The 71,610-nt window shown below is 29.9% G+C and overlaps 6 protein-coding genes across 17 annotated transcripts; 4 read left to right on the top strand and 2 right to left on the bottom strand.

Annotated features, from left to right (window-relative positions):
- Positions 1–2,639: 2,639 nt before the first annotated feature.
- Positions 2,640–3,944, top strand: LOC145195115 (uncharacterized). The gene has a single exon (XM_080072892.2). It carries the CDS (start codon positions 2,679–2,681, stop codon positions 3,813–3,815), a length of 1,137 nt encoding a protein of 378 aa, XP_079929018.2. The 5' UTR covers positions 2,640–2,678; the 3' UTR covers positions 3,816–3,944.
- A 4,006-nt stretch (positions 3,945–7,950) lies between these two features.
- On the bottom strand, positions 7,951–25,989 carry LOC145194833 (cilia- and flagella-associated protein 57-like). Its single transcript, XM_080072524.2, has 19 exons — positions 25,403–25,989; positions 20,641–20,915; positions 20,440–20,525; positions 19,965–20,206; positions 19,705–19,847; positions 16,581–16,746; positions 16,269–16,382; positions 15,909–16,121; positions 15,651–15,824; positions 15,383–15,522; positions 13,657–13,879; positions 13,047–13,260; positions 11,003–11,199; positions 10,603–10,761; positions 10,331–10,474; positions 9,689–9,805; positions 9,392–9,523; positions 8,939–9,082; positions 7,951–8,449 (listed from the first exon to the last, which is right to left on the bottom strand). The coding sequence occupies exons 1-19, from the start codon at positions 25,868–25,870 to the stop codon at positions 8,153–8,155; spliced, it is 3,648 nt and encodes a 1,215-aa protein (XP_079928650.2). The 5' UTR covers positions 25,871–25,989; the 3' UTR covers positions 7,951–8,152.
- A 3,807-nt stretch (positions 25,990–29,796) lies between these two features.
- Positions 29,797–42,614, bottom strand: LOC145194884 (mitogen-activated protein kinase kinase kinase 1-like). 6 transcript variants are annotated; one of them, XM_090070277.1, is made up of 16 exons: positions 42,444–42,614; positions 41,641–41,701; positions 40,999–41,223; positions 39,222–39,338; positions 37,131–37,401; positions 36,775–36,877; positions 36,567–36,672; positions 33,916–34,134; positions 33,716–33,837; positions 32,933–33,537; positions 32,569–32,858; positions 31,925–32,074; positions 31,471–31,633; positions 30,841–31,115; positions 30,449–30,580; positions 29,797–30,246 (listed from the first exon to the last, which is right to left on the bottom strand). In XM_090070277.1, exons 2-16 carry the CDS (start codon positions 41,647–41,649, stop codon positions 30,103–30,105), a joined length of 2,931 nt encoding a protein of 976 aa, XP_089926403.1. In that variant the 5' UTR covers positions 41,650–41,701; positions 42,444–42,614; the 3' UTR covers positions 29,797–30,102. The 6 variants fall into 6 exon arrangements, with proteins under 6 accessions (XP_089926403.1, XP_089926401.1, XP_089926400.1 ...); XM_090070275.1 differs by having other exon boundaries at positions 40,999–41,219; positions 41,637–41,701; positions 42,444–42,564; XM_090070274.1 differs by lacking the exon at positions 41,641–41,701 and having other exon boundaries at positions 42,444–42,597.
- Positions 42,615–42,672: 58 nt separating this feature from the next.
- On the top strand, positions 42,673–45,135 carry LOC145194966 (transcription factor BTF3 homolog 4-like). Its single transcript, XM_090070803.1, has 8 exons — positions 42,673–42,777; positions 43,525–43,581; positions 43,786–43,951; positions 44,301–44,357; positions 44,559–44,596; positions 44,737–44,788; positions 44,913–44,960; positions 45,064–45,135. Exons 2-8 carry the CDS (start codon positions 43,528–43,530, stop codon positions 45,117–45,119), a joined length of 471 nt encoding a protein of 156 aa, XP_089926929.1. The 5' UTR covers positions 42,673–42,777; positions 43,525–43,527; the 3' UTR covers positions 45,120–45,135.
- A 6,467-nt stretch (positions 45,136–51,602) lies between these two features.
- LOC145194589 (uncharacterized) lies at positions 51,603–60,153 on the top strand. 6 transcript variants are annotated; one of them, XM_090070573.1, is made up of 2 exons: positions 51,603–51,725; positions 54,488–60,153. In XM_090070573.1, the coding sequence occupies exon 2, from the start codon at positions 54,631–54,633 to the stop codon at positions 60,100–60,102; it is 5,472 nt and encodes a 1,823-aa protein (XP_089926699.1). In that variant the 5' UTR covers positions 51,603–51,725; positions 54,488–54,630; the 3' UTR covers positions 60,103–60,153. The 6 variants fall into 6 exon arrangements, with proteins under 6 accessions (XP_089926699.1, XP_089926701.1, XP_089926697.1 ...); XM_090070575.1 differs by having other exon boundaries at positions 51,627–51,725; positions 54,558–60,153; XM_090070571.1 differs by lacking the exon at positions 51,603–51,725 and adding an exon at positions 53,115–53,456.
- Positions 60,154–63,328: 3,175 nt separating this feature from the next.
- LOC145194835 (alpha-N-acetylglucosaminidase-like) lies at positions 63,329–71,540 on the top strand. 2 transcript variants are annotated; one of them, XR_016446262.1, is made up of 8 exons: positions 63,329–64,392; positions 65,035–65,253; positions 66,560–66,827; positions 67,487–67,730; positions 68,072–68,233; positions 69,856–70,050; positions 70,352–70,516; positions 70,689–71,540. XR_016446262.1 is itself a non-coding variant. In XM_090070532.1 (8 exons), exons 1-8 carry the CDS (start codon positions 63,950–63,952, stop codon positions 71,332–71,334), a joined length of 2,382 nt encoding a protein of 793 aa, XP_089926658.1. In that variant the 5' UTR covers positions 63,329–63,949; the 3' UTR covers positions 71,335–71,540. The 2 variants fall into 2 exon arrangements, 1 of the variants encoding a protein (XP_089926658.1); XM_090070532.1 differs by having other exon boundaries at positions 70,312–70,516.
- The last annotated feature ends 70 nt before the right edge of the window (positions 71,541–71,610 follow it).

Genomic DNA, 71,610 nt, shown 5'->3' on the forward strand with positions numbered 1-71,610 from the left:
AAAGCAATCTGCAGCTCTTTAGAAATTGTTTTGTTTGATACACCAGGATTTTCAACGAGAAAATGCAAAATTTTTACTCGCTTCTTATCTTGATTTGATGACATTTCAATTAAAACAAATTGTTTTAATAACAGAGTTGTTTAAATTTTGAATAATATTAATACGATGATATTTTAAAACAACTAGCTGTTTAAAATGATGCACGGTTTCCGTAAACACCACATCAGAACACACGCAGATTTTTTCTGGTACATGTCTTATTTGTTCATAATAAATATTTAGAACTTTTAACATTTATAAGTTAAAAACTTTATTTTTATGAAAAGTTTACTAAAAAAAAAAAAAATTAAGTTTGGCAAAAACTGTTCATATGTTGTTGATTTGTTCAAAATCGAGGGAAAATCTGTACAATTTATAAAATTTGACCTTAAATCTTTCAAAATTAATAAAAAAAAAATTCCTAAATTTGCTATCTCACAATTTTTTTTTTTTAAAGTTTATCTTACGAACCGTTTTTGACCACTGTGCCTCTTAGTTGATTGTACTAATTTGCACCAATCAAAACGTATTGAACTACAATTAATATACAGTTTTTAAGCAAACGAATCGGATTTCCAAGAAAAATCGATTAAATTGTATTTCCTAGAACAAAGAAAAATTTTGATCTCAAGCGCATAAAAGCATTAAAAAGGATTTAGCGTGTTTACAAAAAAAAGTCAGTTTAGCGAGGAATATTATTATTTATGCTATAAATTTACATCAATCTGGTGTGAAAATTTGTTTTCTGTAGAAAAGTAAAATGAAATAATTAATTCGAAGAGAAGCTAAAGGAAAAATCATAATTTTTTATTTACAAATGGAAGTTTGTAATTTTGTAAGAATGTTTTTTTTAAAGATGTATTTATATCTCGTAGTAACTATTGTCGAAGAAGCTTGGCTGTTTAACCCTTATAGTGTCAGGAATTTGTCAACCATTTACTAGGGTAAAAGTTTACCTCCACGATAACTCTTGCGCATCATTTGATAGAGGCACAATTTAACCAAAGCAATTAAAATTAAGTTACTTTACTAATTTATCGATGAAATGCAACTTGTTAACTAAAGTTTTATCTATGCTAAAGTAATTATAAATAGTTGCTATACTTTTTTAGTGTGCATATAGTTTATGATTTTTAGTATTATGCATAGTTTGTGATTTTTTGTATCATTTATAGTATTTTTAATAATGTAATTTACCTTTGTGATACCGTTTGGTGCACCTTGTGAGATAAGATTTGTACATTTGTACCGTTTGATAACACTCGTACAGTAATGTATTTGACGCAATCAATTTATACAAATGATGTAACCACACAAGCTTTTTTTGATATTTTTTAATGACTTTTAAAAGGATTTGGTTGTTTTTTTTAACTAAAAAAAAAACATGCAAATCCTATGGTAGTATAATAGGGTACACCAAGTGGACCAAAAATATATTTTCATCTCTAAGAATGAGTGAGAAAATTAAGCTTCAAAATTTTTTATTCTGTATAAAGATAAGCAGCAAATGACAGCCATGCTTTGGATTTTTAAAGTGCACAAATTAAGCTTAGCAATTATCACATTGTTAGCCATATTATTGACAATTTATACGTTAGGTAAGATAATGGCACCTGTTTCCAGGAAAGAGTTTTGAATTTCTTGAAATTTGTGTTGATAATTTTGTTCAAGCTCATTTCCGAAACAGCATTTAACTACTTTGTTGAATTTTCTCAAGTAATCAATAATTTCCATGGCTTCAAAAACAGCATGCTTTTCAGCAATCTACTGAAGACTTGAAATGTTGACTTGAATATCACTGTAAAAATGCAAATCATCGCTGTCATTTGTTGCTTAAAAAGTTTTAAAACTCGTTTTTCTCTTAGAGTTTTCAATGAAAGTATACTTGGTTCACTTGGTGTACCCTATTAAACCACCAAAGGATTTGCTTGTTTTTTTACTAGTTATCAAAAAAAGCAAGTGTGTAACAAGCCTACTGGAAAAGTTCATAATTATCTAATCATCATAATTATTTGTATTATCTCAAATGCGTTTATGCCATTTGTATAACATGTCTCAATATTGTTGCTAACAAGACGAAGAATTCCGGAACTTGGATATGTTAAATTTTCATTCTTAATTCGCCTACATACATTTTTTAGATTTGAATCATTTAAAAATCGTATAGTGAACCTAAAAAGTTTCCAATTAACAATGATAATATGTTTCTAATAAACAATGATATATGCAACACAAAATTATACCCTGACAAATAATCAGAACTGAAAATATAATGAATGCAAATTAATTTTTTTACATTAGTTATTTGGTCGACATTAGTTTAACTCTCTAAGCGCGTGTGACCACGATTGAGGCTTCGTGCATCTAGGTTTACTAGTATATGATACATACTTTAGCCTTTAAAATCTAAATCAGTAAGATGTGATCCAATATTTGAAAACGTAAAAAATTTAATCCCATTTTTCATTGTACTCAGTGAAAATTAACTGAGCTCTTTAAGAGTTAAAGAATTTAAACCAAACTCTTCTTTATCTTTAGATAAAGAAGTGTTTGATTTAAATTTTTAATAATAATAAACTCTTCTTTGTTTAAACCAAACTCTTCTTTGTTTGTCTTTAGATAAAGATTATTTAGCTGAAATGAATAAAGCTTCATGTGATCGAAATGTAAGAGATGATTGGTTATTTAAAAATAAAAGTATGTTCATAGCCAAAATCAAGCACGAAAATTTGCAATCGACTTCGGGAAAAAATATCAGTGATTTTAAATCTGTTGGGTCATATAATTGGGCCTCGCAAAGCACGCCGAAAAAGCCCCTTATAGTAGTACCCGGTACACCCAATTATTTGAAGCAAAATATTAGGTGTCAACAGCTGATTATGAGCGATTTTCAACAAATCTGCAGTGAAAATCAATATTTCATGAGCGAATACCCAATGGAGCCAATGTTTCGAGCTCTTTCACTTTGCACTCCTGGATTCGACTTTAAAACAATCGATTTGATAACTGAACGTATTAATTTACGCAAATTACTCAACTTTGTCGAAAAAAACACATCCGAATCATTTCGAATTGATATTCAACTTATTGAAAATGAAACGCTGATTTTTATTCGCAACGACGAGCATATTATAATGCCATGCCGAGACTACGGTAAAGATTTTAAAGAAAAATATTCAGAGAAAGGTTCTAATGACAAATCATATTGGAAAATTGTCACTCATATGATTGGTGATATTCGTGTAATGTCTCAGTTCGAGGTAGATTGTGTTGAAACAGTATCTTATTCGGCGGCTGCGAAAATAAAACCTACAAACACAGAAGCAATTAAGTTTGATGAGAATTCTAAGCTCTCTTATATCGCTGGAAGCTCGATTGACTTGCCAAGCGAAAAGCTGATCGAAATGTCAACTAAAAGTATTTGGAGAGAAGAATACGCATTCCCTAACCAAAAATGGAGTCAGTTAGTGTTTTCAAATACTCATGCGTTACTTCTTGGTTGGCACAGAAAAGGAAATCTCCAAAAAATTGAAAGACTTTCGTTCGACGAAGTGACCGAAAGGTGCGGTCGCAAAAAAGCAGAAATTCAAAAGGTTTTTGGAAAACTGCATGCCCTGCTAAAAATGATAAAAGAGATCATCAAGAATCGAGGCAATCATAGGAGTGTATTTGCAGTTGTTTATGATAAAGATGCTGGTGAAAATTCACTCGAAGTGTTTGAAGTTTCCAACCATTCTGGGTGTTTGCCTCATGAGCTGAAAATGATGCTTTTTTAATGAATAATAATTATTCAGACAGTTGCTAAATACTATTAAGTAATTTTTTAAAATTACACCAACCTAACTCCCTATGAACTATGTATTTTAAATATTTTGAAGTTTCCCGAATATTTATTGTATCATAAATATATAATTTCTCTGACGCGTAAGGATGCATTGTATTGGAGATGCGCGTAGGAATCATTATGTAGACGGTCAACATGTAGATGGTTCATGGATGACAATCCCTGACATTGTGCAAGCGTTGCATAGGTATGAGCAGTGAGCTGTATATTTTCCAGTAAGTGTTATCATAACCAGTATACAAAGCAATGGTAGATACTCACCGAAATTCACAGCTCATAACTAAGGGTCAGGTATCATAACATACTGAGTAGTAAAGTATGCTATTATACAACATCCCAAACTTTTATTCACAAAACCCATCCGTTTAAATGTTTTCGGGTAAAAGAAGGAAAATTTATTATTCTATTCAAATCTTGAGACTGAGATCATAGTATCTACTTCTTCTCTTTGATGGTAAAGACTTTCTAAAAATTCATTTAAAAACCACTATAAGTTTATCAATGAGAAGCCATAAAAAGTAGCCTTGTCAGAATAGGAAAAACATAATAATATATTAGAGAGTTACTATTCGCAAATGCTGGTACCATTGATAATCCTTCTGAGCTCGAAATGCTTTACCATCCTTATTTATGGAGTATCATGCGACCTATTAAATTGTACACGACTTATCTCAAAGCAGATTATTATTTTATTTTGTCATTACTGGTATATTTCCGGAAGATATCTTAGGGTAAGTAAATTATATTAGAAATAACACGGAGCAGTGTATGACATGAAAACCACAAAAGTGAAAATTTGGAAAAAAAAGCAGAACAATAAAACACTACAAAAAAACGAACAAAAAAAAAACAAAAAAACAAACGGCAAAGACAAACAAAACTATAGTAACTTTACTCATAAAATGATAATCAAAGAGGATTATAGGTATGCAAGAATACAATGACCTCTATTTACGTTTTGCTAACTGTGGTGTTCCATACTCTTCAAAAAACTGCGGTGTACCATAATAAATAGCTTTTCCGGTATTTACTGAAATGCACTACTAAACAAATTTCTGCTGTCTTCAAGCTGTTAACCCTTAACTTCCGCGCTTGTTTTACAACCTTAAGCATCGCCCTTGGCTGCTGCAGCCAGAGAGTAAATATAAGGCTTCGACATTTCAAGTTTAGTAGGAATCCATTATAATTATTTTTATTTAAAAAATCAACAAAATTACGTGCTATTTATGGTTTCTTAAGTAAAATATAAAAACAAAATAGCAATATTTCATGTCGGCGATAATTCTACGTCACTATTTACAAATATCACAAATAATTGTTCTCCGCAAGTGTGTTTAGTGCACTTGGAACATCTTGTAAAGACACGTCGCTGACGAAGCTGACACAAATGACATGACTTTCTAATTTTGAGTAAGGCATCTTGGGGTGGATTATTCTGTTCTGTAGACATAGAAGAAATGGCGCGTCTAGGGCCAGGTTGAAATGCCCCTCTCGGATGCTCAATAATTCGGTGTTCAATTGCTGTTTTCATCATTTCCAGGCTCATTTTCAGCAAAAATTGTTGTCTTTTTGATCCACTATGATCACCTTCCCACTGTGGCTTGTTAAAGAGGAACAAAATACTGGCACTAATGGCAGCAAGATCGAGGAGATGGCCAAACAAAGTCCTTGGCCTACGCAGAGTCTAGAAAAAATTACAAGATACAAATTTACTAAAATTATAATAATGGTAAGGAAAAAAACTATTGTTACTAAACTTTAGTCTTACTTTTCGCCGTGTAGTGTATGGATGAGCTAGTTGGTCAACAGTATCTACACCAAACTTAGTATTATTGTATTGGAGGATCGAAAATGGCTTTCGATGCGCTTCTTCTAACACTTCCGTAGATGTATGGAGAGTAGACAACATAATGAAAACCTTGTTAGTTTTTGGAATGTAACTTACTAGCTGCATTTTTTCAGAATACACAGTTATAGAATCAAATTGAACTCGAGGAAGATGTAGTTGGGGAGCGATATCTGGTTTGTTACGATTTAGAGTTCCGAGCAGAGTGAGGTTCCGTGCTAGAAGTTCTTTGGCTAGCGGAATAGATGTGAAGAATTGGTCAGTTGTGGTATTTCTCCCACTACCATGAATTGGTTCAGTTAGCTGTAGCACCACTCGTTTCCCTTGCCCTACTTCTTTTTCCCTAGCAATCATTCCTAAATAAATCTCAGCATTATAAAAGTAGCAAGACTTTGAACAAGTTAACGCCCACACTTTGATGCCATATTTGTCAGGTTTTTTTGGCATGTAAACTTTAAAAGGCACTCGCCCACGTGTTGGAACTATTTGTTCATCGACACAAACCATATCGGAAACTATGAAGCATTGGCGACAACGTTTGAGAAATTGCTCCCATATCTCTCTAAAAGCTGCTAGTTTATCACGTTGGCGTCTTTCAGTGCGTGTTTCCTTGTTATCAAATCTCATGAACTTTGTGATAAACTCAAATCTTTCACGAGACATTGTGGCTTTGTAGGCAGAAATTCCAAGTTCGTCACTCCACAAGTCTCTGAGAAACACCTTACGTTGTCTCAAAGCACCAATAAGATAACGAATGCCAAAATATCAAACCAGTTCCTCCTCTGTTATGTCATACATAAGAAGACCAATAAAAGTATTAATATTTATGTAAAGTAAACACAATAGTATAAATTTATCAAGACTAGATTATAAATGAAGTTGAAATTACATTTTTAACATATTAAAACAATAGCAGTTTATTGAAAACTTACCAACGTTGTGAAATATGTTGAGAAACTTCTCCAGCACTTATGGCACGTTGGGCCTCTCGATTACCGGTCTTTACCGGTATCCGGTCTTTCATTTCTGCTGTTAAAAATAAATCAATAGCTTCACGCACTGTTGCAAAATTTGATTTCGGTCGCATTCGCTCCCTCACAATAATTTCCCTGCCTCGTCTACCACGTTGCTCATCTACTGCTGTTTTCCAAATTCTTCCGTTGCGGCCAACATACTCTTCTCCAAATGGATCATGTTCTACTATATCTGAAACTTCGTTTTGATTGTTATCTTCCAAAACGTTATCTTCTAATTCACTTCCCGAAGATTCATTTTCCAAATCAAAATTTGCCATACGTTCAAATATATTTTCATTCATTATATTTTTCTAATTGAGTACTAAATATATGAAATAAATATATACAATCCATAAAATTTGTTTTATGTATAATAAAAAAATTTCTGAGCCTAAATCATAATTCATTACAGTGTATTTCATTAAATAACTAGTCTAAAGTACATAACTCAGAATATAACTTTCATAGTTTTGGCTGCATCAGCCAAGGGCGGTTTCAATGAAAGTATTATGTTTGGGATGGGGGGGGGGGGGCGGGGGCGGGCAGGCTGTTACCCAGCAGTAGAGTGATCAGCGTTATATGCCATTAAAAACATAATATAAAGTTAGGAAAAGTCAAAGAAGCTCAGGCTCATTAGGTTTGGTCAAACCTCATAACTTTGAAAAATAAATTTGAAATGGCTGCATCAGCCAGAGGGCGGAGTTTAAGGGTTAACGGATATCAATATACACTTATCCAGGGAAAAAGACTTTTGTGGGAAGATTTCAATTGAAAGCAAGCGAATAACAAAATGAGCCATGATTATTACCAAAATTTATCTAAAAACTGCATTTCATACCTTAAGTCTATTAACCTATACAGCTGGACGATGTGTCGATTAATTCTATCTGGTGGTGTTAGATATGGTACCAGAGCAACTGAAAAGACCTTACAAATAACAGATGCGCGCGAAAACTATTTTCTCAAGATCAGTATCAAATATCTTGATAATCTACACAAATTACAGTATTTTCATACAACATAGATTCAGGGGTGCAAGCTTCACCTTGATTACAGCAGAGTGGCACTCGTAGTCCTGAAACTTATGCCCGCAAGCTGCTGCACTTGTAGCACTAAAAGTGATGTCATTATTTTTAGCGCTACGAGAGGTTATTATTTTATTACATATTTTAGGTGCTATTTCTAAAAAAAATCTATTTAGAATAACAAAATTACACTTTTATCTTCAAGAAGTAGTGTAACTTTAAATAATCGGATAACAACATTAAAAGAGTTAGTTAAATATCGAGATTTACGGAACAGACTCACTTTATCAATATTTATAAAGTTTTTCAAAACAATTTAAATTAACAATAATAAAAAAATAAAGTTTATATTTATTATGGTAAATTTATAATAAGCAAAAAACTAAATAAACAACTGATGTAAGGGTGGCAGACGACCCCCCGAATGTGGTCGGTCAGCAATTTTTGTTTCAAGGTCAATAATCTGAGAGCGTAATTTGCGTATTTCCTGCTTTTGAAGTTCAACAAGCTTTTGCGCTTCAACCTCAGGTGCAGCAATGTTTGCATTTATGGAAGTAGTTTGAACATTTTGATGCTTTCGAAGCATCTTTAAAGAGGCCTCGAGTCCCTGTATTTCCTTTTTAGCTACCATCAAATCATGTCGAAGATCATTGATTTCATTAATAAGGGTTGAATTTTCCTGTTAAAAAACAGAAGACATCATTTTTTTAAATTCGTAAATTTAACCATCATTTTTTTTTTTACATACGTGGCTCCTAAACATGGAAGATAATTTCACTTATAAGCTTTTTTTTCCTGAGGCCAGCAAAATTGCAAAAGTGTCTTATAACCACAATATTTGTTACCTTTTGCGAAAAAAACTTCGATTGAAATTGATATGACAAAATACGCTCAGTACCTAACCTATACATATATATCTCTTAACCAACTACTTTATAAAATCTCGTTCCTTGCAACGAATTAGTTTATAAGTGCGGTCGTGTTAGTTACTGTATTATAGTATAATAACTAGCACAATTATTCTCATAAACCATACCAAGCTTAAAGAAAAGTTTCAGTTGAAACAGTTTACTGCCAAAAGTGTTACAACTTAAATAGTTCAATCATCATGTACGGAACCTAGAAACTGTATGTAAAAATGCTCATAAATGAAGTTTAAGAACCTTACTTGTATTATTCGAACGTTTTCAGTTCGATGAATCTCTGAATCCTTTTCCAGCTTCTTGCGCAGAGAGGCGATGCTCTTTTCTAAGTGTTCACGCTGACGAGCATATTCCTTATGAATATCCACATCGATGTTAGTATTCTCAGGCTGCATTACAAAAAATAATGCAAATTGAACAACTTTTATGCTTAACACTAGAAGCCCTAAGGTGGACTTAGCCGAAGCCAAAACATTAACGTTGAAAAATTGATATATTATAGCATATTTTGATATTATTTACTGAAAAATGAATAAACTACATAACACATTAAGAGATGCGCGTTAAGTTGCGATTAAGTTGGATCGATCAATCTACTTTAGGGTTAAATATAAACCGAGGAGACTGAAAAACGGCTTGATTTCATCTTGAAAGAAACAAACGCTAACGATATATGATCATATAACAAATAAACCAACCGTTTCGTTGCCAACATACTTTGCATATAATTCCTTAACGAGTTCTTTAAGTTTTTTTGAATCTTGAAGGAAACCAGACACTTTATACAAATCTGATTTGAAACGCTTTATGACACCTTGAGCATCCTGAACCTTTTGTTAAAAAGAGTGTAAAACAGAGAAGTTTTATTTTTTAAAAAAAAAGAGAAACAAATTTTCTAATTAAAATCCGGGTTTTTTTTTCTGAAGACTGATAAAATCAATCAAGTATTTTTACAGAAGTATAGTAACTTTAATGTAAATTATTTGATAAAATACCGCGTGCCGCTCTTGATAGAGATCTTTATCTGAAACTTTAATCTTCAGCCGTAATTCAGCTAAATTGAGTTCTAGACCAGTATTTTGCTTATGGAACCGCTCAAGTTCGTTCTCCATCTAAAATTCAAGTTAAAAATTGAGGGAAATAAAATGAGAGTTTTAGTAATGCATGAACATTAATAAGCCTTTAAATTGTTTTAAGTCTCAAGCTATTTGAAGGATGTTTATAAGTTTAATCTCAATGAATTGTCTTAAACCATATTACACTAACTCACTTTTTGTAGTTTTAACTTAGTACTTGAAATGAGGGCACCAAATCATAATCTAGTTTGACCATAAGAAAACTATGTTGCTTCACCAATTATAGAGAGTTTTTAAGCACCGTGAATCATTTACACATTAAAACCATACGTAAAACCGTTGTTTTCTCTAATGAAAGTTTTTCGAATTGTGGTTCTATATGGTTTAAGACAATCCATATCTGAATTGCTGTTTTTATAAACCTTTTCAGCCCGAAAATTGGAAACTAAAATGAATTTATCAGTCATTTTTAACAACTACAGACCTAAAAGTAACTTAAAAACCATTCAAGCAGTTTGCAATTTGTTAACTTATCACATGATTAAAATCAATAGAAAAAACCTCTTGTATTTGTTCTTTCAGAGCTTTGACATCATTCTCTCGAGGCTCAATCTGCTTCTTCAGCTCTTTAATCTTATAATCAAGAACGAACTTGAATTTTTCAAGCTCTTGGTTCTTTTTTTTCAGGTCGTAAATTCTTTTTTCCTGTGGAAAATTTTTTCTCTGTTCAGTAAAAAGCATTTATAAATTATATCTTAAACAAACAGGCCACAACTACAAAACAGCTACGAATTAAAGACTTTTTTTTTCCATCAAAAGAAGTGAACTGTTACTTTATCTTGAATAGTTTCATCTCTTTCTTGAATTTCTTTTTTGAGACCGTAAATATCTTTTTCTAAAGACTGTATAGTTGTTTGTAGTTTTCCTTCTTCGCCATGCAAACGTTGAATTTCTGTCTTGTTCTCTTCGATCTCCTTTTGAAGACTTGTGAACTGAACACAAAAATTGTTATAGAATAATATTGCTAAATTTAACACACACAAGAATGTTTTTTTTTTAGCATATTTCATTTTTACTTATAGATATTAGCTCAAACTATTCATCAAAATTAATTATAATATAAAAAATTATAATATAAAAAATCAATTATTATATAAATTATTATATAATAGTTTATTTTATAGCAAGTTATGTAATAAATTATTATATAATAAACTATAATAGCCTTTATACCTTTCTTTTCATAAGGCCTGTTTCCCCTTTTAACCTGAGATTAGCTTCCTTTTCATCTCGAAGTTTTTTTTCAAATTTGTTGTTGATGTCAAGAATCTCGTTATCTGCATCTTCTTCTATTTGTTTCTTTGTTTCCTCATACTCAAGAAGATGTTGGGCAGATTCTTCAGTTAGATGATCCAAAAGAGAATTCTTTTCTATTATAAAAGTTGTGATGATCAGAAAAAAAAAATATAAACAGAATCAATGTTGATTCTGTTTTTAGATTTTTAAAAAAACTCTCTGAGAAATACAATTGTTTTATTTTTCCTAGAAAATAAACCTAATGCTCCAAGATCTCTTCACCTATATGGTCCTGATTACAAGTGCCCTTTCATTATGTGCTTTAATTATGCACTTTAAGGAAGCTTTGAATTCATGAGGATTTATTAGAAACAAAAAAAAAAAACAAAAAACAGATGAAGTATCAAATATAACAGCACTAAAAGCTTTTTAATTAGAAATTATGAATAATAAGAGAAGTCAAGCATTGAATTTAATCTTCAATGTCTGACCTTTCTTACTGTATGTCAATTTTAAGGCATAACTTACATCTTAAAGCATATAAAATTTAACGAGTGCAGGAATTGAAGGAGACTGACTGCATTCACAAATAGAATTTCACAACATTTATGCTTCAGCATTTAATCATTTTGACAACAATTTATTTTAGTAATGAAGCAGTTTGAACAGTCATATAATTAAACAAAACTGTTGGTACTGCTTAGTGGAATACCCAAAATAGAAACATAAACAGCCACTTCACAGCCCTAAGTTTATTGTGTGGCCTGTGATGTCTGCCAAGAGAATAATTGGCTCCTAACTTCTTTGAAGATTGTAGAGGTCAACCATTAACTGTGAATACAAAGGGATAAGAAATGTCTGGTTGTATAGGACTAAAAAAAATTAGATGAGATCAAGAGGTTGCTTGCATCCAGCAGATACATTTGACTATGTCTGATATAAATTTACCAAAAGAAGAGTAAAAGTACTCTGTGAATACTTCTCTCAAGATATTATGTTAAGATTTACAAATCATATTCTGATATGCCTATTTAGGATCAAGACATCTCATTTTACATGTGAAATTTGCAATAGAACTCTTAAAGGTAAATTGATCAATGGTACTATTTCTTAGCAGAGTTTATGGCAGAATTTTAACCAGTTAAAACAGTTTTAAAAAGTTAGAATAAGGAAAATTATTGCAACTTCCAATGTTTTAGGAAATGATATTTATACTTAGTTAAAATATTTCACATTATCAACTAAAACTCTGTGCTAATTAAAATATTGCACACTATTAAAAAAGCAAAACATGAATTTCACATATCTCTTGATGGACCCTCCCAAATGTTAAACTGGCACCAAGTGCACCTTGTCCAACTATCATTTATCCAAAAATTTTTTCATCAATTGCCCCAATACCACACTGCCCTGATTTTCTTGTTCCTATCTCTCTGAAAAGGAATGAACCATCTTCTGGATCAGCACATTGGGAGGAAAGGGAGACGCTCCAGATTCAGATTAAATTTTTATGAACTGTAAAAATTTCAAGTTTTCATAAACTTCAAAATTTTCATTGTTTATTTAGTTTTATTGAGCGTTTGTTTTTATTTTAATCATTTAGCATGTTTAAAAACTCTTAGGAATTCACCAATATTTTCTATTTCATAATATTAACATGTTTTTTAATAATGTTCTTATTTTAATATTTAAAACTTTATTTAAAACAATTTTTTTTCTCTAATAATTCAAATCAGTCATTTTCCGTAGGCAACTTTTTTTTTATATGCAGAATTTTGAAAAATGTCTGGTTTCCTTCAAAGATTTAGACAGGAATTGATATTAGTTCTGTGTAATCCTTATTATTGTACTTTAGATAATCTATTTCAATCAAATTCATGCCATTAAATAACGACCAAAAAATAACTGATTGTAAACAAAAAATAACTGGTTATAAAAATTTTAATCACAAAAAAAGAAAAAAGTACACAACAATGAACACCTTGGAGTTTCTTTTCATAAAACTCTGTTAGTTCTTGAAGGGCTTTTTCCCTGGACTCTTCCATCTGTTTACGCAGCTTTTCAAATTCTTCTTGAATGCGCTGATTTTTAATCTGCAACTGCTGATACTTCTCATATTCAGACATTAACTTCTTGTTGTTCACTGTCTCAATGTCTTCAAGCTGCATATTATGATGCCCAACAAGATCAGCAAGCTAAAAAGTATGCCAGGAAACTCAGCATTTATATTGATAAAGTTGGAAACAATAAGCAAATAAAATTTGAGAAAAAATTTTAGGTGATTACAATGTGTATAAAGAATCTGTGATAACATAAAAAAAAACAAACAAAAAACAAAAAAAAAACAAATACTAAAAAAAGCATCTGTATACACATTAAATTATACACAGTAATATACAAGCAAAATTGTTATAAGGTACAAACTATTCATTAATTTATGCTTTTATTTTTAAAAGCATAAATTAAGAAATTTTTACTTATGGATAAAAACAAGCAGAGATAACAGAAGAGATAAAGACAAGTAGATATAACAGAAGAGATTAATAGACATGATTATAAATATCTATGCTACTCTTCATAGGTTTACACACTTCTTCTTGCTGTTTTTCAATTTCTTTTTCCCTGTCAGTTTTAAGAATCTGGTTCTTTGTTTTTAACAGCTCAATCTCTTGAACAAATTTTTCTGTCAGCTGCTTGATTGTTTCATTGTAATTCATGTCTTTGAGACGAAGCTGGTATTCATTTTCCATTTTAAGTTCTTCCACTCGTGTCCTTAACTCTAGCATTGTAGCGTTTTTTTCTTCTAAATCTGACCTATATAAGTAAAAAATTGCATGAAACGGTATCAAAGTATAAATCCTACTTATTATACTTGAAATCAACTTATGAAAATTTGATTAAAAGATAAAATAAATTCATAAAAGGGAGTGTAAGTTAACATTTAATTAGGGATTTGCAAGCAGCTCTATTTTATCAATAAGCACTGGTTAGAGAATTAGAATAAAATTTTCATACCAAATAAAAATAATGAAACAGGATTTGATCAAGTTCAAAATGATAATAATAATGATAAAGCCTGCATTGATACAACTATATTGAAAATTATATTGTCTATAAATCAACTTATAAGAAAACTTTGATAATGAAATTTAATAATTAATTTTTTTTTCTATACTTAAACAAATGAATTTTATGATCATTTTTCTCCAAAATTATTTCCTGCAGCACAAATGGACAAACTTTTGCTTATTAATTACAAAAATGACATTTATTAGATATTGAAATATTGAAAAAGGTCACGCACAAACCACTTTTGTGTGTGTGTATATTTATATATATATACATATACACACACACACACACACACAACAAAGATAACACCCCACAGAGTTCATTCAGTTCAATAACATAATTGTGAATAATTGACTTCCTTTTGTATTTGATGAACCTATATAATGTTGCATATATGTGACTCTAAAGTTTGTGTTTAATTTTGTATCTGCTTACTATGACCTCAAAAAATGGGCAAAAAAGCCATTAAATAAAATTTTTAAAATCATTTTGTTTTTTTTATTAAATCACCTTGAAAGTAAGATTTTATCTTTGTCTTATTGATCTTATCTTGATTGAAAGCTCATCAGATTATGATACAAGAAAACAAGGTTCTATAAAAGTCATCACCCTACTCTATATATTCTAAAATTTATTGGAAAATGACTTTACAACTGGTAAAAATTGCAACAACTTAATGAGAAAAAAAATGTAGCTAGAAAAGGATATATATATATATATATATATATATATATATATATATATATATATATATATATATATATATATATATATATATATATATATATATATATATATATATATATATACTATATATATAAAAGAAAATGTGTAAAAAATGTAAATAAAAAAAAAACATACATAGAAAATATGTTAAAGAAAATAATAAATTACATAAATTATATGAAAGAAAATATATAAATTATATATATGTATAAAATCAATATAATTATTAAAAAATAATAAAAAATGTATAAAAATTGTTTTATTATATAAATTATGTAAATAATAAATCATATAAATTATAAATTATATAAAAGAAAAAATATAAAAGAAATATATAAATTATAATTACAGTCCTCTCTAATGTCTACTACAATTGGGTTGGAAAAAACAAACTTTTAAAAAGTTTTATTGTGTTTCTGAATCACAAAAATCAAAAGTCAAATGATCAAAAAAGTTTCCAAATCTTGACTTTGTGACAATATTATATATTGTATATTATTTAAATTTGTCTTATTATACCTTGTAATAAGAATTTCTTCAGCATAAGGAACATCACTTTCATGCTTGCCAGAACCATCTTTGTCAACAATCTTATGAATGAATAAACATGCATCCTCACTAACTGTGATTAAGTACTGATCATCATATGATATTTTCATCTAAATTATTTTTAATAACTTTCATTAAATTCATTTTGTTTTTAATAATATTTGATTCAAGATTCAGTTTAAGACCAAGTTTTATAAAATTAGCAAAAGCATATACAGGTAAATTTATATTATATTACTTTAGAGATGGTCCCTGCATGGACTTCACTGTCTTGCCATTGGCCAGGTAATGTTAAAGGAAATTTGAATGAACGAATAACACCACTAGCAGTACCAGCAAACAACATTCTTCCAGAATGAGATAATACAACTTGTGACAGGATTACCTTGCCAGCTGGTATATCTCGCAGTATCTGAATTTCAAATAAATATATATTGGAATTGGAAAAATTTAGCTTAAATAAATTTAAATGCAAAACAAAGTTTGATCTAAAAACCTGTCCATCACAGATCTCCTTTATAGAATGATCAGATCCAACTGCATAAATGGTTCGAGAATCTGGTGATATAGTCAAACAAGTATAACTGCATGATTTTAAAACATTTTCACCTTCTCGTTTAAACAGTAATACATTCCATTCGTAGATAGCACCATCCATTCCGCAGGATACTAGCTTACTATCATCAATACTCCAACGCAAACAATGTATCTGTAGAAAAAAAAAATCATATCAAAATTATTAAAACCATGATCACCAGTAAGTATAAAATTACTAATGTAAAAACATACTAACACCATGACCATGACCTTAATTGGTCACCATCATTATTGAAATTAAATAATAAATATTGTCCACCTTTCCATTATGACCTTTAAAATTCCCAATGTTTTCAAATGTCAGCGAAGAATAAAGCTGGATAACATTTCCATGAACAGCAGCAAACAGATGCCCACCATTGCTGAAAGAGCACTACAAAAAACATAATTTAAATTTAACTATTTAAGAAAAAAATTGTAAAAAATATAGCATTGTGAAAAGTAAGATATCACTTTAGACCATAAATATAAATAAATATAAAAATAAAATATAACATAAATATAAAAGAGGTTTCATTTAGACAAGCAAACTATTGTTTAAAAAAAAGACAAAAAACTAAATAGAAATGACCTCTCTGCATCCACGTATCATAAATTCTTTTACAGTACGAATGTCATCTATCAGAAGATTCATTAACCTTAACTTATCACTAAATCCTGCTAAAATAAAAAGACCTGTGGGATGCAAGGCAATGCTCATGACATCATCTTCAAATTCCTTGTACAAATCAAGTGAGCTAAAGTTAAAAATTTATTTTTGATATACTATCCATTATGAAAAGTAGCATATAATATAACCATTAAATTTTATATTTTGAATGAATAGCTACAGTCCCATTTTTAAGAAACTTGACATTTTATTATTTGAGACCCACAAAAAAGAGTCAACTTGAAAGTCTCTAAAAAATTGCACAAAAATCTTGACATAAAAATTTTTAAAAGAAAAAAAAATGTAAAAAAATACAAAATGTTAATTAGGAATAATATAAATAAAAGTTTTCAAAAAATTTTTTAAAAAAAAACAATTACAAAGATTTTTATCATAAAACCATATGAAATTTGCTCTTTATAAATTTTGTTAAGATTACATACAGTATCTTTGGAGCAAAATAGATTTTATCCAATTCATTTTATCATAAACTTCTCTTTTAACTATGATTCATTTCTCTTACAATTCGTAACAAACTTTTACTTTTTTCTTGTTCTTGATACAAAGTGTGTTTTCCTAATCCATTATGCCTAAAACAAACAGAAAATAGCTGTTGCTCCACAAAAATTTTGCTTCTGTGATCAGAATAGCGATATCTTAAAACTCCTCTACAAGTACAAATCTCTAGAATATTCTACAACTGTCCAGTAGTAGTCATACTAGTATAAAAGTACACATGACTCAAACCAATATTTAGGTTTATGTTATTGCTGAGTAAAGTCATTGGAGATTTTAAAATGGTGTCAATACTGATGGGCCTTCCAGCTGATTTCACAAAATTTCCTTATTTCTTTTGCCTCTGGGATAACGTGACACTAAGGCTCACTATCAAAGGACTGGCCAAAATGGACCAAATTCTCTGTGGGGAAGAGCAATATTAAGTGGGAGCCATTCATAGAATCTCAGAAGATGTAGATGTCACTACTGCACATCAAGTTAGATCTCATTATGCAATTTGTCACTTCTATTGCCAAGGAGTCAACAGCTTTCAAGTTCTTCCAAGATCTTTTTCCAATCTTTGTTGGACTGCAGATCAAAAAAATCATAGAATGTGATAAATTTGCCAAGCTACTGAACAGGACAGAGAAAATAGCTTGACATATTTTTGTTGCATTTGTTGATGGCTTCTTGAATAATCACAAGGTTGAGAACTATGTGCAGTTAGTTCAGAATCTCCTAAAGAATTATGATAAAATGGGATGCAAAATATCTCTCTAAGTCTATATCCTTGATGCTCATCTTAAACAATTCATTAAGAATATGAGAGCTTACTCAGAGGAGCAAAGCCAGTGTTTTCATCAAGATATATTGGGCTTACCAAGGACAGTATAACAAAAACATGAGGGGAGATTACACTTGGGGGTTCTTTAAGAAAGCAATTTGCAGTACACTTGCAAATCTAGAAAACTCATTCCTTTCTGAGCCCTTTAATGCAAACAAATATATAACAGTTTCCTTCTTTTATCACAATAAATGCAACATTTTCTTGGGCTGTTGTCATAAAATCAGAGTTTGTGCTGAATGTTGTTGTTGTTTGATGGACTGAAGACATAAGTAATTGAAATATAACACTTGGAAGCCAGGAACAGAAATTGCATTACATAGTGTTATCAATGATTTTATGTAACTTATTAGCTTAAAGAGATGTAAATTATGTGGCAGAGATCTAATACTTAATTCACTCTGACTAAGTCAACTTTTTTATTTACTAGGCAGCATTTTTTTGTTCCTTACACAAGATGTAACAGAGGTTTCAAGCAATTATTTTAAAAAAGCAGTTTGAAACCATTATGAACAAAAAAAAAGAAAGAAAGAAAGCTAATGAATAAATTAACGTAAAATAATTAAAGTAAAATGTTAACAAATTAGACAAAAATTTATTAAAAATTGAGCTACAGAATAAAAAAACTAAAAACACAAAATAAAAATTGGTATTACAATGTTTAAATACTGATATGTCAAAGCATATTTTTCATTTAAAAAACCCCCTTTTATTTAAAAACTTTTTTTTATAAGTCTGTGCATACGCGCTGATAAATTGTTTATAGTTTTAACAGAAATTTGTCAATTGTATCTTTTAAAATCTTTTCAGCCCAGCTTTCTGTCAAATACTTTATGGAGATCAATACTTTATAGAGATCAATACTTTATGGAGATCAATACTTTATGGAGATCAATACTTTATGGATATCAAATCATGTTGTTCAAAACCTTTTTTGCTTTTTGTGCTAAATAACTCCCTGTTCTAAATAATTTAAAGCAATCCTTTAAATAATTGGAAAATGAATCCAGCTGGATTCATTATCCAATTATCTCAAGGATTGTTGAATTATAGCTTGTTTTTTCATTGCGCATTTTTGTTTTCATTGTTCATTTAATTGTGCATTTTTTTCATTGTGTAATGTTAGAACTGCTTTTTGACCCTAGTTTCACAAACTTTCAATACATAAGTAAATTGTATTCAACATGTAATATTTAGGCATAAAAAACAACAAAAACAATTAAACCTTATGTTTTAAATTAGATTAATGAGTTAGAAAATAACAATAAAGTGGAGATAACACCCAGTGCTCACATTGATGATTTCATATATTTTTAAATTTTATTAATTTAAACTATTTGTTACATAAAGTACAAGCTTATTTCTTGGAAAACCCTAACTGTTTTAAGCTTCTTTAATGGATGAGCTAGAAATTTTTTTTTTCTGCAATAACTATAAGTTTTATGAAAATAATTTCTTGTGTAAATTTATTGCAAAAAAGTTGTAATTACTTTTTAATGAATTACTTAAAAGAAGTGTTGAATTCCTCAAGTTTATTATTTTGAATCATTTTTATATGAATTCAATTTTTAAAAAGGATATTAATAGATATGTAAGAAATAAAAAATTACAATGTATAATATAAACATATACAATATGTAAATTACGATAAATAGTATGTATACATATGTTTATATATATATATATATAAATAAATATATATACTTATTCTCAAAATTCCATATTCTTATGCTTTTATCCATTCCACATGTAGCAATAAGCGGTTTTCTAATACAAACATCCATCCCAGTAATTTGTGCTTGATGAAATGAATGTGATAAGAGCTCAAACTCTAATGTTTCAGCTTGCTATACATTTTAAAGAAAGTAAAAATCTAGAAAACATCATTCAATTTTTATAATAATGCAGCATTATCTTATAATTGGCTACATATTTGTAGCTACTTTTATATACATTTGACTCACCTTTCCCAAATCAGTAGAAGATAAAGCAATTGTATAAAGTTGGTTTTTATGAGAACTTGCTAATAGAGTTTCCTCAGATGGACTTAATGCAATGCAACATATAACATGATTATTTGTTTGGTTTAAATCTAGATTTGGTTGGTTAGGAGGTATTTTTATTTCTTTTGTTTTCTTAAAATGCTCCTTTTCATCTGAGCTCTCAAATACATGAACTAATCCCAAACCAGCAGAACAAATAAATCCTAAATAAATTTTTTAATAAATAAAGTTTCTTTTTACAGTATTAAAGAAAGTTTCTTAGAGATTAGTTACCTTGTAATTATCATAATTTTTTAATTTTTTTTTTTTTGTAGAAGAGTTCTTAAGATCTTCATTTTACAAATTAACTTCAAATTTCTATTTGAATTGAAGTTTAATTATTTTTTAACCTTAAAATAGAACATTAATGAGTTCTTAAAATTGACAACAGCTGTACCTTTGGAATATGCAAGTATACAGTTTATAGACAATTCTCCTCCTCTTCTGTCTGCTTCTAATGAAGTGCTGTTGTCTAAGCTTCGGCTAAAAACATTTAAAACATTTGAAATAAATTTTTTTTGAGCATTATTGCTTTTAAAAAGTTGATAAAAGTTTTAAAAGAAACAAAACTTAAATAACAGCAAGTTAAAATTTTTACCCTAAGTTGGTTTTAGAAGAAGCTGAAGCAGTATCAGCATTTAAAACAACAAATTCACCCTTTAGTTCACCATTTTCAAAGAGTAAGATTTTTCCAGATTCTGTTCCTACTAAAAGTCGCTCTTGGTTCAACCATGCTTGACAAATATAGTTACAACTGGTATCTGATTTTTGATTTCCAAATTGTTTCAAATTATTTTCAAGATAACATAAGAGTTTAAATACACATTGACCTGTCACGCAAATTTGATTATTGTCTTGGGGATTGAAAGTTACCTTTAAATATAATTTAATATCTTTCAAAATCTAGCAACTAGTATTTATGAAAAATCTATAAAATAATTAAAAACAAAAACTTAATTTATATGAACTTTAAAACCTATGATTTAAAATAACTGCTCAGTATATACAAATATTTCAACAACGACAAGAAGCCATTATTTAAAAAAATATTTATGGATTATCATGATCAATTAATGTCAAATAATAAGAATTAGTGATTAAATTTATTGAGCATTTAAAAACTAATGAAAATTTAAGAGTTCTCAATCAAAACACAAAAAATTGAAATAATTCCTAGATTATTAAATTTTGGTTGAGTGCTATAAATATACTCATAAATAATTCTAATTTAAGATCAATTTTTTTTAAAAACATTCTAAAATTTTAATTTTATTAAGAAACTGCATGAGAAAGGTGATCAGGTTCGCAAATTGAATGGAAGCCTGGTAAATATAATGCTTCCCCTATTTTCTGACAAGAACTCTTTTGCTTATATTTTAATTAAACTGATAATTTAAATTTTAAAAATCTTATTAGGAAGTTGTTTTTTTTTCAATGACTTTTTTGCATATAAAAAGGAAAATTTTTAGGTTTGGAAAATTAATACAGGTTGCATAGAAAATACAGGGTGCATAGACACTCAGAAAAAAGTTTGACTTTTTATAAAATCTACTGCTCTAAAATAATGCTAAAATGGAAAGTTGTATTAATAAAATATATTTATCCTTTAGCAAGACAATATGTCCTCCTTTGGCAGCAATCATTGCCTCCAGCCAAGTTCCTTGAGCAAAGTTTCTTGATGTAGGACTCTTTCATTTTTGACTACTAAATTTTTTAAACTTCTCTAGCAAAAATTTTGCCTTTGAAACTATATTCTCTTGACTCATTTTATCAAATTTCCATGAAACTTTAAAAAAATTGAACTTATAAAAAACCTAAAACTTGAACCAAAATCTAATTAAATCCCTCTGAAAATATTTTTTTTTGAGTGGCCCTGGATTCAAGTACACATGAGTTAGAACCAAAAAATTTTAAATAACTATATTTGTAAAAAAATCTATTATTTTACTTCTGGGAACTATATACTACATTCTAAATAATATACTAAACTGTAAATTAAGTATGTAAAGTAATAAAGAAATGGGGGACTTTTTTATTTAGCATAATATTGATTTAAATTCAGCAACTTTGCTGTGCATAAAAATATACCATTTGGACTTTTTTAAAAAATGCTAAAATTTTTAAAAATGAATCCCAGACATCAAAAGTAGTGTGAATCCTGTCATAGGAGAAGCTAGTTATGACTTGCACAAACAAGCAGACTACTTTTATGCCCTTTTTGCTGGGAGTGGAATTCAGAGGTTGAGGATGGGACAACTTTTAAGTCTGTTAATTTAACTTCCATTTTGTAATCTAGAACTGCAACCTTGTTGAACTGCTAAAACCTGAAGGCATCACCTGATTAAGTCAACAATCAAGCAAATGCTTAAAAAGGGCCATAACTTGATTGATGCTTATAAATCTTAATATTACTTACATCACTTTGATGTAAGAGATGATAAACATCTTAATATTTGTTTACTATTGCAAAAGGGCTAGACTGCTAGTGATCATATATGATTTCTGAAAAATGTTTTGACAGAACATCTTAATCATTTAGGGTAGTTAACAAAGTACAGTGGACCCTGAAAGCAAGGATATTTTTCAAATATATTTTGAATTTAGAAAACTTTTTGGTGGAAGTTGGAAATAAAGACTATTAGATGTGTAAAATATAAAAAAAAAAATTAAAATATTTAGATCAATTTGAGGCCTGATTCCTTTTTTTTATCCTTGGGTATCTAGTACTCAAAACACTTATCTGAACAAATGTACCATTAAAATAAGTTGACATGGTAAAATTATATAAATATGTTTTAATAACACATAAATGTAATTCTAATCCAGTGCTCTATGTTTTTATCAAAATTTTTCACGCTGGCTCACAATTTTTTTCCTACCTACTGCAACCTTTAAACAAAAATACAGATTGTTCTATTATGATTATTTAAGTGTTGCTTACAACGTTTTTGTTGAAATGTTGCAGTTGAGTCAGTAGTGCAAAGAGTCTGATTAGTAAGTAAACCCAAAAATATATTGGCACGTATGTAAGCAATCTTTTAACAATAACATCTAAAAAAAATGGTCACATCATAACTTGATAAAAATATAGCAAGTTTCTTAATTATCAAAACAAATTTTTTTAGGAATTCAAATAGCTAATTGCTGCACAAAGTTAAAATGAAGCCAGACCTTTGGATAACTTGTGCAAGGTATATCTGAATGAATGTTAGCAAGTACTTGTCTTCCTTTTAGGTATTTTTTTAATGTCAACCTTGGCAAAAATTATTCGAAAAAGTTCTAATAAAGTAGTTCTAATAAAGTAAAATATTTGCAGAACTCCTACAACGGATTCTTCTGTTGTTTTTCTTTAAGAAATTTTTATTCAGACATATAAAACTAATGTACAAATTTAGTACATTATTAATTTTATGTTAGTTATAGAATAAATTATGTTTTGGTTTAAATACTTTGAGAATAGTTTTTGTGCATTTGGAAGTATTACGATTTTATTAAATTAAATAAAGGATTCATTTGTATATTTTTCAGATTTAAATATTTTGACTGTAAAAGGAATTTTCATTATTCTACTTGATTGTTTGACAACAAAAAAATATTAAATAGTTTTTTTTTTTTGGTGCAATCATATCATGCAATACAGTTGTCTTTTTCAAAAGTATTTTTTGTTTTCTGCTTGTAAAAATATTAATCTCAATATGTACAACATAAAATAAATATCAAATTATCATAAAAAGTAATATGATATTTTGAATGATAAATTGATACAAAAGGTAACCCAATAACTGCTCAACATTTAATTATGGGCACATTCATTATTGATGAAATTATTGATATAAGGTAGTTGTTCATAAGCTCTCCCTTTTTTATTCTAATCAACTAGTTTATAAAAAGATTACAAAGGATATATACAAAGAATACATACAAAGGATACATATAAAGGATACATATAAAGGATAGCTGTGAATGTAAATTACTAATTAGTGAAAGGACAATTTACAAAATACAGTAAAAAGAAAGTGATAATTTCTAATTTTAGATAATAAGTGTTATTATGTATTAAGAAAAATAAATCCCATCAATAAAAAAAATGGAATCCCCACCTAAGGCATGACAAAATCATTAAGAGAATTATAACTATGTCTTTGTTACATTTTAAGTGTAAGCCTTTAGATATCAAACAACTGATTGAAAGGAACAAGAAATGTTTAATTAAAAAAACTGAAGTTATTATTTTTATCAGAGATCAATAAAGAGCTAGGCAATTTAGGATTGGAGTACCAGATTTAAGATATTCTGAATCTTTTAAAAAGCATGCCAGTAAAAGCTCTAGATTAAAATGGGTCTCAGGTATGAGTACATAATTTTAATTCTAAAGACTGCTCCCACTACTAAACTTGACAAGCCCTTTTTTTAAATCTTCTTTCAGAATCTCTACAAAAACCAAGCGAGGCTAGAGAATCAACTAAACAAATTAAAAGGAACCCCAATGATACTCCCTGTTGATGGTAAAATTGCCCAACAGTTTACCATAGGAAGAAAAATAACAAGGGACAGAATAACAAGTATAATTTGTTATACTGTCCCTTAAAAATGTTTCTAAGATACATAGATTCACATTCTCTATTCAAAAAGCTTTTGGTTAATGTAGGGATTGACCCTTCTACTTTTGATTCAGGATGCATATTGATCTTTAAGATACTTCAGCATACAAGTAAAAAATGAAGTGGCTGCAACTTCCATCTATTATGTGAAATCTCATGAGCTAAAGAGTTCAAACAGTTTGTTGGTAATCTCTAACTTGTGAATGATGCTGAAAAGAACTGGTGATAGAGAGAAAAAGAAAAAGTGGAGGCAAAGACTGCCAGCTAAGAAGAGAGAGAGAGTAGTAGCAAAGTAGATTGTGGTATAACAAGGCAAACTAGGGAACTCTTCAAAACAAAAAAAAAAAAAAAAAAACGAAAAAGAAAGATAACAAGCCTAACAACAAAAACTTATTATAATAGCTAAAACTATGATGGAAGAGAGTTGTACAATTTATACTGTAGTGCAAATTAATCAATATTTAATTGCTCTTTAATGCTCATTACTTTCACCAATTTTCATCAATTCTTTAACATTTGGAGTGTTAATGCTCTATTATATATATATATATATATATATATATATATATATATATATATATATATATATATATATATATATATATATATATATATATATATATATATATATATATATATATATATATATATATATATATACATAATGATATTATAATAATATAACTTAATAGCATTATATACAAAATATGTAATGCTATCAAATTATATTACTATAGAAATTCATTTTAAAGTTTATACCTGATAGACTACTGCACTTTGATGATTGGAAACTTTGTATGAAGCTAGTAGTTTGGCTTTCTCCCAAGCCCAATAGAGTAGCATTAGATCAGGGCGCCCACCTTGTACAACCAGATATTTTGAATCAGGTGAAAAGGCAAGAGAAACAAACTCAGCAGATATACAATCAGGAGAAGAAAGGACTTTCCTCTTTTTTAAAGAATGCAAATCATATACAGATACCATAGGTTTTTCATTTTTTTCTGCTATAGCAACATATCTTTTGTTAGGGCTAACTGCAATAGCAGTCATACCAATGTTTCCCTCTGTACCTGGAATAAACCTTTGAGTTCTTTGATCAATGTTATACAAAATACAATTACATCCTGCAGGATAAATGATGTTATGTTCATCAATATACAAAATATTGTTTGATACACCTGGTCTTAAACCGAAGGCATATCTCGGAGTTGCTAACGCAAGAGACATGATTTAAGCTAAATTAAAATAATTTAGGTTGATTTTTTTATTTTATAAGTTACACATGAAAGCTGTTCTTTTAATTGCCGGACCAAACAAAGTGTTAAGTTGCCATGGCTTTTTACGTTGCCTTAGGGTAGTTTAAGTGCATGAGCTTTATAGAAAACGCTTGAATGGACTTAGATAAAGAGCCTATGTACAATGCGTTTTTAAGTAACGCAAAAAGTAAGTAGACAATATCTAAAACATTTTATCAAAGAATATATACAACAAAATTTCATAATTATTAGCACTCTTGGAGGTTTTATTTTATATGTTCAATAATACCTCCATCAAATAGCATAACCCATTCAGATCGATAAAGAACGTCGGTCACAGACGCCAATAATTCATCCTGTGATACTTCAGATAAGACCTCTAAAATTCTTCTCATAAGTTTATTAATGTTTTGGACACTGCCTCTTCAATAAACTCTTGATTTAATCACACCCCAGAATTAAAAATCTAAGGGATTAAGATCTGGTAATCTGGCAGGCCAATTAAAATTAAATCCACGACCAATCTCATTGATCGTAGCAATCACATGTTCATGGAAGTGCTCTTCCAGCACTTCTCTTGCAGATTAGGAATAATGAGGAGGTGCACCATCGTGCTGAAAGACTGTTGAGGATAATTTACGTTTTTCACGCAATTGTGGCAGAACGTGAGTCTCTAGCATGTCTGTATAATTTTCTCCTGTTACAGTATCCTTAAAGAAAAATGGTTGTAAAGAAAATGAGGCTGTAAAGCCCATCCAAACACAAATTTTTTCTGCATGGAGCATCTTTGGTAATGTTTTAGAAGGTTTTTCGTTACCCCAAATGACACAATTGTGTCTGTGAACATGACCGTCCATGTAAAAATATCCCTCATCGTTCCAAAGGATTTTCGATAAGAGATGCTAATTTTCAAGAATTTTTTTTGAGAAATTGACACGTGATATCTTGTCAGCTGCTGTTATGGCATATGTTAAACGCAATTTGTAAGGATATTGATGCAAATGATGTCGCAGCGCAGTGTAAACATTTAGTTTGCATATTCTAATTACTCTTGAAATTTCAGATGTTGTTGCAACACCACAAGGATCATGGCATTGAAGTTCTTTCAAAGCATTGAACACACTGCCACTTCGTTAATCGATGGACGTCCCGATTTCGGAGCGTCGTTAACAGACCCATTTATTGCAAATTTGTTAACTAATCCAGTAATTAAGGGAACTGAGAATGAATTCTTATTTAATCTATGATTTTTTAAAATTGCCTGAGAGCTGCAGTTGCACATTTTTTATTTTCATAAAGCAGTTGTATTATCTCAATGCGCATTGCTGAATCCTATTACAATTAAATAGGTAGAGACAAAAAATATTTTTTCTAAAAAATAAATAAACCTCCATATATGCGCTATATATTTATTTATGAAAAAATGTGTCAAAATTCCATTGGTCAAAAATATAGTTCTATGGTTTTTTTCGTTACTTAATAAACGCACTGTATTTCATTAAAAAAATATTGTTTTTAGCGAGTTAAAGATAACTTACTTTGTGATATAGAAATAATCTATGATATTTATCTAAACCCTATGATACCTCCATTGAAAGCAATAAAGAAAAGCAAATAAACTATTTGTCTCATTGTAAAAAACTAAACCTTTCAATTGCAGGCTGCAAGAAAAAAGAGAAGACAGTTTGGGTTAACTGTACACATGCACTTTGTTACTACGATTGAAAAATTGCCTCTGTTAAAGTGCTGAAAAATTTTATTCTTAACAAAAATTCTATTCTTAGCATCCCTATAAGAAATACAGCAAGAAAATGCTTTGAATTCCAAAGATAGATTTACTGAATATTCTTCTTAGCTTATTGTTTCACTTCCAGGAAAGATGAGTTCTTTAACTACAGTCGTCTAAGTTAAAAACCATGCTACTTACAAGCGTGTGTAGTAGGGGAGAGTTGTACCGAATGGACCTTGTATCGAATGGACCTTGTATTGAATTTTCAAAAACAAGAACTTAAAGACCAGTTAGATGTATTTTAGTCATCACAAATAATTTACCTTTACAAAAAATCTCTTCAGTATGTCTGGGTTAACTTTGTTCAAAGCAAAGCAATAGTGATGGAAGTTTTCTGTTTTTTTCAAGGCAAATATAATTTTTTAATTTTCATAGTTTTCAATTTACAAAGTATTTTCTAGGAGAAGTTAACTCTGATTATTAACAATATTATTATAGATACATATTTTGCACTTCGGATAATTAAAGAAAGAAAGTTATCTGTGGTAAAGATTGTTGTAATTAAATTGGTAACATGTGGATTTTGATAAATGTACTGAATGAACCACCATTGATTGTAATGAATGGACTGGATCATGTTTTGACATAAGCATTTATTTCAGTTTGTTACTTACTAAAACAAAATATTGGAGTTTTTTTTATATAAATAAGTTGTGAAAATATGACTAATAAATTGTACTAAAAAAAGAAAAAAAAAAACTTATCCATAAACATAAGTATTGGAAGGCAGCTAATTTTAGGATACATGTTTCATAGTAAGGTAATAAGTTTCATTAGCATATTCCCTATTTGAAATTTTATATTTCATAAAATGTGAAATATTACTTAAAATTTATTAAATTTTTTGTAGTTTAATTACTTTCTTGTGTGTTTTGTAGCTAGAGGTTATCTTATAACATATCAATAATTTAATATCATAATATTGATCTAAATATTTCATTATATTTGATATATCTAAATAGAAAGTATTCTTTATGTCTCTCCTTTATGTAAGTTTTTTAATGTTGGATAAACTTTTCAGGTTCAAATGAACATAATTAACAAACTTTTGAGTGTCTATTAAAAGCCTTAAGAAACTAATATAAGACATTACAATCAAAATATCACTCAATGCAACTTATTTGTTTTAAATAACTAGTTGTTAAAAAATAAATTAAATTTTAAAATGTTCATAATATTCTACATTTAAGCTTTTATATATTATATATAAAATACCACGAAAAAGTAATTTTTATCATAAAATTGTTTTACTTTTATTTATTTTTTATTTCAAAAGCATTATGAGACATAGGAAAGCAATAGCAGTGGAGGGTGGCTGAGATCCAAATAATATAATCCAAGCAGTTGATGACGTTTTGAGAAAGATTTTATCTGAAAGAAAAGCTACTGAGATACTTAAAGTCGAAAAGGGGCTATGGGTTGAGGGCCCTCTTAAACTGAGAGCACTAACATTTGAATATGCTCTGAAACTTGAGAAGAAATTTCCACAATCCAAGTTGCTCAAGACCTCAGCAAACAAATAAATGTGCTAGTGTTGATTGGTTTAGAGCTTTTTTGAAACGTCATCTTGAACTTGTTATTAGAAAACCAGAGGCAACATCCATTGGTCGAATGTCAGCATTCAATTAACGTAATGTGGATCTATTTTATAATAATCTGCAGTCTTTTGACCAAATACAAGTTTTCACCAAATGATATTTGGAATGTTGATGAGACTGGCATCAACAGACTGTTCAAGTGCCTGAGCAGTTTTAGCTAGAAGAAGCGAGCATCAAGTAGGCTGTTACAAATGTTGAACCAGGTATCTTGGTAACAATCTGTAATGCAGTGAATGGAAGTGGGTCATCGTTTAACACCATTTTACATATTTGCACGTGCCCATTTTAAAGATTTCTTTCTAAAAAAGTCAACTGCTGGTTCTGTTAGATCATCTCAGGCAAACCCTGTGCTGTTATAATCCTAGATAATCTTGAGAAACACGTCAATTGACTTCATTGAATTATTAGTATTTGTAAAAAAGTCTAATCTTGTGGTCCATTCAGTACAACTCTACCCTACACGTTTATTTTAAGTTTAAACAAGGGTCGTAAAAAAAAACAAAACACAACTTTATTGAAGCCGGATAAGTTGTCTTATATATATATATATGCATATTTATATTTACATTTTTAAACACTGAACAGTTTTTACATTATAAAAACATATGAATAATAATTGCGCGCTATTCATTAGGCTCGATATGAAATAGCGAAAATTCTAGTCGGAAGTTTTCCAGACCATGTGCTCATTTATGTAAAACAAGCTTTTTATAAAAATATACATACGTATTTACATTACCCACAATAAAACTTGAGGAAGTCATTTTTTCGATAGATCTTCTTATACATCAATATAAATAAACTGTTAAAAACTTTCTATATTCTAAAAATTGCATGTTGCAATAATTCATGGGCGCTCGGGCGATCTGACTCTTTTATTTCTAAACACCTGAGTGCCAAATCTCGTAAACCAGGACCAAGTGACTGAGGTATTGAAGGGGCGCAATTCGCGCTAGCAATCTATACACAAAAGAAATTAGAAAATTTTATAAAAAATTTGAAACTAATTGATTAAATAAAATCATTCACTAAAAATGAAGGTATTATTCTTGAGAGTGTGATTGTAAGCGATCAATCACATCATTTGATTAAATTAAAGTTTATTAACATCATCTTAACAAACCAAATTTAAAGTATATCAATATCAATAATTTCTCTTTACCTTAAACATTAGAGCAAGATGATTATCACTATGTTCAGTTCCCCAAGGGTGATGAGAAGTAGCCATTTCTATGACACAACATCCTAAACTCCAAATATCACATTTACGCCCATAATGTGCACCGCGCAAAACCTAAAAACAGATAGTTTAAAAAGTTTTATCAAAAATAATGCACATAAATTTTAAAGCCCATATCCAATTGCTGAGTATCAAGCTGCACATAAAGATTCATGTAATATAATTATCTTAGTCTAAATCAAAATAAATACATGACACTTTAAAGTAACCACCTGAGCAACTTCAGAGAAAATTAAGAAAAATTTTCAGATTTAAAAAAAAAAATCTTAATTAAATTGAAAAAATGTTTTATTCAATGTAATCAACAAAATTACTTCAGGGGCCATAAATGGTATGGTGCCGAGTAACTGGCCAGAAAATTCTTTTGTACCAGTGCCTTTTGAAAGTAATCTTGCAGCTGTTCCAAAATCACTTAGCTTAACTATCTGACCAGTACTATCCACAAGAATGTTGGCTCCTTTAAGATCTCTGTGAAGAGTTTGGTGTTGATGCAGGTATGATAATGCTTGCAATATTTGTCTTGTGTAACTTAATATTACGGATTCACGAAATGGACCAAATCTTGTTAATAGTCTACTAATAGATCCTCCTAGTGAAATTTAAAGTAGTTAAAATTTAGTAAAATGAAAACTATTTTGTAAGTTATGGTTATATGGGTTAGGAGCATAGATTTTGATTTTCAATATGGTAACCAATTTATAAATAGTGTCAAAGATAGGCAGAATCATATTTGAAAAAACCTTATTTTTTTCATAAAAGTATTTGATGAGAATTTGATTCAAAAATATTAACAAAGAAAATAACTTATTAAATAAAATTATAATTATAATTATAAAATTATAAAAATAAATATAAGATAAAAGCCTGATTACAATTAAAACAAAAATATAAAAGCATGGTAATTAAAACCAAATTCCCAAACCTATTGCTACCTAATATATTACCTGGCATTAATTCCATAAACAAATTATAATGGCCATCATGTTGAGTAGCACCAATGCATGATACAATATTGGGATGTTTGAGTTTTGTTAGCAGCGAGATTTCTTCAAGTACAATCTCGTGAACCTTATTTTGCTCTTCTTCACTATTTCGACAAAATGATATCTAAAGTATGAGAAGAGTATGAGCAGGTGAGAAAATGATATCTTACAAGAATAACTCTAATAAGAAGTGGTTTCATGCCTATCTCAGTTTTATTGACTCAAAAATCTTGCGAGACAGATACAAAAATAATTCTCTTAAAGCAATTTTTTTTTTAACTAACTCAAACATTTTTTTCATTCATATATAAATATATAATATATAAACCACTAATATATAAACTTTTTGAAATTTAATTTCTCTTAGATAAAATTTACAAAATTTATGAAATAATTGAAGGAGTTTTAAGTTTACTTGTTTAACTGCCATCAAACGACCACTTTTAAAATCCATGGCTTCATAACATGAAGAAAATGCTCCAGTACCAAGTAAGCCTCCTTTTTTCCAGTGAATATTTTCCAAATAGACGTTTTTGGCTAAACATGTTTCGCTCTCCTGACCATCCTGTTTACAATAAACAAACAAAAAGTATTCTAAATAAATATAAAAACAGCTCTTTTATATATGCATGTTTTAAGCTATGCTAGAAATCATTTACAATAATAAACACAAGATAAGAAGTCAGTGATTTTTCTTTTAACTTTTTGCTAACTTGAGTAACTCAACAAATTTATTAATTGGGAAGTTATACAAAACGGCAAGATTCTCATTTTTGCATAAAATATCCTAATGATTAAAATGCTATACAAAGCATTTTTTATAGTTTATTTACTATATAATCTTGTTTATTTATATAAAACAAAATTATATAGTATATCAGCTCACTCCTAAAAAACACAAATAAAAACATAAAGTTGAACCAATTTGAATACTAACAATATTTTTTTTAAGGTTAAAGCTTGTTTTTCTTTTCACAGTCTTTTTGTATTTGAAGTTTGGTGCATTTTTATACGTAATTAAAACTTGTTTGAGCTTCAAATAAAATACTTAATACTTACCACTGGTTGAACATGAACTAAAGTCAGATCATCAGTAGGTATTAACTGTTCAGGTATTACATTTTCTGGTCTTTGCATTGACTTCTCTAAGGCTACTGCAAGAGCAACAGCTTCATCATCTTCAACTTGACGCACACATTTTAGTCCTGGATCATAGGCAGAAGATGGAGGGCTGACATGTGGTTTGCGTACATTTTGGGGAGATGCAGGTGGAGTTAAAGCTGCAGAAGCACCAGCCTCTGTTAATTCTTTTTCTTCGTCTTCATTTAGTGTTACATCAAAACGGTTGCCTTGAAGAAAAACACTATTTTAACAAAATAATACAAAAAATGAAACAAACATTCAGCACTTTGCATAACATTACCTCGCTGATCCTGTTGATCTTCATAATCATCTAAAATATGTAGCATGTCAAGCTGTTCTCTCTGAGCTTCTGTTGATAAGTGTCGATGAAGTTTACTCTTTAAACTTTGATTTAATTCATTTACAGTTTTTTTGATGCGTTGAAATGCTGTTGAATCATGAGAAGATATAGCTATGCATTTAACTAGTAAAGACAATGCATACAAATGTACTTTTTTATGAGTTGAAGAGATTGCAGAAGTCGAAAAAATAACCATGTCTTGAAGTCTTTGAATAGCAACATCATCATATATTGAACTAGTAACAATATTTTCTTCAAGTGAAGATAAAAACTGATTCAGATCAAGATCAGTGCGTGGAGAAACTGGTATAGAAAGATTTAGAAGATCATCTTCGCAACGCAATACTAAATTACCATGCTCATCAAGTAACCGACGCATAAAAGCCAAACGACCAAGCCACCATTGCCAATTTGCTAATTCTTCTCTGTTAATTTGAAAACAGGTAAAAATAAGGTCCATAAAGTTTTCTGAGCCATTACTTAATGTATATAGTTCACCTTGAACAAATTCTAATAGTACTTTAATAGCTATGATGACTACACGCCTAAAAGAAAACACAAACTAAATAAGTAAGTACTAACACTAATTACCAAAGGTAACAAACAACTTAAGAAAATTATGTTAATATTATACTAATAACACAAATTGATAGAAACATAGAAATTTAGTTGAAACACTGAATTTAATATAAAAAGAATAGAAAGGTAAGAAAAATACCCAACCTGTTTGCATCTGCACATTTTAAAATAATTTTTTCAATAACTGGTTTGATTGCTTGGTTGAATATATTAACCTCATTTTGAGTACGATTTTGTACAGCAGAAATAATTGCACGAAAGGCACGCTAAAATTGTAGCAGAAGATTATATAAGAGTCTAAACAGGCAGATAAGAGATTAGTGAAAACACTTTGCAACTCTTACCAGTGCTCCAATAAAAACATTGTATACAGGGTCTGCTACAATATATTCTAAAATAGCTGCACATGCTTGAATAGTTTCATGTTTATTCTCAACATAAGAAGTAGTTGAGCGTCGTTCAGCCAGTGTTTTTACTGCTTTGCGGCTGATATAACGGAGACCAGATTCCCGATGTTTCCAATCTCTTGAAAACAAACAAGCAACAGCATCAAAGCCAAATATCTAATGAAAAAGCAACTAAAATTCTTTTTACAACTCTTTTTTTATTTTACACAAAAACATATTTTATATAATTTAATACATTTTATATAATTTACATAATTTTTTCTCTGAATTAAAAATGGGATTAGTCAAACAGAATAAGAGTTTTTGTTTACCCGAGCAATTTTCATATGCATAACACTTAATTTATAAAACTTTAGATGGCTTTTTCATAATTTTTATAAAGGAATTATTAAAAACTAAAATAATAAACTCATGGTTTTAAGAGCATACTTTATAAACAATTTGAAGTTTTTAATCCATTTATGCTCTTGTTACAACATTGTTATATACCAACCTATTTGTGCCCTTGTTACAGCATTGTTATATATCAACCTATTTGTGCTCTTGCTACAGCATTTTTATATACCAACCTATGTGTGCCCTTGTTACAAAATTGTTGTATACCAACCTATTTCAGAAGAAGCTTGTTAGCATCTACTCACATAATTGCCTTAAATATTTTAAAGGAGCAAAAAATGAAAATAACACAATAAATTAGTTGAGTATAAACAAAAGTTTACACTAAGGGTGCGTTGGATATTGAACTTTATAATCCAGCCAGTTATTATGTAGGTTGCATGCTGAAAAAGATATTTGGCAGGATACTAGATAATTGGAAAGGTTTTTTTATATTTTTTTAAAAAAAAAAAAAAAAAAATTAAATGTATGTTAGAATTTATTTATCAACATTTAAATCATTTAGAAAAATCATGGAAAACTAAATTTTTTTATAAAAATATATGCATATATATTATATCTACCACAGTATGTAAATTTAAATTTTTTTTAATTAACTACAGGATAATGTATAATTTTATTGAAATTTTTATAATTGACATAAACAAATTTACTAACTTCTGATCATCTTCATAAAGCAAAATGCAATAACTTCAATTCAAACATTTTGTCTTGTTTCTAATCCTATGGAACATTCACTTTATCATTAGAACATTGGATTACTACATTAGAACTGTATGCATCACATTTTCCAGAATCCCACACAGTATTACATATTGTAAAAAAGTATGTTAACTGAAAAACTGGTGAAGACAAATGACAGATGTCTGTAAGAGATAGTGCCAGAAATATGCAGAAGTATAATTGTATAATTCATTTATTGCAATTTGTGATTAAAGATGTATACTTACTACAAACAATTGTGGTTGATTTTTTTGCTAAGGATAAAGAACTTATTTTGACCATGATTTTAATTAAGTAAAGAGAGTAAAATGCTTTTTTTTTTTTTAATGATGATTTCACACATTGAAATAGTGCATACTTTAATATTTGAGAACCTTAAGTGAACAGTTCATATGTATTTAGTTGATCACAACAAGTTGCCTAGTGGGTCATTGTCGATTTGTCACACACACAAAAAAAAACAATTTGATAACCCTGTCTAGAATCATTTGATCTTTACAATATTTCTAGTTCATTATAAATGAAACAAAGTATAAATGAAAATGAAATTGCAAAAATTTGAATAAAAAAATCCTAAGCAGTTTTTGAGATACTGACATTTGAAACTTTGCAGACTCATCATTTTTGCAAATGTAGAACCAGCAAAATTTCAAATGAAGATATTATTTTATATCAAGTAGGTTAGAATATCAATTCTTTCTAGAAAAATGTTTTTAAACTTTTTTTTTTTTATTCTGATATATATATATATATATATATATATATATATATATATATATATATATATATATATATATATATATATATATATATATATATGTATATATATATATATATATATATATATATATATATATATATATATATATATATATATATATATATATATATATAACTAACATCTTTGTCAGTATATGTGTACATATATACTGACAAAGATTCTTGGTTAAGAAAAAGAAGCTGTATTTAATTTAAAATTTTATAAGTGCAATGATATTCCTTTTTTTATTCTTCTATATCAACAGGCAAGTAAAATTTTTATTGCAATCCACTGAAAAATCAACAACTTTTTTATCAATGTTGATGGAAGACCTTCATACTCAGGCAGTGAGAAAAACACTTCCTACATATTATATATTACTTTGTATTATTTTACTTATTTTATTTCATAATATTATATATTATATAAAAAAATCTGATAGTAGTATTTTAAAATTACTTTTAGATGGTCTTTCAATTGAAGTTTTATTTTACCTCAAAATTATGTGCATGTCTAAAACCTTGACTTTTATACGGGGTATACCACTAATTTTATCACTATCATTCATAAAATTACTCATGCCCAATCAACAAATGAATCTTTAAAATGCCATGAATATATTATATTAATTAAATAGCATTAGTAAACTGGAATATTTAATTATTTATAATTATATGTAATTATTTTAAATTCAGTAGGTTGAACAAACCTGTATCCATGATTCAGTAAGACTTTTATATTCTTCTGGAACAACTTCATTGTGGGGCAGACCTGTAGCATCTGCTGATGACAAATGATTGTCTTGTGAACTTATGCTTTAAATAAAAATCAATAAAAACTAACTTTAAAAGGTTTGTAAAACTAATATGCAGTAAATGTCATGGATGAATAACTTTGACCCGAAAATGATGTTTTACCTCGGACTAAGTTTTTCAGGGGAAACACTTTTTCGAGACTTCCATACTGTGCGACATAAAGGACAGTTTAACTTTTCCTTACGCCTTCTGCACTCTTCTGCCCCTACACAAAATAGAAATCACTCAAAAAAGGTTACTGAGAAAAAAATTTATATAATTGTCATTTTTTCAAAACTTATAGAAAAAAAAAACAAGTTGTATACAACTGCAAATATTGCACCCTCAATAAAACATGGTATTTTAACTGTGATATGTCTTTTAGGATATAACTTTTTGTTAAAAGTTTAGAAACTCCAAGCACTTTTTAAGATCTAAATGATGCCTCTTTAGAACAAATTTTACTATAAGGTACTTACAAACAGCCATACAATGATGGTGTAGTCGATTTTGACACCCTTCTTTGCATAATGTCATACTCTCACCTTCAACAAGATCTGACAAACATATTGGACATACTTCTTCCTCTTCTCTAATAGAATTAAAAGAATGCGATGAATGACCTGCAACAACCAAAGGACTGGGCAATATAGTAGATTGAGCAGCTTTTATTTTTAAGAGATTAGCTTGCACTTTTTTAATCGATAAAGCAGCAATCCTTTGACGATATTTACTGAATAGGGATTCCACCTTAATTTAAATAAAAATAAACAAATTGAAGTTAAATTGCAAAAAAAAAATTTTATACAGTGAGTTGCATAAATATTGAGTCAGTTGATTTTTAATATAATTTTTTTTATGTTTTTTTTTATATTTAAAGCAAACGAAAAATTTAATAATTTAAATTGTTTTAAATTTTATTAACAGTGGTATTATAAACAAAATAAGAGAAAAAAATTTTTCAAAAAAAAATTTAAGATACCTTTTTATGAGAAATATATACAACTGTTAAAACAAACAAAAAAACAGAGCAAAAAAATAGTCAGGGTTGATTTTAGTATTTTGTATGCGCACTACAAACTTTCACACATTCCCCAACACGTCTAGGGATAGATTCAACTAGTCTGATGCATAATTCTCTTGGAAATTCTTTCCAAAGTTTTTCTAAAACCTGCTGTAATTGCACAACACTAGTTATGCTCTCTTTAATCAATCTCTTGTCTATCCAAGCCCAAATGTTCTTGATGGGATTGAGATCTGGAGAATATTTTTCCAATCAAGCCACTCTTTAACCGAGATTGCAGTGTGAGCCATTGCGCCATTGTGCTGAAAAATCCATCGCTGTCTTCTCCTGTAAAAAGCACTGGCTGTTGGTAAAAGTTTACTTTTGAGGGTCTCTTTGTAGTTGTACTGGTTAATTCTGCTGTTATAAATGTTGTATGATCCTGTTCCTTTATGGGAGAAATATCCCCATATTCCGACTGATCCTCCTCTGCCTTATATCCTTGGTACACAAAAATGCTCTTTGAACTTTTCACCAGCCAGCCTCTTGATGATTAATCTTTTTCACCTCAAAATTGGATTTGCCACTGAAAATGACTTAGGCCCAGTCTTCTACAGACCAGTGAAGTCTTTCTCTACACCACTTTAATCTTTTTAGGCAATCTGAGACATGCAAAAGTGGTTTTCGAGCAGCAATAAAGCAATCTAAGCCTTTCTTATCTAGGCATCTTCAGTCCATCTACTAACACTAACGTTACCAGGCATACTTGTGAACCCTTCAGCAAGTTCGCAGTAAGAAATTTTAGGATCTTGTCTAACCTTTCGATATTATCTTTTAGCAGACATACAATTTGTCATTCTACATTGTCTGAAACAGCTTTTCTGCCCATTTTTATCTTTTTACTTTACCAAATAATTACCAATGCGAATAACTCATAAAAATGATAATTTTATTTTTGCAAGAACATTTATATCGTTCGAAAGAAATCAACCACCAAAATTTTAGACCATTCGGATAACAGTTTGTTGAGATATTTCAACTGAAGTCGTTTAAATTTTAACTGACTCTATATTTTTGCTAAATTAGAAGTACATTTATGTTCTAATTGGATTAATATTTACTCAAGACTGGTAAATCCAACAAGTTCGAGTTATATACCATTCAATAGAGAATCAATTAATTAACACATTTAATACGCTTTTAATTGTATTAATTAGTTGGTTTCAAAGAAAATTTTGAAAAAAAAAAAAAATTTTTGCATAAAAAAAGTAGTAACTCAACCCACTATATTAAACTATAAATTTTACTTGCACTTTTTAAGTGCAGTATTAAATTGCATATTGAAGCTGCATTAAAAATAGAGAATATAAAAATATTGAATACAGAAACACTAGAAACCTCAGTAAGAAACAGTTGTTTAGTAACTAAAGCTTTGAAATAATGTAATTTTATAGTGAAATATGAATTAGTTTGAAAAAAAAAACAACCTAAACAGTGTTGAATGAAACTACTACTTGAATTACTTTTATTTTTTAAATTAATAATAATTAGTTGGTAATTTTCCTACCTCATAATTTTTAAGCTCTCTTGACCATAACATAGGATCTGTTTCTTTAATTTGGAATACGCGTAACATTACAAATAGAACATGAACACAAAACTGATCTTTTCCACATGTACATGTCTTAAAATGCACATTAAAAAATGTTAAAAGTTAAAATGATTGAAAAACAAAAATCAATTTTTCTAGAATGACATGTAAAAATCAGAAAACTAATTAATACAAAAAATATGTTTTACATGTTGAATATTATCATATATATCAAAAATTTAATATACAAAAGAAGTAGCTCAGATGCTAAAACCTTTGTTTATCCCTGAATTTTAAAACAGAGTTGACATTCAAAAAATAAATTTAATCCAGTGAAAGGAAAAGAGTGTATATTAACACTGATAATTACAATAAAGATTTATTTTAAACAATAAAATCAACATTTATGATGAACTCTTGTTATAAGTAAAAATGCCCCTTATCAAAATTTGATCCTACCAGACATAGCATGCAATAAAGCAAAGATAACTGAACAATGTAAAAATATGCAAACAAAAAATGCATATCAATGCAGCGAATGGTTTAAAAATAACTTCATACATTTTTTTTTAGCATAACTTTTATCACACCATTTAAATTTAAATCATACCCTTCAAGCAACCCTTCATAATATATTTTTTGAAACTGGGGATCATGGTAATAACAAAGAAAAAAACAATCATGTGCACTGGAAAGAAAACAAAGCAAGAAGAGACAACATGTAAGTTAGTTAGTCATGAGCTTTTTAGTCATTAGCTGTAGTTGAGTATATAATTAAGTTACTTTGTTTACAATGTTAGAAAAAACTAAGTTTGAATAAAACCCCTTAAAAATTAAAAAAAAAAGTTTATTTAATATGATTTGTATAAGCATAATTTGTTTAAACATAACTTATTTTTCCAATTTGTTTAACCATAATTTATTTGAATATAATTTATTAAACCTAATTTATTTATATATAATTTGTTTAAACATAGCTTATTTAAATATAATTTGTTTAAACAACTTATTTGAATATAATTTAAGTGTAACTCATTTAAGTATAATTTGTTTAAATATAATTTATTAAAGTGAAATGACATAATTATGTAAGGTACAATATGTTTATTTAATATAAGTTATAACTAGAGCCCAACTAATTTTAGCTTTTTCAATAAAATATCAATTCATAACCTACATTGTTTTTTGCACTGATTGATCACAACTACTCCAGGTATTTATTCTGAGAACCACTTTTGTCCCAACTGCCTGCTGATAGTAACATAATTTTCTCTTTTATCTTAACTTTATTATAGTGTAGAACATAAATAAATACTTCTCAAACCATTGACCCTAATTTTATTGCATTAACTTAGCAGATATCAAGGAGTCTCTGTATAAATGTAATAATTCAAAAAAATAAAAATACTACAATGCAAAGTTAATGGATAGTCTACTTATAGTCTTTCCATTTCCATTTCTTAAAAAAACTCAATCTATTTACCACCATATTGGTTTTTAATACCTTTACCTCTCTAAAATATTTTAAAATTCCATGTAAGTCACAAAATATATAAAATTCCATATATATCCCATATCAGTTAGGCTTTAGTTATAACATATAAATACAATTGTACCACATATCTCACCAATAGTATAAATGTAATACTTAAGAATTTCAACAAGAGGATTATAACTACTGTGAATAAAATTATAAATTACTTGAATATTTTTACACACACAGACACACAAACACACAAAAAATACTATGTACCTGAGGACCAATAATAACTTTATATTTATGATCAGGTGAGTCACCTCCTATATGAAATGAGTTAGGCCCAGGTTGTTCTAGAAGATAAAGCCTTGCCTTTAAAACTTTGGTAACTTGTTTTTTAACACGATTCATATCAGCTTCAACATGTGGGTCAATATTAGGTGAAGGTGATCTTTTTGAAAACCGTGGTGACGGACTTCTCTTTCTTTCAGGCTTTTCTACCTAAGAGTATTTTGTAAAAGAATCAATAATTTGGCAGAATGATAGTAAAAAAAAAGAGGTGCATTTAAAAAAAAAGAAGAATCTACCTATACTTAAATTTATTTATCCATTATATCTAAACTTTTTTATTATACTTTGTGACTTTTAGAACTATAGTACAAGTTAAACTATGTAAAAAAATCCAAATACCTATTAAAGTAAAATGAATCATTATCATGTTTGTTTCTTTTTTTAAACCATGACTGTTACAAAGTATAATTTGCCAATAAGCTAACCTTAGTTTATTTACCTAAGTATAACCACAATCTGTATGATAAACATTGTATTAATTAATCTTATATCTTGTACAAACGCATCTATATAAGTATGCACTCTCATAAATCAACATAAATATCTTAATGCTTATAATTAACCTACCTGCTTCATTAAAATAAAAGTTCTCAACCTTTACTTTAATTTTCAACCAATATAATTGAAGCTAAATAAAGGAAAACTTGAAAAAAAGAAAATGAAATGCACAAAGTTTTTTCTGAATTATAAAACATTTTAAACTAAAATAATTAGTATCCATTGAGTTATCAAGTGTTTGTGTTCTTTCAGAACTTGCACTCAAAAAATATTAACTTAATTTTCAAAAATTAGTAAAAGTGAGTATGATTTAATGCATGAGATTACTGCATTCAAATATAGAATAAGTATAAAAGCAATATTATTCATAAAATCTTGTAATATAGTTGTACACTAACCCTTTTTTAAAATAAAATATATGAAAATGATGATAACTAAAAATAATGAACTTATAACTTTTTTTTTTTCAGTATATTCAGATGTAAAAGATATAAAAGATATATATATATATATATATATATATATATATATATATATATATATATATATATATATATATATATATATATATATATATATATATAAAACTTAGTGCTTTTTTTGTTAGTTCTATTAAACTAGAAGTAAGGTGTACGTTTTAGCAACTAATCTTAGCCAAAATAATTACATATCGCATGATACTAATTTTAAGATGTTTTGACTTTTGTTAAAAAATTTTTTTGAAGTTTATACTTTTGAGTTGTGAGTATTATTTGTTAAACAAGCTATGTAGTGGTATTCTTAAATAGAAAAAAATGCTAATAATAACTATAATAATAATAAAAATACGGCGTAGATTAAATACATACTGTATATTACACTATATTACACACCTTGAATGAGCCTGTTTTTGCATGCTGTACACTAGGGTTCATATTTCTACTTAGTAAAATATTGGCTTATGTAGTAATCAATCCTCGGAATCAAAACACGGCCTTTGTTCTCAATTTTGTTTTTTTTTTTTTGTTTCTTTCGTTTTGTTTTGTTCTTTTTAAATAGAAAAACGTCATGTTGACGAGACCTATGATTGGTTCAAAAAGTACTAGGTTTCAGGGCTTTTATTTCGAATATTCAATGCGCAGCTGCGCCTGTTTTGCATCTATTTTAGCGTCATTCGAGTTCTTTTCCCCCGCGTGCGTTTGACTTGTGCCAAGATAAGCGGTCCAGGTCAGTTGGCTTTAATGTTTTAGTACCATTTCAGGAAGTTAACTGTATCAGTTGTGCAGTTTTTATAGCATTTATTAATGTTTAGCATTCTTTTTTTTTTTGCTAAAGAGAACAGTCAAACAATGGTCAATTTACCTCAACATCAAACAAGTTTGCTATTAAGACGTGATCTTAAGTTTATCATTTTATTAGTTAGTATTTATGCATGTAAATGGCACAGCAAATGAAGATCAGTAGATTCCACAGGTTTATAGGAGTTTCTTAATCACTTTTTTCAAATCAGTTGGTTATGAAGAAATTAGAAACCAATTTATATACAAACATAGTTGAATCAGTTGGTTATGGAGAAATTAGAAACCAATTTATATACAAGTATAATTGAAACAATATATGAAATATATCTTTTTTTACATGAATATCTTTTTTTCACTGATCTGCAATAAGTTGAAATGCTGTTAAATTTAATAATCATAGCATAAAATAAGCATAGCTGTTTCTTGTCTTCTTAAGATCATAGCTGAAATATTTGTTAATTGTTGCCAAATTACCTTAAAAAAATAGGTTGTAAATGAGCAATAAGTTAACATTTATTAACACCATTAGATGAAATGTATAAATTGCATTCTGTAGTAATACTTTAAATAGCAGTTTACTAATATAAACACTTGTTAGTGCCTGTAGTAAAAGCAATATTTTAAAAATCTTAATTCAGCAAGCAAATTGAATTATTCTATTATTGGTTTTTAGAAGATGAATCCAGATAAATTAAAAAAGTTGCAAAATGAAGTTAGAATTGGTGGAAAGGTAAGTTACCATCTTTGCAAAACTTCTAAGAATTATGTTACAAATGTAAATTAAAAATTTGTTTTTAGATTTAGATGTCTATTAAATGATTTTCATGTCTAAGTATGAAATGTTTGAATATAAACTATTTGAATAAAACTAGTAGTACTATTTTTCACTTCTCTTAAATCAACATTAAATTTACTCTCAGTTCCCATTTTCTAGGGTACTCAAAGACGCAAGAGAAAGGTTGTCCACAAAACTGCTACGACTGATGACAAAAAACTGCAAGGCTCATTGAAAAAACTTTCTGTTAACACAATTCCTGGTATTGAGGAGGTCAATATGATCCGAGATGATGGTACTGTTATTCACTTCAACAATCCAAAAGGTGGCTTGACTTTTTTTGTTTTGATTGCTTTTTTATTTATTGATGATGATGATGATGATGATGATGATGATGATGATGATGATGATGATGATGATGATGATGATGATGATGATGATGATGATGATGATGATGATGATGATGATGATGATGATGATGATGATGATGATGATGATGATGATGATGATGATGATGATGATGATGATGATGATGATGATGATGATGATGATGAAGACGACGACAATGATGACGACGTCGACGATGATGATTGTATTTTTATTGTTATCATCATTATTATTATTACAACCATGTGAAAGCAAATAATTACATTGTTTTTTGGTTTCCTGTTTAGTACAAGCATCTTTAGCTGCCAATACCTTTGCTATCACAGGAAATGCAGAGCACAAGCGTAAGACTTATTTGAATAAAACTAAAATAGAATACTTCTTACATAAAACTAAATTTTTTATGATATATATTGGTTAATTTCAATTATAAAAAACCAAGTGGTTCCAAGTTGGCAGGGTTTTTTTGGAATTTTATATTCTGATGGCTATAATGTATCATTTTTTTTTTATATTGTCTTAGACTTTTTTGATCTTTCATTTAGAACTCACTGAAATGCTTCCTGGAATTTTAAATCAATTAGTAAGTTTTAATTAAAAAAATATATACTTTTTAAGACTTCTACTTTATGATTTTTTTTCTTTTCTTTTTCTTTTTCTTTTTTTTTAAAGAATGAGAAAATTTTGGTTGTTTAAAAGAATTTTTTTATGAAAAAATTATAGGGTGCAGAGGGTTTAACTAATCTTCGAAAGCTTGCTGAGCGCCTTCCACAAAGTGAGTTAGCAACATCATTCAGTATAGCAACATCATTTTTATTTTTTTATCTTCATGTTTATAAATTATTTTTTTTTAAAAAAAAAAAAAGTTAATCAAAATTATTAATTGCTTTTCCTTGCAGCTCGTCTTGAAACCGCTACAGAACACGATGAAGGTGATGATGTTCCAGGTATGGATGAAATTATAAATTCAGATTTTTATTCTTTCATGTTTGTTTTTTGCTTTTTTGTAATTTTAGTTGTGAGAAATCAAATATCAATATTTTATTTTAGATCTTATTGAAAATTTCGACGAAGCATCGAAAAACGAAACAGCTAGTCATGAATAGAGTGTCGTTTTATAAATCTGTCATTTTCTACTTTTTAAAGATTTTATTTTGCGGTTCTCGATTAATATCATCGGAGAAGTCGGCATATTTTTTATTTAGCTTTTCCTGGATTATTTGCTGCCTGTTAAACTTCTTTGTTTAACTTTAAAAAAATCTTAAAGAATCGCAACGTCGTTTGGCTAGCGTTGGTCCTTTTATTTTGGTCGTGTAATTGGTACTTTCCGATAAGTTATTAGCGAAGTCTTTATTAACTCTTCTAAACATTAATATTAACTGTGGTTTGGAAAATGTGTATAGATCCTTAGAATTATACGTCATTTGGGCCAAAGAATAACATAAAGCAGTTTATCTTGATCCCTAGCACAATGTATATATAACTTTTAAATAGTTCTTATAGCTTCACGTGTTTTTAATTTTTGTAACGGGTCCAAACTGAAAACATTTTCCAAAAATAATCCTTTCGGTGAGTGTTACCTATAATTGGTTTAACTTCCAATGTAAGGTCCAGAATTTAGGAGGGTGACTAAGAATTTGATTTAAGGACTTAAGAAATTTAAGTGGTTTTTTCATATTTGGCTGGAAAGATTCAAACCATTTTGAATGGGTGACCTTGTTAGACATTAATTTTGCGTGTTACACTATATAGGAGTGGCAAATGATTAGGTCGAGTTTCGTCGAAAACAGTGAGGTTTGTATGGACAAGATTTTTCGGGTCACGTCAAAAAAGTATTCTTGCCAAAACGACCATGACTAATTGCGAATTGTAAGATTGGCAAATCTTACAGACTGAATAATTGTTTGTAATAAAAGTTCTATTGGACTAAACATGATGAGGCTAAAAACTCGTGCGCCATGTTGGAGAAACTTGGGTTTGGAGAGATGTTAGGATCAGAATCATTACTAAACCCTTACTTTTGATAATGTCTTCCGACTTAAACTCAAAAGAAACAAGGTTTTTGTCAAACTGGTGCATGAGTGCGAAGGGAGTGTCAGAATCAGATTCCTAAGTGTGTAAATGGGCTCCGTCACCTAAAACAAGTTTCAAAATCTACACCATACAGCAGACAACCCAAAATTGAAGCTTGCAGTGTTAAAGTAAGATGAAGAATGTTAATGCCCTATCAAAAACTGGGGGGGGGGGAGATGTTACCGATGTTGCGTTTAACGTTATTGAAGCTACACGCATATTGTTGATAGACCGCATATAAATATTGCAAAACATATAATTCATGTATTTTGCAATATTTATATGCGGTCTACCAACAAAATTTTATCAGTGTTGGTATTTTGAAGGCTCGTTGAGTTACGAATATTTTTCTCAATATAAAAATATACCTGAAGTTTTACAATGAGTAGTTTTACAGCAAGTTTTACAACCTGCGATTTACTACCTTATTAGCGCGTATAATTCAGTGGTACCTTCAACTTTGTACTGTGTGGTAACTAAATCTCTGTTAAAAAATTTACCTTTTAAATAGTGACTCGTCACAGTGGAGCGAAATGTCTTGAACGAAAAAAATTTCTTGAAATCTGCAAGGAGTAGAAGTATCGGTGAAATTTTCTTCGCCAATCCCGTGACGCATTTGCTTATTACAAATTTTCTTGTGGTCGCAAGTGTGGTTCAGCAAATTACTTGAAGCTATTTATGTATCTACCGGTTGATATCCTTCTATCTTAGCAGTTCTACTAAACCCTCCAGGCATTATAGTGTTTTGATACTGAATTTAAACTTTATCACCAGTTTTTTTTTTTGCAAATAAAGTAGTTGGGTGCCTATAATGGGAGATTTGGTTATAGCTCGTGATGATAAAATATCATCACGAGCTATGACCAAATTTGCCATTTTCTTAGAACCTTATGTACCTCAATCACTTCTCATTCGAGGATCTCTAAAACTTGCATGGCTGTGTTTTCTCTCCGATGAAAGATCGGATTCATTTCGCTACCATCACATCGGAAAACCACAAAGTAGTAAATACATGACACCTATTTTGAGATCTGCTTTGTAATAACTCTGTAATGTGTATCCATCAATAGAAATGCATAACGATTTGAATTCAGAGTATATAATTAATAGCAAAGCATTTGCTTGTGATTGCTTTTGAGTTTAGAATGTTTTGAAATGGTGTAGGTGAAAAACCTCTTTTTGGTTTTTCGCCTATACCTCTTCAGTAATCTTTACAGCGTTTAAGAATGCCTGTTATTGAGAATACGAAAAGGCATTTAAAAGAATTATTTTTGCTAAAAATATTTAGTTAGTATTTATTCCAATCGAAATATTCTTTTCTCTTTTTTTAAAATAAATTGGTCAATCCGCTTCCTTTTCTTTCCAGATTAGGTATTGTACCTTTATTTAACTAAAAACATTAAGCAAAATGGATGAGTTTTGTTTCTCAAATTTTAAGATGTCGATAACTATAACTGGAAAATCATTCTCTTTTGTATTTATTCGTGGAACTTAAAATACAGATGTATTTAAAAGATTGTTAAACTTATGAGGTCGCTAGAGTCTTTTTAAAATTTACATAAAACAGGGACGATGTCAAATCATCGATAATATGTATTTTTTATATTAATCTTTCCCTTAAAAACTATATAGCGTTGGAAAGTTGCTGCGTCTTGTAAATAACGTCATACTTCAAGATATGCAAATAAGTAAAATAGGATTTATCGTTCATCTTGAATCATTCTTGACGAATCTCTTTTATTAAATAGGATTAGCTTTTCATCCACCCACCATGAAGTAAACTCGGTCTACAATATTTCCTGGTGTCTCATTAAAAATCATTGTCGTAAAGATCTTTTATTGTTAATGAATGTGGCATACTAAAGTTTGTTACTAAAATGCAAAAAGTTTAAAAATTTAAGATTATTACATTATTATGCTTTTTTATTTTAGATTTGTTACTTTAGAAAACTCTCGCTAAAAGAAGCCTCGTATCCAAACTAATAATTGCTGTTTCTGAAAACATTGTAATATTATTGCTAAATGTTTTAGTCTGATAATGTTCATGCTAATGTAATATGTAATGTTTGAGTAATAATTATGCAATGTTTAATCTAATAATATTCAGATAAAATGTTCCCTATTCTGTCTTTTTATTAGCATCTGTTTCAGATTCTTCATAAAAATCTCATGGTTTTCTTTATAGCTATCTCCGGTAGTCTCTTTGAGTCAGAAGTGATCGCAAAGGAACTTGTTCGGAGATTTGTTTAGGAATGTATTTGCCTAATTTGAGTTTTTTTATTTTTAAGAAGATGAAGAACTAGATTTGTTTTTTTTTTTTTGACGATGTGTTGAGCTCCAAATATCGTTCTTTTAAAAATATGCCTTTTTGACTTAGCTTAACATATCCCGAGCTGCATAGTTTGCTCTGCGCAATTTTTTTAAAGAAATTCACAATCCGATTCCATTATGAGCGAAGCTTTAGTGATTTGACAAATCACGCAGAAGTTCATAGTAAGGGACTCGAACGGATTTCATTGCAGAAATAACAATCTTCAAGTATGATTTTATTCCCATCAACATGACAAGTTAGAGCGTTGCACAAAAAATTTCCTCGTCCTTGTAATAAAAAAAGCTTTTGTAAGTGTAATGCGGCGTTTGAAGTGGAATTGAGGCGTCTCCTGACGGCATAGTACTTTTTATTAGCTGAAAACAACTAAAGTAAACCTATATACTTCACAGACCTAAATTGAACAACAGCTGCAAGTAAATTTACTACTCTCTATGGATGGAAGTATGGTAAGTTTTAAATCTTTCTTGTAGTGTCAGAGGAAGTACAAGCTTACTGTGAGGAGGGAGAACTAAGTTAAAAGCAACGATCGAAAAGACGTACACAAGATGACTCGTCAACCCTTCATATAAATTAATGATGAAGCAAAAAGAATGAAGTAAAAACAACAACTATGGAAAGACATATACACGAAGACTTATTCAACCTGTCATATAAATAAATGATAAAGCGAAAAGAAGAAAAGTTAAAAACAACAACCTGACATAATAAATGATGAATAAGTAACGCAATCGAAAACAACCAAAAAAATATAAAAAGCTCGAAAAAAAAAGAGATAGAGAGACGGATTAGAGCGACGAATGAGTCATCTTTTTGGAAAGAGAGAAGAAGAAAAGAAGACGAAGTTTTAAATAGAAAGTTTTAAGAAAGTTTTAAGAAGAATTTTAAAAAGAGAGAGAATTTAGTGATTGAAAAATATTTTAATGAACAAGTAGTTTTATAAGCAGTTTAGTAAGCAGTTGAATAAAAGAAGAAAAGAAGAAGATTTTGATATTGATTAAAGAAGACTTTCACCGTGATATTATTATCTTCAGACAAAACATCTTGTTCCCTTCAGTAAAAAGATAAAAAAGGAGTTTGAGTTAGTTAAATAACATGATCTTGGTGCTCTGAAAATAGTTCAGCATAAATTAGTGAAATGCAAGACGCAGTTGGTAGACTTATTTAAGTGGTTACATTATGAGCTTTCTAGGCAAAACACATCAAAATAATTGATCAAAAGAAGCAACAGATTAAAACAGTCTTTTTCTCAAAGAGTTGGATGGATTTCAACATCACAAGGTTTTGAGTATGTGTGTCCTTGCTTTATAGTATCGTCATGCCTCAGAGTTTTAAACGCTTTATTGTTAGTTTTGGTCCAGTGGCAGCTGATAAAAACAGCACCACCCTCCCAAATATGAGCTGCCTCTGATGTACTCAAGCATATATATATATATATATATATATATATATATATATATATATATAATAAGGAGTACATGGGTTTTATAAGCGACTGCTGGACGTTCAAGGCAGTTGAATTTTTCATTACTTTGAGCTTGTACTATCTTGGTCAACTTTGCTTTAAAAAATTTACTATAAAAGTGCTCACTTCCAGCATTCCTACTACCATATTATTGTTAAGTTTCAACTACAACTATAATCAGGTAAGAGTTAACCCTAGGCTGAGTAATCTGACTTGCGCCGAATTGTCCTACGAGAAGTTATCAGATGTTAGTGAATGCGCTGAGACAATAAGAAAAGAGTTGGGGAAACGAAAAATAGGATCGTATATAGCATTTACAGAGTGAGGCAGCAAAAATTAGAAACTCAAAGGCAGTATGAATATAATTTTATTTTGAATGATCAACCAACTGATATCAATAATATTTTAAGAAATGTTTGTAGGGCTCTTATAAAACATTTTATTCAATATAGCTGCCTTTGTTGTCTATTACAGCCTACACATTACATTTAAAGGCTTTGCAACTGTTCAAAATGAAGCTTCTAAATACTTTTTCCCACTCTATTCCTATACTTGCTCAAGATAAATGACACTAGGATTAGAAATTCTGTTGTTTAAGTGCTCCATATTGCTCCAAAATGCATAGTCTAGGGGGTTCACCTTAAGTCATGAACCTTATAATAAACTTCACCACACACATTTTCAACAGGTTGACAAACACAGAAAGACATCTTTTTTTAATCAGACACCACAGCTTTCAGAACAATGATTTGAGTTAGGTTCTTGATTCTAAAGATTCCTTTCACATCACGAAGATGACTTTGAAGATGACTTCGCAATGTACCAGTTGTTGAGACAATTAAAAACTGCATCAATAGCAAAAAATTTTTCATTAGAAAAGATGATCCATGCGGCTTTCATGGAGTTTATTTTTCCGGTCAAAAAGTATTTTGAGTTCATATGAACTGTAAATCAATACAGCCAGCCCTTCCTATGGTCTATGGGCTAGCTTTATTGTCCCTGGATAGTTTCTTATGGATTCCATAAGATCTTCCTATATTTTGATTTTGAGAAACTTTAGAAATAAAAAAATCCTGTTTTTTTATTCATGCCTCCACTTACTAACCTTCTCCAATTGATATTTGGCTGTTAATATTGTAGACCAGGCGTGGATCTAAGGGATGGATCTAACGGCGGCCACATTAGTTTTGGGTTTTTTCGCTTTAGGAATATTCCTAAAAATTTAAATTTGTCTGCCGTAATTTACGGATTTCGGCTATAGAGATTCCTGCTATGGCCACAACGCTTCTTATTACACGTTACCGACGTTTTATTTAATCAATAAATGCTGTGAAAAAATATTAAAATATCAATCTTTTATCGAAATTTAAACCGTGAAAATAAAATTCGGCCACATAGTTACAAATTCCTGGATCCGCGCCTATTGTAGACGGTATTCTAAGATGGTGTCCAAACAATCTTCAAAATACGCCTAAGTTTAACTGACAATAATCCAATAATTTGATTACCCAATAGATTGTCAAATGGTTGACAACTGAGAAGTGTGTTACAAAGTTTTGTGTACCTGAGATCTCAAAAAAGATCTTCTGAAAGCTGGAGATGTAATTCCCATTATGTTACCAGCTGTTACAAAATTTACGCGGGTCAAATCACTCAACTCATCTACACAGAAACTTTGGAGAATGCACTTTTACCATGTACGAGTATTTTCTATGGAGTTATGACGACAGTTTCGATTTCTCATTGGTTTATTTCGATTTCTCATTGGTTTACTGAGAGAAATGTGTCAGTCTCACCATGGTGTGTACGATCACCTTATCACAAACCTAAAAAAAATATTTGGTGGTATTGCTTTTTCTTTTTTTTTTTTTAATTTCTTTTTTTTTTTATTTTTATTTATTTATTTTTTTTTCATAAAATAAAATAATATTTACGTGTGCTTGTTTGAAAAATATTACTTATTGCAATTATTATTACTTATTATTACTTATTGCTATTATTATTACTTATTATTACTTATTGCTATTATTATTACTTATTATTACTTATTGCTATTATTATTACTTATTATTACTTATTGCTATTATTATTACTTATTGTTTGAAAAATATTACTTATTATAATCAGTAATAAAAAAATCTTAACCCGTTAACGCAGATTAATAAAATTTATCAAACTTTTAATAAAAGTATGTGCGCGCTTAAATATATTGTGGAACTGTATTAATTTTCTTAACAACATAACATAGATTGAGTCCTATTAAGCAGATATCCTCTTAAGATCTATTCGTGATTTTATATCAAAAGATCAAAATGATAAATTAATTTTTTTTGTCCAAATAAATTGGTTTATTTAAAGACGAAGAACAAGTCCTATTTAAGAATCTTTTTGATTAGACACACAAAGAATTTTTAAATTCCAGGCCAAATATGTAGAAAATTATAATACTCGTTCTAGTTGTAAAAACACTATACCAAATAAACTACATGTCATACAGGAACAATGTAAATATACCTTTATAGTCTCAAATTACATTAAAAACAACTTCACTTTCTAACACATGTAGAATAAAATAAAGTTTTGATATATTTATACTTGCGTGTAGTAATTATTATTATCATAGTAATGATAACAATATAATAAAGTTTCTACATTCTTGAGTAATTATTTTAATGAAATGTAATTTTAAAATATAGACATGAAATTTTTTAAATAACTCAAATTAAACATTAAACATATTATTTTATTGAACATAAAAGTATTCTTTCAAACAAAATAAATTTCCTCAGTTTTTAAAAAACGATCAAACGAGGAAATAACGCGGATGCCTGCGTTAATTTTCTTAGGTATTAGTTAATAGAGAAGCTTAGTTTGAAAAAAACAAAAACGAAATTTTATTCGCACTTATTATTTAGCTTAGTTATAATTAAGAAGCTTCACACTAATTGCAACCAATCTTTTATCGTTTTTTTTCGGTATGCTCAGAAGAAGTAAGTTGAAAAGAACTTAAAATTTCAAATACCTTCCCTTTCATTCGATTCTAAAAATCTAAAAAAATTGGCTTAAAAAAAAATCCTCAAGTACCTATCAAATCAATGAGAACAGAGGAGACAACATATTAGTGCGATTTTAACGAAAGTAAAAGCGAAAGCAAGTTAGTAAAACGGAATAAACGACTAAACGTAATGATCATATTTTAAAACAAAGAACGTCATAAGGATAAAATCGTTTTTTCTAGTTATTTAAATCAACTTAAAATAAGCACTAAGTGAAATTAATCAGGCAAGTTAGGAGATAATGTTAGCTATCGCTTTTAATATTTTGCTTTTTAATAAAAATACTTGAGAAAGAATTCTTTTTATCAGAAGAAATCTAACAGGGTCCAGATTTCAATAGAATTCGAAAAGATTCAAATAAAAATTGTTTCGGCGGAGAGTCCTTCACAATTATTATTTTGGACATAGATTAAATATAAATCTTGCTCGATAAACATCTTCAGTTTTCCTGATACAAATTGCAAAATGGAAAAATAAGGTATTTCACGAATTTAACTGATTGGGTTGATCTAAAATATATGTGAGTTTATTAATTATAGATCATATGTAAGGATTATACTAATTAAAGATTACAATTATATTTAATAAGAACTAATAATTTTGAGATCTAGGACTGTTATGGACTGGATAATTTGATGTTATGGATAAATTGATGTGGAACAACCCCTCAATTTTTCAATGAAATTTTTCGATCCAATATTTCTACTTAATACTTCGATTCATTCTTCCAATTTAATTTTTCAATTCAATTTTGTATGCCATTTTAAGTTCTACTTTTGCATTAAGCAAAATATTGTCTATAACTTATTTGTTAAATTCGTCCAATATGTTCACAAAAAAACAGATTGATTTTTTTTTTCAACTCTTCAGATGCTGTCTATAGAATTAAATTTTATATTTATCATGCAAAGTAAGGCTGGTATATTTCTAAAAAACATATATGAAAAAAAGCCAAAAGTTGAAAAAACTCCTTGCAAAAAAAACGTAGATATCCTGCAATTTACTCTGGAAGAGTACTATCGTTGATCAGTGTTCTTCTGGTTTACTTACTTTACATTGCGGCTCTATATCAAAAGATTATTTTAATTCGTAAAACTCCTAAAAGATGTTTAGCGGTTCATAGTACATACAAGAATCTTTTGAAAAGGCTTATATCATTCAAAACAGAAGAAGAAAGAAAAGAAAGTAAAAGAATAGATTTGCTGAGATTTAAACTACTTTTTGATATATATTTACATCATTATATAAATGAATAAGAACAATAAATTACTTATATTTAATGAAAGTCTCTTATACTATAAAAAAGCGAAGTTTCGAAGTTTCTTCCATCTTTAAAAACAAAGCTTCTGCCATCTTTTTTTTAATAAACAAAAGATTTTGTGATTGTTTACACAGCTGTTAGTAAGTCAATGATTTGTTTTGATAAATTATAAGTTGTGATTTTTTAAGTGAATAAAAAGTAATTTTGCTCTTGTTTGTCTTTAAATTTCAACATCATTTTTTTTTTTTTTTTAAAAAAAAACTGTTTTTGCATACTGTTTTTGAATTTAGAAAATGACAGCTTTATTGTTTAAAATTGCTGTTTTGGGTTAAATTTGATACGGGTAATGAATTAATTTAGGCTAAAGCTAGTGATTGGTTAACTTGGTATCACCAAAAAAGTATAGAGCTTGGGTGCTAAATTTAAAATCGCTATGTCAACGGTTGAAAAACCAAAAAGCAAACGCGCTTTACTTATTGGTATCAACAAATACCTCAATTCTAATTTCCGTGATTTGGATGGCTGTATCAACGATGTACAAATAATGTTTAAAATACTGACAGAGACGTTTCAGTTTCCACCCGAAAACATCTCTGTACTTCACGACGATTGCGCAGAAAAGCCAACGAGGGAAGGTATCCTATGCGCATTTGATCGTCTTGTCTCTGAAACATGCAACAATGACATAGTGGTATTTTTTTATGCAGGCCATGGGTCTAGGCGCAAAAATTCAACTAAAGCTAGTGGTTACAATGAAACAATAGTACCAAGAGATTCTGGACGAACTGGAGGACGAAACACAAGTGAGCAATATAATACTAACCTGGATATTACCGATGACGAATTACAAGATTTGATGCTTCGTCCTCTAACCTTAAAGACATCTAATTTAGTCTTGATTTTTGATAGTTGTCATTCTGGTCATATTCTTAGAGAAGTTGACTTTGCAAAAGCGCGCTTTGTAGAGGCTGACGAATCTGAAGATTCTCTGAATGAAACTGTTAACACACAATCAAAACTCGTGGCAGTTTCTAGAACCTGTGTGAGCGAAAAAGGAGCTAGTGGGTGGTTTCCCCAGAGCAATAAATATGTTTTACTCGCTGCTTGTCAAGCTCACGAAAAAGCAAATGAAAAACACGTCACCTACAAAGATGGAAAAAATACAGAAGTGCTAATACACGGTGCATGGACATATGAACTTTGCAGGGCAATTTTGGCTGAAGCGCAGGCAGAAACCAGCACATATCGCTCAGTTTTTGAACGAGCGTTTCCTTTGGTAACAGAGTCATTTCCTGCGCAACATCCCATTATTGAAGGAGTGCTTAATCATGCCGTGTTCGATATACATACTGTGCCAACAATACCCTATGCAATAGTTATCGGTAAAAGAGGCAAACAAGTGCAACTCTCTTATGGAGCAGTGCATGGATTTAGTTTAGGTTCTCAATTTGTTATCTGTACAAAAGGTACAAAGATCAAGCCTGAGAGTAATGACCCAGCTGTTATTAGCTCTGTAACAATTACGGAAGTTGGGGCAGTTAGAAGCTGGGCTGATAGCTTTGAAACTGATGCTGAGTTGGATAAGGTGAACATTGGAAGTCCTGCATTTGAAATTGCTCATGCCTTTAATGAACTTAAAGTTGGCGTTAGAGTTGTTATTTCTTCGACATTGCAGGAGTGGATAAAAGCGCAATCAAGCCTTGAACTTGAAAACCTGAATAATTGTTTTTCGGAAGTCATTGACTTTGTCGGAAAAAACGCTTATTTATTTTTTGTGAAGTCGGACGATACCAGTTTCGATTGTATAACTGTTCAGTTGTCATTACCAAACCAAGACAGTCAAACAGTTTTACAACCTTTTAGACCTCTTTATTTTGTGTATGGAGCTGATGGTCAATTAGAGATTGAAAAACCGCTTGAAGTTAATTCTGATGGCACTGCCCAATTGAGAAGCAAACTTGAATTACTGGGGAAATATCACAGACTGTTGAGGCTTCACAACAGTAACGATCAAACTAACCCTCTTCACAACAAAGTTGAAATGCAACTTTTGCGTCGTTTTACAAATAATGATCCCTGGTGTGATGTTTCAGTTGATGAGCTTTCATTGCTCCCAATTATTTTAGAAGATCAGTATGTAGGAGTGAGAATAGTCAATAAAAGTACCATGCCAATTGAAGTTGGACTTCTTGAGTTTGCAGAAAATGGATCTGTTAATGTTCTTTACCCTCCAAATGGTGTAAGTGAAACTATTGAGCAGGGTTGCACTCTTTGTGTGGGGGAGGAATGGGGTGCTATTGAAGTAGCATCATCTTTGTGGTTTCAGGAAACCTTTAAGCTTTTTATTACAATAGAAAAAACAGATTTCGCCATTTTAGAACAAGGCCCCTTTCGTGGAAATGTTAAGTCTTCATTGAATGAGCTTCTTACGGTAAATAAAATGAGACTTGTAAGAAAGCAAGACCATAAAAAAAGTTACTGGACTACAGTACAAAAAACCTTTGAAATTAAAAAGAAAACTCAATCCATTGTTCCAGGGAAGCCATCATTCAGCAGCTCAATTAAATTCGAGCTCCAAAATGCTAACTTTGAGTTTGCAAAAACATTTCAAGAAAATTTTGATAAATTAAGCACTCACTATGCAGCATCTGTTGAACATGTTTTCTCAAAATCTGCTTTAAATAGTTTAGAATCCTTTTATAAATTATTCCAATCATTCAAGTTTGAGTGTACTGAGGCTGATAACATGTCTCACTTAAACAACTTTTATGAAGAGATTAATTGGGAGGTCATGCATAACACTATAACAAATTTAGATTATGAAGCACTACTTAATTATTTTTTATCAGTTTTGCTTCACGAAAAAGAAAATATCTTACCTGCCTACAAGATGATTCGTGCTATATGGATAGAAGATTATACTGCAGAAAAAAATGAATGTAAAGAGTTCCAAATTCAATTTTCAAAAACTGGTTTTTCTGCTCTGGTGAACCATATAGATGCATTAACTCACCCTGGAGAATATCCCACAATACACTATAATTTAGGCCTAATTTTAAGTAGAAACTGTGATGCTATTTCTGCCAGAGATGCTATTGATCATTATAATCTAGCTCTTAACATATGGAACAACGAAGAATATCCTGTTGATCACGGTCAGACTTTATTTGCGATTGCTAATGTTTACTCTCACCTTATGGAATTGACTGAAACTATAAACGAAAAGCTTAAAAACGCCAGAAGTTCTATTGCATTACTTAAAAAAGCTTACAAAGTTTTCAAAGCAGCAGAGTCAAATGAAGCATATGCTGTTATTAATAACCTTACAATAGTACTTAGCCAAATTGCTGAAATTGATCCGGATGAGAAATTCTCTGAAGACTTTCATTTCGCATCAGCCCTAATAGAAAATACAATTTCCATTATCAAGAGCCAGCCGTTAAGAAAAGACACGGCCGAAATATTAATTGAAATGTTGATGGTAAAAAGTCACTTACTAAAATGTGATATTGCTTTACCCTGGCAAGAAGATATCATAGAAACGTGTAATGAGCTACTGAGATCAAACGTTTTAAATAGCAAATGTCGAATGCAATGCAATAATATGCTGGGCAATGCCTTTTCTTTAAGGCTGGTTGGAAGTAAAGGCGAAAATCTGCAACAAGCTGTAGAACATTTTCTTGCTGTCACTGAATTCTTTTCTACGCGTGATTTAAATAACAAACAGTTTGCAACATGTGTTGTCAATCTTGGAGCAGCAGTCAATGAGTTGAGGTACTTAAATATTTCACCAGAAACTAATGTTTATAAAGAGAAAGCCAAGAAGTTGCTAATGTATGTTGTAACTGATAGCAAAATGCTAAACGATAAGCTGAAAATAGCTGCTCGTTACAACCTCAGCCTATTTATGGATGACAACTTTGAAGAGCTGCAAAGCCTCTTGCCTATTGCAGCTAAACATGCGCCCAATGTTTGTGGACAAATTTATGCTGACATTGCAATAAAACTGCTTTCACGATCTTTTCAAGACAAAAATCCTTTTTTCAATGAACATTTGTTTTCAACTGAAACAATAAACTTTGAAGAGTGTAGTACGAGTGATATAACAAGTCAGCTGCTAATGTGGCCTTCGAAAGGTTTTGCCACCGCTCGTTTTGAAGAATTTATTTGTCTCGGAGGAAATTTATGTGGTCATACAGAAAAAGTTTTAAGCTATCTACAAGAAGCTGAAAAACTGCTGGTTATTGAAAGAGATAAAAATATGAGTTACTTTAAAAACTTGGGCGTGATGGGAGCATACTGGGCTACGCATTGCACATTGCCATATGAAGAAAAAATTAAACGAAGTTTATGTTCTTTTCGGAAAGCTATTGAGAATGTTGAACGACTATGGCCCATGTATAACGTTGACGCCCAAGTTACACTTGTAAATGAAACCGGTTTCCTTTGGGAAGATGCTTTGGATGTTGCGATATCGGAATATTTCTTACAAACTGAACAACATGCACAGAGTTTCTCAAGTCTCCACATTCTAGATATTTTATGCAGCGCTAAATGCCGAAATTTGTTAACTCCTTTGCAAAAGATGAAATCTAGTTCTAACAGAAAAGAGGTTTTGCAAGCGTGCACTTTACCTTCTTCTGCGTCATTGTCTGCTGTAAAAACAATCAGAGCAGCATTAACACTGCACTTAAATGAATCCCCGTTTATGGGATCCTCATTTAACGTTATACAGAACCTTCAAGAAGAAGAGGTTGCTGTGGAATGGTGGATATCAAACAAGCAGTTTATACTTTGCATAGTATACTCCAAGATTAAAAATGTTCAAATATACCGTAAATGGCACAGAGTAGAATCTGAAAATCTTTACAAACTGTGCCTAGCAGCTCAAAGTAATCCAAATTTTATGTCATGGAATCAAACATTTATCTATGATTTTTCTCGAGCCCTATATTTGGAAGAATTGTACAAGCATTTGGTTAAACATTTCCCAACGGCTACCAAGTTGTTTCTTTTGCCTCATGCCTATCTCTACTGCTGCCCAATTCATGCATTGCCTATCTTTAAAGATAAATCTTTTTGCTTGCTTGACGTTTATCCAGGTGGAGTATCATACCTACCAAATTCAAAGATGTTGGAAATTCTGCGACAACCAAATTCGGATAAAGCACTTTCGGAAACGCACACATTTTTGTTTCAAGCAGATCCAAATCATGACCTGCCATATTCAATTCAAGAAGTAATCAATATAGAAACCATTGTCAAAGCAGCACAAAAAACGTGCAGTTTAAGTGTGAACACGACTACTGAAACATTCATAAAAACTCTGCCATTGATGACTTTAAATGAACATTGCAACAATAGTAGTTGCTCTGCGCCATTTTTTTTGCATATCGCCTGTCATGGAAACTACAACGAAGAAGAACCGGCCGAGTCATACTTATTATTTGACGACAGTAAGTTTACTATGACTCAGTTTGAAAGTTTATCGCTAACATTTTGTCAACTTGCCGTGCTGTCTGCGTGTAATTCAGGGATGCGGGATTTTTCCCGCACTCACATGACCGACATTTATATCGGATTTGGAGCACAACTTCTAGCTAAAGGCTGTAAGAATGTTCTCTTGGCGCTGTCTCCGGTTGCCGATCAATCGACAGCTGAACTTATGAATTACTTTTACCAAGGGATTTTCAACGAAAAAAAGTCTATAGCATCATCTTTGCGCGATGCTCAGCTCAAGCTACGCGACAATGCTACGTTGAAATTCGAAGTATCGGACGAGGGTCTAAAACGTCTTGTTGGTAAAAAAACCAACCTTACTAGAGCTACAAAATATAATGATTGGTTATTTGCTCCTTTCGTACTTCTTGGCGATGGCAACTTTAAGTTTTTGTGTGATAGCTAACTAATAACTGTATTTATATAATTTCACTTAGGTAAAGCTTTTGAAATTGAATTTATTTATTTTCTAAATTCTACTGTAAAATCTACTGATTTGCTGACTAAATTATGAAGCATTTAACAAAAAAAGCAAGTGAATTTAAGCTTTTGACCGGTAATGTACATATATATATATATATATATATATATATATATATATATATATATATATATATATATATATTATATATATATATATATATATATATATATATATATATATATATATACCAAAGTAAACCTTTTCTAGTTATCTAAAAAACTAAAGAACAAAAATAACGAAAATGAGTTCCATTTTGAACCAAATTATTCATGCAAAATGTTTTTAACTGTAAATAGGTGTAGCTGAAGGTTGAATATTGTGATGTAATTCATTACCCAGATTGTATCATGGTTTATTAACAAAGATTGTTTGTTCATTAGCATTTAAATTTGCTTAGAGAAAAAATAAAAAGTGTTCCTGAGAGTCGGGTGCATTGATAAGCAGCTGGTAGAGAATGGTTAACAGTTGTAACAACTGTACATTTTTCCAGTAAGGATATTGCAAAAAACGGTACAAAACAGGTTGGTCAAATAACATCAGTAGAACGCAACACACTTGATGCTGTATGCTGTACAACAAATGCATTTAATAACTCCTAACCACCAATTTCTATATTTCTAAGAATGAATTTTAAAAGTTTGATGATAAAAAATGCTCCACAAGGAGGTTTAGATTTAGTTCATCCGTGCAAATGGATGGATGGGTTAAATCTAAAAATAAAGGAACGGATGACAGCAGATAGGGCATATCAAATGTTCAAAGGATGAACCAGTACTTGCTAATTCCATGTAGAAATGGGACAAAAAATAAAAGCTTTCCATCCACTCCCTTACATTTCCTCAAATTCCCTCAGGTAAATTAAAAATAATATAAATTCAGGAAATCTTAAATTTTCGCACTCTAATAAAATAAAAACTCTTACACTAACATTTTATGTGTTTTCCTAGTGCTGCGATGACTTTCTGCAAACGATTTGACATGGAATATACCAAACTTTTACAAATGCTTTGGATTTCTGTGTCTTTAAGTGTTTTAAAATTATTTTTTTACCATGAATTTCTTGACTTTTTTGGATGCATGGCATGTAGCTTAACCCTGTAATAATATTTCGTTTTCATTGGAAACACTTTTAATATCTCTGGAATTAAATGTTTGTAGAACCTCGATGTAAGTGTCAGATACTCATCCCAGTAACTGGGTAGAGTCTTCCTGGTCCAACAGCAGAGAAAAAACCCCAAAACATCTTCTTTTCTAGATGCTTGGCATATTGTTCAATGTGTCCGGATCGTTTAGGCTCACCATCAGAATGACGAACAAACTGTGACCTCTGGCCTTGCACTTCAAAATGTGATTATTCAAAAATAAAACCTGCAGTAAATAAATAAACAAGTTAACTATTATCAAGTCTCTTCAATTTAATAGCTTCAATTTTTAAAAATAATATGATTATATTTAATGTAATAAATAAAATAGCTGTAAATTTAACAAACACATTTCGTCTTACCCTTCTCTATTGTTCTTTAGTCCACTTTTTGTATTCGTTTGCCCACAAGAGACGCTTCTACTTCATGACATCAGTAAGTAATGGTTTTTTAGAAGGATTTCTGGCCTTTTAACAGCTATCAACCTCCTCCGCACAGTAGTCGAGCAGACATGGATGTCATGCGTAACTAAATTATTTCATTATTTGGTCACTTGTCTTTTTTAGATTTTTGATACTCTCCAGCATCAGATATCGGTCATCTCTCTCTAAGATCTTTCGTTTTCGACCACATTTTCGTTTTCTTAATGTAACCTGTTGGAATGTAATGCTTTTTAGAAAAAAAAATGATACAATTAATTTGCGCAATACAAGAACTTGAATTATTCTGGAAAAGCACTCATAAACTATAACAAATTGACAGATATAGTCCTTTCAAAAAGTAAAGTTTGTGGGTGGTATCTATATTATGTATATTGATAGTTCCAGGTGAGAAAGGACAAAACGAAATTTTTCCAAACATTTTGAAAAAATTCAAATAAACAAAAAAAAACAAAAAAAAAAAGAAAAATTTGATCATTTAAAAATTTCCCAAAAATTTACATCAGGTTTTCCATTTATCGATGAAGAAACTCGATAAACGAGATCACTAAAGAATATTCTAAAAAACAAGAATTTTCCAATACTGCAATTGCAAATTACGCTTAAAGTTTCCTATTAAAAAACTTCTTGGGAAGCTTTAAATGTTATTCCAAATGCTAACCATGAAACACATTCATCTGGCAAGTTTATATATTAGATTACCATTTTATTTAATTGCAGATTTTACATGATTATTTCATTTTTATTGTTTGATGTTTAATAGTAAATGTTAAAAATACTGGCGTTCTATGATTCAACCGAATCCTAAATTTCAATTTAGAACCGAATATGAGAAATTTATTACACAACCGAAAATATTCACGAAAAAAATTAGAACCGAAATAATTTCAATCGATCGAATTTTCGATCGAAATGTCATAAATGTATTTAGAACCAAAAAAATTTCGATCGAATCATTAATCGAAATGTCATAAATAATTTTAGAACCGAAAAAATTTCGATCCAAGTCATAAATGATTTTAGAACCGAAATTGATTGAAAAGGTTTACAATAGAAAGTTCTAGCACTGAATTATTTTATCGTTTATAAATTTTATAAGTTTTATACTTTTGTAATATGAGGTTAAAGCGCTTGTTGTTTGGAATACAGCCTTACATAACAAATTGAAAAATAGCATTGTTTATTTTCAAAAACATCTCGAAGTTGGTGGAATAATAACAACAGAACGGAATATCAAAAAGTTGAAGGTGAAAGAAGAAATTCATTCCTCTACGTAGCTAGGAATAATTGCAATGTAAAAAGCAAGAATCACAACGGTTACATTTATTTAAAATGCAAAAACTATCAACTGTGTGTTGGAACTGCAAAAATGCGCGAAGGAAGTGATATACTTGAGACAATTTGAGGCCACTTTCGTGATTTCAATTGTTGCCGTAATTCAATTGCTGCCGTTTAATTAAATAAATGAAATGACTTTTTAAAATAAATGTTTAAGCGCGGAATTCCGCAAATGTTTATCTTATACCATTATCGCCGACTTAATCTGGCCTATTTTATTTTTTCATTGTTTTTTAATTTTATTCAAAACTCTACTTGTTATCGTTATTTTTAAAGTGGCCAATTTTTTACAGTGAAAAAAAAGAACAAATAAATTGAAAACTTATTCGCTATTTAAGACACATTGTCAGTAGTTAAGAGTAATCCATTGGCGGTTGAGAGCCATCTTGCATGGTTTTCATGTTAAAAAGCTGATAAAAAATTTAAAATGCTTTAACCTTAGAAAGGTCTAGTCTTAACGAGTCATGATAACTCAATGATGAAATTAAAAAATTACCTCTGGTTGGAATACAGTTGTTGACTGGTACATAGGGTAGTTGATCAAGGTTTACTAGGAATGTAACATGTAATGGTATTCATTAGTTCAAAGTTAAAAATAAACACTAGAACATATTAGTACTTACTCCGTTTCATTTCTGCCTGGTCTCTAATTAATCTATTGTGCTATTCATTATAAAGTTATTTCTATTGGAAATTTATCATTTCAAGTTTGTTAAGGTCAATTTTGTGTTCTTTTTAAAAAATTAATTTTCTAATGTATATAAAAAATAGTTTTTTCCCCCCAAATTGTAGCTATATTAAATAGTATTGCAAGTTTACATTTATTTTAGATTGAATATAAACATTAACATGGTTTCTTTTTATCTAATAATAAGGTTTATATTCTTTGGAGTTTTTTGTACTGCACATGTCAACCTGTATTATATTGAAAATCTTGCTAAAGCAAATGCACCAAACTTTGACCATGTAAGAACAAAAAGTTTGCCAAAGGAACAGAGGGAATCTGTTACTCAACTTATTACCAGGTTAATTCCTTCACATGCTCAAAAGTTTATTGTCTATATTCCTGAGGCAAACCATGATACAGAGAATCTTGATTATTTTGAGATTGAAAGTACAAAAGATGGCAGCATTAAAGTGACAGGAAGCACTGGTGTTGCAGCTGCTGCAGGTTTCTACCACTACCTAAAGTATTGGTGTTTTGCTCACATTTCATGGAGTGGCAATAATATAAACATCCCTATTGAATTACCATTGGTTAGTTCCCCAATCAAAAAAGTGTTTCATGATAGGTATATATATTTTTTTCATATTATATATATATATATATATATATATATATATATATATATATATATATATATATATATATATATATATATATATATATATATATATATATATATAGTGAAAAGTAAGAAGTTGAAAATAACTTTAACTCTACTAAACTATTTCTGGTGTTATGTCACAATATTCCAAAAACAAAAATCAAACTGTAGAATGTCAATGTGTTTCCTACTTTTATATGTTTGTTTAATCTAAAGCTATTATGCAAATAATAGCATTCTACCTAATAGAAAAAAGTTTACCATTGCACAGTACCTTAAACAATAGAAGTTTAATTCACATTTAATTCACTATTTAAGTATGTTTAAAGTAGAAAGTAATTCCTGATGTTTGTGTCCCAACTTATCTTCTTGAATGTGAAGTGTAATTTAAAATATTTATTATTTATATATATGCTTTTATTTACATATATATATATTTTATAAATCTAAGCTTTTTTAAAAAAATTAAATTCCTGTTAAAATCTTTTAATGCTTTTTTAAATCAGTTTTAATCTTAAATTTAGTAAAGTAATTTTTTATGTTAGTGATAGTAATGAGTTGGTGTTAATGATGTATTTGCTGTGAAAGAAACTTGGGTATTTTCAGGTTTCGTTATTACCAAAATGTTTGCACCGTTAGTTATTCAATGGCTTTTTGGAACTGGTCTCGTTGGGAACAAGAAATTGACTGGATGGCTATGAATGGAATCAACTTTCCTTTGGCTTTTACAGGGCAAGAGTCTGTATGGCAAATTGTTTACAAGCAGTTTGGTTTGACTCAGGAAGAGCTAGATGAACATTTTAGTGGTCCAGCTTTTCTTGCATGGTAAATTGCTTTTTTCTGGTAGTTAAAGTTTCATACAGGTATGTTAGCAATATTTAGTAAATAATAAAAAGTACATACAAAACATACAGGAATAAAAAATTGATTTGATATAAAATATTCTATGTAATGGTTCCTCAATTATCTAATCCACAATGTCAAATGATGCAATTACATTCTTGTTATTATGTCTGCACTTACTAATTAACAAGATTATCATTTTACATAAAGTGCTTCAAAAATTACAATTTTTAAAATTATTTGTTTTTTCAAGATTTAGAGTAGTTAGTATCTCCCAAAAATTTTTGCTAAAAAAAAGGTAAAAACAAAAAAGTTCCTATTGGGTTCCATGATAATACTAAAAAAATTGTAGTCCATTAAAATTATTTTTGGGTTCCCTGTGAGCCATTAGTTTTTGGTAAGTCACTGTAAAAGTCTTCAACATGTTTTGTTCAAAAGTTTTCCTGTTAATTAACTGCTGTTTCCATGACAGTTTAAACAATGTAAAACTATGAAGAAGTAGAGATTTCTGGATTTCAACAACTGCATATTATAGTTATGTATTACTTACAATTATTTCTCATGTGAGTTGATCAGGGACTGCTCATATTTGTAGATGCTAGCAGACATCTTGTTAATATTGTGAAATATTGTATTTTTTAAATTGGATGAGTTAACTGAACTGTAAATATTTGTTAATTTATTTATTTGTGTGATATTTCATGAGTGATTGAATTATGGTGTGGTATTTGGTCAAAATTGATGGATTGGTTGGCTTTATAGTGTGGTATTTGGTCAAAATAATGAGATAATGAAAGGTGACCATATACAAATATATTTTATTTTTACTCTAAGATAATAATCATCATAATGGGCCAATGTAATGTTTCCATGTTGTTAATCCTTAAATACATAATTTTTTAAAAAACATTAGAAAAAATCATATACATGAGTTTTGATGTCTATTCGTTTAAAAAATAACTGAAAAGTAAAAAAATTACTCAAAGTATTGTTAGGGCTGCTTTAAGCGCAATAAATATAAGCTTAACTAGAACAATGGCAAAACCAACCTTCACTTTTGACTAGTACCTTAGTACCTTAGTCATAGGGATAACTTTTGGTTGATTTTGGTAGACACATGAAATGATAATTGCAGATCTGCATGAAGATGGAGTAAGCAATTAGCTGGTGTTTCAACACCAGCTTATTGGTTACTCCATTTTAATACAGAAAGAAAATATAGGAACATGTATCTACATATCAGTTTATCTATGTATGAATGCATATATGTGTGCATGTATATTTTTAGGCAACGAATGGGAAATCTAGATGGTTGGGGAGGGCCTCTGCCTTCCTCATGGTATTCTAAGCAACTGCAATTGCAACAAAACATTCTATCAAGAATGAGAAGTCTTGGCATGATACCAGTACTTCCTGGTTTCGGAGGTCATATACCAAAAGCACTTGTGAACCGATTGTATCCTGATTCAAAGTACTATAAATTAAATCCGTGGAATGGTTTCTATGGAAAATTTGGTGGAACATATTTATTGGATCCACAAGATCCTCTTTTTAAGGTTTTTCTTTTAAAAAAATAGTATTTTTTGATTGCACAACATTAATGTACTGTGAAGAGACCACCTGGTTTAATGTCCAGCTCAAAATCAAAACTTTATATATAGTTCATTAAAAATATTTTTAAAATCTCATTTGAAAAATCAGATTGTTATCTGTATTTTATTTGGGCTATTTGAATTTTTGAAGGGAATATCAAAACAAGTGTTGAATTATGTGATTTAAATTTTTTAGATTTTTTCTTACATACTGCAGAGTAATCTTAGATAAAAATTTTTCTCATAATTTTAAAAAGTTAATTATATCATTTAATGGAAAACACCTGCTTTTTTTTAAACATTTTTTTTTTAAAAAAAGCTTCAACCATAGGATTTTAATATCCCACATATTTATCAAGATTTTTTTATTGGTTTTTTTTTGTGACTTTTAATTGTTATTCATGGTTTTTAATCATTATTTCAAACACTTTAATTTCAAAAACGTTTTTAATGATACTAATGAGATATACTAATATTAAAGTAGTAATAAAGGTTTTGATCAATGACATGACTTAAAACCTGGTGGTTTCCCTGTTTTAAAGTGTGTGTTGTAATAGCGGATCTTTTCAATTTTGTGGACATTTTTTTTTTGTCCATTTTTAAGCTATCTTAATATTTTAAAGGAAGTGGGTGCTGCATTCATTCAAACCCAAGTGTTGTTGTATAATGGTACTGATCATGTTTATAATGCTGACATTTTTAATGAAATGGATCCTCCTCAACTGACAGAAGCTTTTATGAGCAATACAAGTGTTGGAGTTTTCAATGCAATGCTTGCTGGAGATCAAGATGCTGTATGGTTAATGCAAGGATGGATGTTTTTGAATCCAGTATGGAAACCTGAACTTATGAAAGCATGGTTTCAAGGTGATCTTTTTGTTGACACATAATGACACAATGTAATTGACACAATCTTTGACAATCACAATGTGTTGACACGTGATAAATCTAAATGGTTTAATTCAATATTTTAGTAATAAGAATAATATAATAATAATAGAGATGCAATTTTTGAATAGAGTTGAACTTCATGAGCTCATGCAGTCATCTGATCATGTGTTTATGATACTTAATTGAAGACTTTTACTTGATTACTGAATTTGGATAGTATAGATTTAGTTTCAGTTTCTAAACCTTAAGTGTTAGACTTTTCTTAAGCATTGCTTTTTAAGTAATTAAAATGTACCATGTGATCACTTAAATTCTAGCTATACCATTTGGCAAATTAATTCTCTTGGATTTGGCATCTGAATTATACCCAATTTATGAGCAAACAAACGCCTACTATGGTCATCCATTTATCTGGTGTATGATTGAGAATTTTGGCGGGACAACACGGCTATATGGTAAACTTACAGATGTCATGAAAGGTAAGAAAAAGATTGTTTTTGAAATATTTTAAAAACTTTTTAGAAAGTATATAACTAGTAGTAGTTAAACTTTCAACCAATTTTTGTAAATTGTTGTGTTTAAACTTGCTTTTAAATGGTATTGGGTTGAGGAATAATTCATGAGCGTTTTTTTCAAATTTATTTTAAACAAAAAAACTACAACGATTTAATCAATAATATACTCTCCGTTGTTGTTTACGACTTCCTCCCATCGTTCAATAAGTTTTTCGATGCCTCGGCGATAGAAATCTCCCGGTCTTGACTCAAAGAATTCGTCCAACCAAGCCCTCAATTCCACGTCATTATTGAACGATACACCGCGCAAAGCGTTCGAAAGCGATCGAAACAGATGAAAATCTGACGGCGCCAAGTCTGGAGAGTATGAAGGATGAGGCAGCACTTCCCATTCGAGTTCTTGAATCGCGGCTTTGGTCATATTGGCGATGTGAGGACGGGCGTTGTCGTATTGCAGAAGAACGCCATTTCGCCTATTTGGTCTTTTTTGCTGAATTGCTTCGTTGAGTCGGTGCAGTTGTTGAACGTAGAGCTCCGCATTGACTGTTTGGTTGCGCTCAAGCAGTTCGTAATGAATTATGCCTTCCCAATCCCACCATACACACAACATGATCTTTCGGGGATGAAGGTCTTTTTTTGCTCGCGGAGTCGCTTGTTTTTTGGGGCTGAGCCATTCTTTTCGCTGCTTCATATTGACGTAAAGGCACCATTTTTCATCGCCAGTGACAATGCGGTAAAGAAAACGCTGTTTGTGACCATGTGTTGAGCGATGACGAGCGAGCAAACCGGCGGCGATTGTGGAACGTTGATTTTTGTTGTTTTCGCTCAAAGTGTGTGGCACCTAAGCGCCGAGTTTCTGAACCTTGCCCATTGAGTGAAGGTGGTTCACCACAGTTTTTTGATCACAATCCATCTGCTCCGCCAATTCTCTGGTCGTTTGACGTGGATTTTCGTGAAGAAGTTGATTCAATCGCTCTTCGTCGAACTCAATTGGTCGACCGGTGTGTGATCCGTCCTTGAGGTCAAAATTTCCATTTTTGAAGCGCAAAAACCAACGGCGGGCGGTACTTTCAGGCATTTCTCCTTCTCCATACACAGCACAAATCTCACGAGCAGCTTCGGCGGCCTTAACACCTCGATTAAATGCAAAAAGCGAATGGTGTCGAAAATGCTCAGTTTTGTCCACTTGACATTCCATTTTAATGATCTGAAGATACACAAAAATAAAAAAATCTAACAAATCAAAACGCACTATCTTGTAGAGGAAAACATTCTCTTTCAAACAACATAAAACATTTTGCCAATGCATTTTATTTTTGCGTGCATTTTTAAATTTGAAAAAAACGCTCATGAATTATTCCTCAACCCAATATCTAACCATATAAAGGATATTTCATATATTTCCTTGTATCTTTTGTAAGTTTTTTTTTGTACAAAGTTCATAGTTAAAACCCAATTTTAAATTTTTATTAATTTTATTAACTTGTTAATATTATTAAATTTAATTATTTTTAAAAATGTAACAAATTGATAAAAAGTTGTCTTTATTTTTTTTTTTCAATTTACATACAAACATTTTTTTCTAGGTGTCATTTCTGCAAGGAAAACCTACAAGCCTTTTATGATTGGTACAGGAATGACCCCGGAAGGGATTAATCAAAACGACATAAATTTTGACTTTATGAATGAGTTAGCATGGAGAAATGAAGAGTTTGACATTTCTGATTGGATGTTATCATATGTTAAAAGGAGATACGGTGAACATCCAACTGAAATTTCAGGTCAGTTGTTTTGTTCAACGTTTCCAAGTGTTTTGAATAGTTTTAACCCTGCCATCATCATTTATAGTTTTATGCTGTTGTTAATAAAAAAAAAAAATTTAAACCTTAAACAGATCAAATAAAATTTGTAGGTTTAAAATTAGAGGATAAAAGAGAAAACACTTTGAAAGCACAAATGAAATGGAAATAAAATAACTTTTATTGCTTTTAAATTAGCGAAACCATGTTAAATATTTTAGGAATTTAATTGTTTTTAAATAGAAGCATGGTTAATCCTTATTGGTACTCTTTACAATTGCAGTAATGGGGAAGGGAATGGCGGTTATGAAGGAAGAATACCTGTAATGCGTCCAAAACTTGATGCAAAGTTACCAGTGAATATGTGGTATTCTTTAAAGGATTTGTTTAGTGCCTGGAAGTTGATGATAAAGGGAAGTGAGCACATGCCTAGAATAGATACATTTAGGTAAAAACCTTTTCTATGTTAAAGAATTAATGGCGATGCTGCTGTTTTCATCATACCTATTGAACTTACTATGGAGCCCTCCATTCATCATTTTTGTCATCATCATACCTATTGAACTAGATTTTTCCTTTTCAATTTATGTGATATCTACTTTTTTATAAATCATTTTTAGGAATGATTTGGTTCGCCTGGGTACGCAAGTGTTAGAGGATTTATCGTTCGTGTTTTACACGCAGATGGTTTCTGCTTACTTTAACAAGTCTCGTTTAGATGTAGAAAAATATGCTTCTGAAATAATTGTGCTTCTCACAGACATGGACACATTACTGGCCACAGATCAATATTCTTTACTTGGAAGTTGGATTCAATCTGCTATATCAATGGGGGACAACTTAAACGAAATGAAGTTGCTGGAGTATAATGCTAAAAACCAGATAACTCTCTGGGGTCCCACTGGTCAAATTCGTGATTATGCAAACAAGAACTGGGCTGGGTTATTGGATTCATTTTACTCCAATCGTTGGGATATATTCAGCAATTTTCTTTCTGATTCTTTACAAAGCGATGTTCCGTACAATGATACAGCATTCATTTCAAGACTGCTGCCGTTTGAGGAAAAATGGAATTTGGACTCAAAAGAATTTCCTACAGAGCCGATAGGAGACGCATTTGAGGTCTCGCGCCAATTACTAAATAAATATGAAAATGTTTTTGAGTCAGAAAGTTTCAAGAAGGTTATTGAAATAGCCTATACAAACTCCCCTTTGCCATCATTATATAGAAAAATGTTCACGCGCCGTCAAGAACTGTACGTGTGAAAGTCGAATTCTCAATCCCTCGGTATTTGTTTAAATTTGTAGGTAGGGAAACACGTTGCACGGACAATAATTCGATGGTAAATTCACTGTTCATGGGTTTTGTCAAACGTTTTGTCTGCCTCTCCTCTGTCTCTCTATCAATTTTATTCGAGACTTAAGCCATTAATTTTTAAAATAAGCACGAAAAAAATTATTTTTTATAAACTATATATTTGTATTATTTTTAATTTATCAATAATACTGAAAGAATGGGGGGGGGGGGGGGGAATATTTTTT

This window comes from Hydra viridissima, unplaced genomic scaffold (genome assembly GCF_058129835.1).
Source record: "Hydra viridissima isolate aposymbiotic clone 2 unplaced genomic scaffold, HvirCarnegie_v1 scaffold_13, whole genome shotgun sequence".
Classification (NCBI taxonomy): Eukaryota; Metazoa; Cnidaria; class Hydrozoa; order Anthoathecata; family Hydridae; genus Hydra; species Hydra viridissima.

What these genes read in the sequence shown, in the direction of transcription:
- LOC145195115 (XM_080072892.2), top strand. Translation starts at nt 2,679, where the DNA reads ATGAATAAAGCTTCATGTGATCGAAATGTAAGAGATGATTGGTTATTT.
- LOC145194833 (XM_080072524.2), bottom strand. Translation starts at nt 25,870, where the DNA reads ATGTCTCTTGCGTTAGCAACTCCGAGATATGCCTTCGGTTTAAGACCA. An exon ending in AAAGTGCAGTAGTCTATCAG is followed by an intron (nt 20,916 to 25,402) that starts GTATAAACTTTA and finishes TTATATTTAAAG; the next exon opens with GTAACTTTCAATCCCCAAGA. An exon ending in CAGGCCTTATGAAAAGAAAG is followed by an intron (nt 10,762 to 11,002) that starts GTATAAAGGCTA and finishes TTTTGTGTTCAG; the next exon opens with TTCACAAGTCTTCAAAAGGA.
- LOC145194884 (XM_090070274.1), bottom strand. Translation starts at nt 42,485, where the DNA reads ATGAACCCTAGTGTACAGCATGCAAAAACAGGCTCATTCAAG. An exon ending in TAGTTCATGTTCAACCAGTG is followed by an intron (nt 32,075 to 32,568) that starts GTAAGTATTAAG and finishes TATTGTAAACAG; the next exon opens with GATGGTCAGGAGAGCGAAAC. An exon ending in TACCATTTATGGCCCCTGAA is followed by an intron (nt 30,581 to 30,840) that starts GTAATTTTGTTG and finishes ATCTGTTTTTAG; the next exon opens with GTTTTGCGCGGTGCACATTA.
- LOC145194966 (XM_090070803.1), top strand. Translation starts at nt 43,528, where the DNA reads ATGAATCCAGATAAATTAAAAAAGTTGCAAAATGAAGTTAGAATTGGT. An exon ending in AGGAAATGCAGAGCACAAGC is followed by an intron (nt 44,358 to 44,558) that starts GTAAGACTTATT and finishes TCTTTCATTTAG; the next exon opens with AACTCACTGAAATGCTTCCT. An exon ending in CTGGAATTTTAAATCAATTA is followed by an intron (nt 44,597 to 44,736) that starts GTAAGTTTTAAT and finishes AAAAAATTATAG; the next exon opens with GGTGCAGAGGGTTTAACTAA.
- LOC145194589 (XM_090070573.1), top strand. Translation starts at nt 54,631, where the DNA reads ATGTCAACGGTTGAAAAACCAAAAAGCAAACGCGCTTTACTTATTGGT.
- LOC145194835 (XM_090070532.1), top strand. Translation starts at nt 63,950, where the DNA reads ATGGTTTCTTTTTATCTAATAATAAGGTTTATATTCTTTGGAGTTTTT. An exon ending in TATGAAAGCATGGTTTCAAG is followed by an intron (nt 67,731 to 68,071) that starts GTGATCTTTTTG and finishes CTTAAATTCTAG; the next exon opens with CTATACCATTTGGCAAATTA. An exon ending in ACATCCAACTGAAATTTCAG is followed by an intron (nt 70,051 to 70,311) that starts GTCAGTTGTTTT and finishes GTTTTTAAATAG; the next exon opens with AAGCATGGTTAATCCTTATT.